The 72,089-nt window shown below is 39.3% G+C and overlaps 1 protein-coding gene across 2 annotated transcripts; it reads left to right on the plus strand.

The window, feature by feature from the left end:
- Positions 1–40,510: 40,510 nt before the first annotated feature.
- On the plus strand, positions 40,511–42,578 carry LOC117090245 (tropomyosin alpha-3 chain). 2 transcript variants are annotated; one of them, XM_033222335.1, is made up of 2 exons: positions 40,608–40,675; positions 40,810–42,578. In XM_033222335.1, exons 1-2 carry the CDS (start codon positions 40,608–40,610, stop codon positions 41,288–41,290), a joined length of 549 nt encoding a protein of 182 aa, XP_033078226.1. In that variant the 3' UTR covers positions 41,291–42,578. The 2 variants fall into 2 exon arrangements, with proteins under 2 accessions (XP_033078225.1, XP_033078226.1); XM_033222334.1 differs by having other exon boundaries at positions 40,511–42,578.
- Positions 42,579–72,089: the final 29,511 nt, after the last annotated feature.

Below are 72,089 nucleotides of genomic sequence, written 5' to 3' on the forward strand. Positions count from 1 at the left end.
CTTCTATTATATTTCTTATTACCATATTGCATTTCCTATAGTGGGCAGCATAGAGCAGGTGGATCCTGGCAAAGTAATGTTAGAGATGTGCTGACAGCTTTACAATAGATATTCTCCAATTAAGTTGACAAGATATAAAATAAAACGTAGTTTGTAGTTTTCAAGCATTAATGGAAAGTGTTCCTATTAAAAACTTACCAATAACAGTGGAAATTGTTGCAATCCAATTTGTATAGTTTACTATTTTGGTGACAAAGTCCTTATGATGGGAAAAATGTAAAGTGTTGCTTTTGTAACTGCAAACGCTGCACACCGTAATTAGAAGTTTCTGTTATTTTATTTGAATTTTTCATTCTTACTATCAGTTTTAATATTAGTCTGGAAATTGTGATAAATTAATAATTCCCTCATTCAACTAAACCTTAAAAAACTACCCAGTTTCAAATCAAGCATATCAGGTGTATGATTACAACAGCTGAAATAACTTAAATTGAGGAATTGGTATGCCAACTCAGTGGAGAAATTTTGGGATTTTAGGTTATTCTAAGATTTAAAAAAATAGTTTGAATCGTTAAACAAGGCTATTGAAGTTAAATTGGTATTCCCTTAAAGATGATTTTAGAGAAAAATTCTTTGGCGAGATTCAAGAATGCCTTCATGGCTTCTCTTGCCTGTACCTATTGCTGTACTTTTTTATGTGGACTAATTTGTCTGATTTGAAAATTTGATTACAATATCAAATCCTAGATGAAGCCCTCCCATTCTTATGGTGATTCTAAGGGGTACTGATAACTAAGCTCTTAAAAGGTGAGGAAATAGTTTATTCTGCTGCAGATTAGGGTACTCTGAATACAGGCACTCTGATGGTAATTCTAAGTAGTATTGATAACTAAGCTTTTAAAAGATAAGGAAATAGTTTATTCTACTTCAGAGTAGGGTAATTTTAATGCCCTGAATATACTCTGAATCTTTTATAGATAGATTTCTGAATGATTTGCCCGAAAAAGTCTGATAAGCTTTGGGGGATTTTTTAATTTTTTTTCTCTTAAAAAGGAATCAGAAATGTGGGATTTTTTAAAAAAATTATTTTCAGTAGATATTGGAGATTATGCTTTGTGCATTAAATCCAGTTTGATTTTTTAAGTGATAATTTTCAATTAAAGACTTTCTTTCTTTCTTTTTTTTTTTTTTTTTTAAGACGGAGTCTGGCTCTGTCTCCCAGGCTGGAGTGCAGTGGCCAGATCTCAGCTCACTGCAAGCTCCGCCTCCCGGGTTTACGCCATTCTCCTGCCTCAGCCTCCCGGGTAGCTGGGACTACAGGCGCCCGCCACCTCCCCCGGCTAATTTTTTGTATTTTTAGTAGAGACGGGGTTTCACCGTGTTAGCCAGGATGGTCTCGATCTCCTGACCTCGTGATCCGCCCGTCTCGGCCTCCCAAAGTGCTGGGATTACAGGCTTGAGCCACCGTGCCCGGCCAACCCAATTAAAGACTTTCTAATAAGACAACTAAAAAATTAAATTTGGCCGGGCGCGGTGGCTCAAGCCTGTAATCCCAGCACTTTGGGAGGCCGAGACGGGCGGATCACGAGGTCAGGAGATCGAGACCATCCTGGCTAATACGGTGAAACCCCGTTTCTACTAAAAAATACAAAAAACTAGCCGGGCGACGAGGCGGGCGCCTGTAGTCCCAGCTACTCGGGAGGCTGAGACAGGAGAATGGCGTGAACCCGGGAGGCGGAGCTTGCAGTGAGCTGAGAGCCGGCCACTGCACTCCAGCCTGGGCGGCAGAGCAAGACTCCGTCTCAAAAAAAAAAAAAAAAAAAAAAAAAATTAAATTTTAGGCAATTATAATAATATATTTTGGAGAAGCATTCCCAGATGTACTTTTGACAAGGAGTTGATTTTATTAGTTGTTTGAGTTGTTTAATCCAGAATTTTTAAAACTGTTATGGGTTTAATTTGCTTCATTTGTCCATTCTTATTCATTTCCACTGTTTTGATCACTGAAAAGTTGTCTAAAAACTGTGCTCATTATACACAGTTTATAGTATTTAATAGCTTCTGAAAACTTCAAGAGACCATACTAAACCAAGGAACTATTTATTAATGGTAATCTATATTTAGTAATAAATATATTTGTAACTAAATGTGGGATTACTAAATCACCGAGTAAATATTTCTTGAATATTTGGACAAGAGGTGGGGGGAGGGAGAATGACTTGACCCTCAAGGAACTTAACTGCTGCCTTTAAAAGGTTATAATGAAGCTGGGCACAGTGGTACACAGCTGTAGTCCTAGCTACTCAGGAGGCTGAGACAGAAGGACCCCTTGAGCCGAGGAGTTCGAGTCTCTTTCTCTTAAAACAAAAAAGGTTATAAAAATATTCAGACTGGAGGGTTCCTAACTTTTACTACTTAAGCAGGGTCTTTACCACAGAGTTAAATTTAAAGTTCTGTTTAGAATGGTAACAAATTTAATTATGTACAAAACAGCATCACTTTAGTGTTAGTATCAGTGTTACTCAAAGTGGTGTAATAATGTTAATAACAAGCATTTAAATCACATTGTTTGAAAACTGGGATCTACAAAAAATATGATTCCAATAATTAACTTTTTAATTATGGGAAAGGCAAGGCAATGTTCAGTGAATGTAAAAAATATACTACTGAGCAAACAAACAGAAATTGTTTTAATGAATTTTGATTTTCTGTTTTAATTTTTTGGTACGTTGACTCTTCTTGACATGGCACTTTGCTATTAATTAAAAAAAATTAAACCCCAAAGACAAATTAATTCTGTATTTAATGCAGATTTAATTCTTGACTAGCTGTAATGCTTAAGGAGTTGGCAGTCTTGTTGGCAAAACAATAAAATAGGAATTAAGCTGAAATGCAAAACTGTGTAATAATTAGGTTTCATGAAGGTATATATAGTTTTCCTTAATAACTACATAAGTCAGTAATGTTGACTTAATAATTTATTTAGCTTTTGCTTTTCTCAGAAAACATATCAGACTCTTCATATATAGCATCAAAATAGATATTCAACCTGAGCCACTGTAAATTGTTGAAACTTATTGCTATACATTAAGGGAAATTCTATCCAACAGTTCAGTGTAAACACTTTTTTAAAGGTGCTATGATTCTTTAACATGATTTGTAGTATGTAGAACTCAAGTATTCTAGAATAACATTTGTGTGATAATGTACATGAGAAACATTTATAAACAGTCCTTCGGGTGTACAAAATAACTGACATAATATTTTGCATTTAACTACACTGCCTCTAAGTATTTTAAACAAAGATGAAAATTTTAGAGTATTGTGCTATATTTTTATAACTGAATTTCCCTCTTATTAACAATACTAATAACATTTAGCCATCAATGATTACTGATAGCTTAAATAAGAGTGTAGTTTCTGTTTCTAATGTCTGTTAATTTTAACCCCATTTAAAGACATTTCCTACTTACCATACTCAAAGGTAATCAGAAGTTAAATGATGGTCCTTCTGGTTCTCTGGAAACTGAAAAGAAGCTTCTCTTTCTTCAGGGTATGCAGAATTTTTTTTTTCTTCCCAATGAGCTGAATCCATCCTTTACACTGCTATTTGCTAACCTCAATTGTTTTTCTGCTCCATTAAAGTTGAGGCCGCCAAAAATAGTAGTAATATCACAACTACAAAACCCTGGGTGGATTTGTACCCATTGCACATACACTCCTTGCTGCCAATTCCTAAGAGACTTTCGAAGTAATAGTATATTCTCAGGTAGATAGTAGATTCTACTTGTGGCCTATGTATAGTGTTCAACAAGTCCATGAGCCCTATGAAACAAGATGTGTTTACTGCATTTTTCTAGGGAGAAGGTCTCAGCAGGCACAGGCATCTTAAAGACCCTGTGATGCCCAAAAAGTTAAAGCTCTATTTGCTAATGACGGATAGTAAATTTGGAGGATTGCTTCAGGTGTGGCGTTTTATTTTGTGGGTTGTTGGCCCGTAGGGAAAAACATCTTGAAATTACAGTTAAGGAATACCACTTCAATTCATCAAATTAAAAAAATTATGGCAAATGAGCAAAAATCTATTTTTAAAGAACTACATACAATATATTCTTATAGAAAAATTTAGATTAAATGCATGGAACTGCTTTTTGGTTTGCCCTGTATTGAAAATAGATGGATGGGGGATTACATTAATTAATGTATTTATTTATTTATTTTTGAGGCGGGGTGTCTGTTGCCCAGGCTGGGGTGCAGTAGCGCAATCTTGGCTCACTGCAACCTCTGCCCCCTGGGCTCAAGCAAGACTCATACCTCAGCCTCCTGAATAGCTAGGACTGCAAGTGCACACACCACACCACACCTGGCTAATTTTTGTATTTTTTGTAGAGACAGGGGTCTCGCTATGTTGCCCAGACTGGTCTTGAACTCCTGAGCTCAAGCAATCTGCGTGCTCAAGCCATCGGCCGTCTTGGCCTTCTAAAGTGCTGGGATTACAGGTGTGAGTCACCGTGGTGAGCCCCTATTATTTTAAAGTAGGCTTCAAATATAATTCTTCACTAATTGGGAATGCCTGAGGATGTATATGAATTTATTACCATTTTGTGAGTAGTAGTGTGTGCTTGTGTTCATGGATGGCATTCATCAGAATGTTTCCAATGGTGTAGCCAGGTTACACCGCCATCTTCCTGTTCTCCTTTGTGCTTACCTGCTCTGCTGGTATTTGCTGCAGTTTCTGGTGAGTGTATGTAGGTGTTGGCCCAGATGTTGCTTTTGTAGAGATCATCCATAGGGCTCATTTATCCCAAATCAGTTTTTGTGTATTATCTGTGGACCCAATGTGTAATTTGAACTTTAAGAATACTACTTCAGACTGCAGTGTAGCATAACCTTTAAAAAAACAAAATGCTAGTTTTGCCCTAATCTGTGCATATTCCTATTGTTCCATAGGTATTAGTAATACGTGAATTATTTCTGTGCCCTTTTTGGTATAGAGTCTCATATGAATAATTACTGTTATTTAAAATCCACGACTCCATGCATTGTTTTGGTGGAAGGGAGAGGGTAGTTTCCCATCATGTTTTACATATATGTTAGCATTCAGATTTTCCCTTTTGGCCCACTCCCTACTGAACTGACGGGAAAGGGCATATTTGAGAGAAAACATATGCTTTACTGAGGTTCCAATAATTAAGCCAATGCACTTGATTTAAGTTATACGTTTAGCTCATTCTTAAAGTGTAAACACTTTACTATAAGCCTCCTGGCTCCCAAATCAGTGCTTTTTCTACTAAACATTCTTTCTGTCTTGCTAAAAAAATCCAGTTTTCAGAATCAACTTAGTTGCTAAGCAAATATGCATAAAACCATAAATTTATCTGAATTGTTTCTAATTTAAGGAGTAGTATATAAAAGTTTAAACAGAAATCATTGATCAGTAAAAGTGATGGAAAATCAGCAAAATAAAAATAGAATTAGAGTAGGCTAAAAGGCCCTTCTTCTTTAGGGAATTATTCGGAAAACTGAGTTCAAATATAGGGTCTGGAACTTCTCAGGTGATATTTTATCTTAAATTAGAATCTGCATGAGGCGGGGTGGGGTCGCTCATGCCTGTAATCTCAGCACTTTGGGAGGCCAAGGCAGGAGCGTCCCTTGAGACCAGGAGTTTGAGACCAGCCTGAGCAACATAGCAAGACCCTCTCTCTATTTTTAAAAAAGTAAAATTGGATTTAAAATAAATAAAGAATCTGCATGAACTTTCTTATCATTTATTCTTACATGTTATTTGCCAGTGTGCGATACTTAATAACCAAGTAAGAAACTTGAAATGAGTCTTTTGAGGCTACAACTTATATAATATTTTATAAATATTACTGCTACATACATAATAGACTAACATTTTTTTAGCCTCACAATAATACCTTGTACAACTTATAAATGCTAAAGGGCCTATAGAAGGCTACCCACCTATGTAAAAAAAAAGGTCCTAGCTCTGTCTGGTGCAGCTTGACAAATTATTTTTGATATGAATTGCCAGGAATGGAGGGGTATCATTCCTTGCTGATAAGAGCACATACACTTCCTTTGCTGGCTAAGCTATGTGATTCCATAGGACCTTAGTGTCGTGGCCATCCTTTCAGTAGTAAGCAGATTTAGAAAAGTTGTCCTGTTGTTACCTTGTTTCAGTAGTTTTTGGTCTTTCTATATTGTGTGTAACCTCACTTAATCAGATTGTTATGACTGTTTCCCCCTAGGAAGTATAGGAAGATTAAAAAAGCCAGGCCAGATACTTATGACTGAACATGAGCTCAACAGATGAAATAGGTGTCTTAACCATACTCTCTCTCTCTTTTTTTTTTTTTTAAGAGGGAGGGGTTCTGGCTCTGTCACCCAGGCTGGAGTTCAGTGGCTCAATCATGGCTCACTGCAGCCTTGACCTTCCCAGGCTCAAGCAGTTCTCCTGCCTCAGCCTTCTGAGTAGCTGAGACTACAGGCATGCAGCACCACACCCAGTTAATTTTTTTATTTTTATTTTTATTTTTGTAGAGACACCATCTTGCTGTGTTGCCTAGGCTGGTCTTGAACTGAGCTCAACCAGTCCTCTCATCTTGGCCTCCCAAAATGCTGGGATTACAAGCGTGAGCCAGGGCACTTGGTCCATACTATTTTTCTTAAAGTCACAAGTTAAAGCTGGAGGTTTCACCCAGAATCAAAGTGCCAGGTAGCATTTTAGTGCAGCCTAGGATAAGCAGCTCTGTTTCCATTAACACAGTGCAAGAATTCAGGGATATCACTTGCTAAATGTAAACCAGTTACCTCCATAATTTCCCAAAAATTTTATTGTGACAAACAAGTGCCATGCTCTGAGCATTAAAGGCTTTTACCTCCAGCTGTCCAAACATTGTGCATGTTATTCAGGTAAAGGCACTGGTATGGTAGGAGTTTCTCCTTTAGTGTCTTGTAACTGACAACAGATCCAGCATTTATGGAATGTATTGTTATTGTAACTTTTGAGTTTCCATAGCCAAGAATGTAAGAGTAATAACTAGGTATGGCCCATTATTTTTAGTAAAGTTCATTTTAGTTAGCCTTTGATGGTAGACACTTCTCAGGTTATAATTCAGACTCAATAACAAAGCCAGAAAGTTCAGGAAGGGTAGGGTAGTGCTGTGGTCTGAATGTTGAAATCCTAACTATCGAGGCATTAGGAAATGGAACCTCTGAAAGGTGATTAGATCATGAGGGCAGAACCCTAATGAATTAGTGCTCTTGTAAAAGAGACCCCAGAGAACTGGTTTGCCCGTTCTGCCGTGTGAGGTTACAGCAAAAAGACCATTATATAAGAAGCAGGACCTCAATAGACACCAAATCTGCCAACGCCTTAATCTTGGACTTCCCAAACTCCAGAACTGAGAGACAGAAATTTATTAAGTTTATAAGCTACCCAGTCTATCGTATTTTGTTACATCAGCCCAAACAGACTAAGGTAACAAGAAGCAACCCTCACAGTGCTTGCTTAATGTCATGCACCTGTCATTCTAATGGTGATCATTTGCCAGTCTTTTTTTTAATGAAAGAAATCAGCAGTCCTGCTTTCTCTTGTTTTGAATGACAGGTTTCAGATAAGGATTTATTTTCCAGAAAGAAAGTGACTAAACAGATTCCCTCCATAAAGATTTTCAGATCAGTAGATCTGCCTTAAACTGATGTAGTCTTTGGACCCATTTCAGAAGTGGCCAAGGCCAATCCTCAATGCAGGAAAGTAAAAGTTAGACTGTATTTAAGGAAGACAAATTACTAGTTAGGAACTGTCAAATGAGGTCAGAGGCAAGACCTTACTGACAGATGGGCAAGTTAAATGCTATCTTCTGAAAAGTTTAGCTGCTTCATGATGGACTCATTTGGAGCATATCTGGAAAGCTTTTTGGACACGTCTAAAACATGGGGTTGAATTTTCCTTATAAGCCAGGGTTAGGACAGAAGGTCGATGAGCTGTCTAGATAGTCTCAGCACTACCAGAAACTATTTGTAAGCTGTATAACTACTCTGATGACTCAAGTAGGAAGTGTCCAGGAACTTTTCTTCTAGACACTGTGAAAAACCAAAGATTACTAATAAGAAATTGTTTGATAGATAAGATGAACATCTTAAACATAAAGCATAGATTCAAGACAGAGGACCTTTGTACCTGACAAGTACTCAGGAGGGCTTGAAAAGGGCCCCCGCAGGTGAGTTTCAGGCTCTGTCTTCCACTCACAAACCTACAAAATCTAATCCTTGCTGCTGAAGATTTCTTAAGAAAAATGAACAGTGTGCCTGGCCACTTCAGTGTCTTTAGAATCCCATCTTGGTGTTATACTTTCCCTATTGTTTCTAGATAGAGAGGTAGCAAATGCTTTACAAAATCTCAGGGAGTTATAAACTACTTTTACAATCTGTCTTATAAAGTATATTCCCTAGTTATTATAAATAGGCGAAATGCTATTCCAAATCGAACAATAAAGACTTTTGCCAATACTCATTGTTTCAGCTTTGAAATATGTTAAGTATGTTTTCTACCCATCCTACAAAAGTATACATAATCACTAAAACTTATGAACAACACATATATGATATTGACCTGAATATTTACAGAGAGCTCCCAGAACGGATGATTTTATTTATTACGTTAATTCTCTGTTTAGTTTGTGACCTGATCTTAATAGTAACAAGTGAATGAGTTAGCAGAGGAAATCAGTTAATAAAAGAGCAACAGTGCCTGTGAAGAAGTCACCACATGGGCCAGGCAGAGTGGCTCATGCCTACGTCTGTATAATCCTAGCACTTTGGTAGGCTGAGGTGGGAAGATCTCTTGAACCCAGGAGTTTGAGACCAGCCTGAGCAACATAGCAAGACCTTATCTCTACTAAGAATAAAATTAAAAATAAAGACATGAAGAAATCACCACAGCCTTAGTTTAGTAACATTAACAGTATTTTGTAATATCCAAAGCAGAGGAGACTAAGGAGTAGATATTTGAGTTCCTCCAGAAGTGAGGAATCTTTATCGTTTTTACAATTGTCTACAATGAAGAACTACCCAAAAGCTTAAGGAGCATCAGTCATTTATGACTTTTCGGAAGTTAAAGTATCATCTCAGGTGAGGACGGCACTTTCTGCCATCTAGGAAGAATATGGAGAAAGCAAAATTTTTTACTACTTTGTCTTAAGAACACTGCATGTCTCGAAGCCAATTTGGTTTTTTCCTCCAAGCTGCCAGTTCCCTCTTCAGTATTATACAGTGTTTTGTTTTAGTCATAGCACGAATTACTAATTTAAACAAGACTTAACTCTTTCAATAAGAAATAATACATAGTAAAATACGTGTGTGACCATATATTTGCAAGAAAGGGGTTGTGCCATGTTTCTTTTTTGCTCAGTTTAACAAATAAATTTGCAAAGGCAACTTTCAGGAATCAGAATGTTGTTTTAAATATTATTAACAAGACAACAAATTATTCAATCAGACAACTAATCAGAATTATAGACTTTAAACTTAAACGTTATTTTTCACAGAATATAGCAACACTGAAATCCAGGTGTCTGGGAAGACTATTTTACTTGAAATAATATTTTTAAACCCAGTTTTATGATATAGAATAGAATTCTATCTGCTTTTCTGCAGCTATAGGGAAGAGGGAACATTTTCCCCTTTTGATATTGCTGTTTGTTTGTTTTTTTAAGAAAACAGCAATTAGAAGTGTCTAAATATCGGATTTCCATTAGCTAGCATCAAGAGAGAAGAGTAGGTACAAACTTAAAATTCAGAAAAAGACAGAAAGGGACAGGCATAATGGCTCATCCCTGTAATCCCAAACTTGGGGAGACTGAGGTAGGAGGATTGATTGAGGCCAGGAATTCAAAACCAGCCTGAGCAACAAAGCAAGATCCCGATCTCTACAGAAAAATCAGCCATTCCTGGTGGCTCGCAGCTGTAGTCCCAGCTACTCTGGAGACTGAAGCGGGAGGATTGCTTGAGCCCAGGAGTTCAGGGCTACGGTGAGCTGTGATGGCACCACTGCACTCCAACTTGGATGACAAAGCAAGGCCCTGTATCAGAAAATAAAGAAAAAAGGACAGAAAGATAATGCTAACAAATGGAATACGGAGCATATAATGTCTTGCCTCTACATGTAATTAAGAATAGAAGTAAAATTTATCTCAGATTAAGATTTTTTTTTTAAACAGCCTCAACATATATTCAGATAAAACAGATTTTAATAAAATTATATATGTCATCTGTTTCAAAAATGTTAGGGCTATTTTTAGTCTTTATAAAGCATAACTTACAGTTATATATAGTTGTCTGTGGTTTTAGAAAGCTATTCTATTTGTTATTCCCTCCGTATCCCTTAACCCCATGCCTCAAATTATTTCAGAATACTTTCCCAATAATTTACTAACTTGTTCTTTTGTATTCCAGAAATGTGAAAGGTGTTAAAAGTTTGTGTTTTCAGTGCCTTTGGAAACATTTAAAAATGCATCTTTTAAATTGCGTGTCCAAACCAGTATTTCTCAAAATGTGCCATGATCTGTTTATAGTTGTTGTGTTAAAAAAAAAAAATGCAGGCCGGGCGCGGTGGCTCAAGCCTGTAATCCCAGCACTTTGGGAGGCCGAGACGGGCGGATCACGAGGTCAGGAGATCGAGACCATCCTGGCTAACACGGTGAAACCCCGTCTCTACTAAAAATACAAAAACTAGCCGGGCGAGGTGGCGGGCGCCTGTAGTCCCAGCTACTCGGGAGGCTGAGGCAGGAGAATGGCATGAACCTGGGAGGCGGAGCTTGCAGTGAGCTGAGATCTGGCCACTGCACTCCAGTCCGGGCGACAGAGCGAGACTTCGCCTCAAAAAAAAAAAAAAAAAAAAAAATGCAGTTCCATAACTTTGAGAAATGTCAGGTTAAGCAAAGTTAAAGTTCTTTACTACGAGACTTCTCAGTGCCTTTAATGTCCTCCTATGTTATCCTCTGGGTATATTCTCTTTTCTAAATCAATCTACCCTTTTACTAGGATTGGTGTTTCAAGGAATATACTGGAAAATGCTGGTCTAAATATTGTTAAAAATTGAACACACGTGTCTAAAACCAAAAGTGCCCAATCCTTTACTAGAATGTGAGCTTCTTGAGGACAAGAGTCTGTACTTATTTTTTGTAATCCCATCTTGCATATAACCAATATAATGCTCAATATGTATTATTGAATATGTTAATATAAATATAACTCTGGAGAGTCAATTTGTAATGCAAAGCTAATATGCTCCTGATTTGATAAAATTAATTATTATGAAATAACGTGTATATTTTCATGCATATTTGTTTTCTCTATACTTGGAAGAAATAGAATATTTTTAAATGGACACTATTTTACATGTTCATATTTAAGATGGTGATCAGCTGTTTTTATCTGTTGAAAAGTTGTAGACCTAACCTTATAAAAGATCTGTTCATAGACGATGAAGCATTTCAAAACTGTGAGGTATAGAAATCAGGGTATTCTGATTTATTTCATTTCACGTCAACATTTACCCCTCTGGGAATCTGGAACTTTTTTCATAGCCTTCTACTTCACTCTCAACTCCTACCTCCCAAAAGTATAATTTATATCTACTTATGTTCCCACTGCTTTCAAGAGTTCATATAGTTTCCCAGAATTTGCGGCATCTCCCCCACTCTTTCCTGTTACTTCATGTTATAGAGCTTCTCCAAATGCTTTCCCATAGGTTTCCTGCCTCATCTGCCAGAGACGTCTTGGAGTTCTTCAGAATTTACTGGATGTGCTAAAGAGTATTTAAGTACACATTTACCAAAATGAAGGGACTCCACTGCTGTGCAAGTAGTACTAGGTCTTCAGACCCATGAAGCAAGGACATTTGGGGAAGTCTCGGTTATCAAGTATGATACCTGTTTATGGGGAATGTAGAGAATTTTGCCATCTTTCTTATTAGTAGAAAGAGAAATTTGTAGATTCCTTGGAGATTTAGGGGCGTTTAAGATAATGAAAAAGTTTTGTATATTGCAGTTGGGGATCTAATCCATACTGAAGATCATAAACTATAATAAAGTGTCAGGAACAAATAGGAAACAGGAAATACATGAAGGAATTATTTGAGTTTAGAGGAAAAGAAAAAAAACAGCAAGAATACTGCTATCTAATCATTAAATCAGTTTAAGATGGACACATTGGGAATGTCTGGTAAAACATGTTTTCTTAATTAGATTATCATGCTTTTTAGAAGACCCTTAATAGGTAGTATGAAACTCATATTTTGGCAATTTGAGCATCCTTTTTGTAGAATTTTATGAGAATTTTCTTTGTAAAAGAAAACTTTTAAGGACTATTTGATACAGAAGTGTTACTAATGGAAATTTCAAGACTTCCTGCCTTGACGGCCTTTTTAATTAGATGTTCATGCAGTAGCTTAAATGAGTAAGTCTTATAAACAACTGGAGAGTTCGTTAATATCCTTTAGAACCAGATGTTTAGTTGCTGTTATTTTTTTTCAATCTCCATTCAAACTACCATGGATATAACATGTTAGCCAAGCAATGTGCTAAGATAAGAAGCTGTTTGAAGAATGTACAGTGCCTTAAGTTTTGGAGTTCATGAGTGGTGGGAAGGAGGAGTGGACATAGGAGTAATTCTACTATAGTATGATCAAGGAGTATGATGTAGGTATTGGCTCTGCCTGGAGGAGTCTGGAAGCTTTGTAAGAATAGTCTATCTTAAAGTAAGAATGTTAATTGTTACCATTAATGGGGAATGTAGGGCTAGGACATTCAAAGGCCCATAGGCACAAAAGTGTAAGGCATGATTTGGGAATGGTGAATGTCCCACTGAGCCCATTTTGTGGGAGTGAGGGTGAAAAAGAAGCCAGAAAGCTGTGTTGAGGCCAATCTGGGATTTGGACATTTTTTCCCTAAGGCTATATTATTCTCACTCATTTTTCTTGTGCTACACAAAGGATAGACATACACATGTGCAGGGATATGTACAATTCCTGGGCCCTAGGCTTTTCTGCAGTGAATGGCATCCCATTCAAGCATATGAAAATACATGAAGGGGAATTACATTATTATAGATAATTGCAGATAGATACAGATTTGACTGTTTAAATGTATGTTTAACTTTTAGAATTATTACTTGTTCACAACTGGTGAAAACAGTTGTCTTGACAGAGGTTGAGAACAGGAGGTGACTTGTAAGGAATGTAGTAAACCACTATCATGACAAAACAGGAAACTGGAAGCAAAGCGTTCATTAACAGAATGAGAAAACAGTAGATGTGAGGAATATTGCAGAAGTACAATGGGAAGAACTTGACCGATTTCCAAGACTCAACATAGTGTATGTGTGGGTCATTCTTCCTTACAACAGGACATATTCCAGTAGATGTTTTGCCATGGGGAGCCTCTTTGAAATGACTCCTTCGGCCATGCACAATATGCCTATAATTCCAGCACTTTGAGAGTCCAAGGCCGGAGGATCGCTGGAGACCAGTAGTTCAGACCAGCCTGGACAACACAGCAAGACCCCATCTCCAAAAAAAAATTAAAAATTAGCTGGACACTTGTGCACTTGTGGTCCTAACTACTTCAGAGGCCAAGGCAAGAGGGTCACTTGAGCTTGAGAGGTCGAGACTGCAGTGAGCCATGATTGCACCACTGCACTCCAGCCAGGTGACAGAGTAAGACCCTGGCTTAAAAAAAAGAAAAAACAAAAAAAGCAAAACACCTGGCTGCTTAAAACACAAACTAAAAAAAAAAAAAAAAACTCTGACCCTTCTTATGTTCCTTATCCTGATGATCACATGCTTCCCTGCATCCCTGAATTTAAAATATAAAACACATGGCACATGCCTGTAGTCCTGTAATCCTACCTACTCCATAGACTGAGGTGGGAGGATACCTTGAGCCCAGGAGTTCAAGGCCAGCCCAGGCAACATAGCGAGACTCCATCTCTTTAAAGAAAAAAAAAAAAAGGGAAAGACAATTTTGAGAAGTAAGAATGAGTTTCTGTTGCATACTTTACTTGGTAATTTTTTTAAAAAAAATTAACTATTAAAGTAAGATGGTGGCTTATGGCTATAATCCCAGCACTTTGGGAGGCTGAGGCAGGAGGATCGCTTGAGCCCGGGAGTTCAAGACCAGCCTGGGCAACATAGTGAGACCTTGTGTCTACAAAAAAAGTTTTTTAAACTAGCCAAGTATGGTGGCACCCACCTGTAGTCCCAGCTACTTGGGAGGTTGAGGCGGGAGGATCGCTTGAGCCTAGGAAGTCAAGGCTGCACTGAGCCATGATCATGCTGCTCTACTCCAGCCTAGGCAGCAGAGCAGGCCCATCTCAAACAAATGAAAACACTATTGCTGTCATCTGTTAAAGTCCATGTTTATTTAGGTAAAAAATATTTTGACAAAACTCCACTTGGACTGACCCTAACTGGAGTATTAAAGCATTATAGGCTAGTCATGGTGGCTCACACCTGTAATCCTAGCACCTTGGAGGCCAAGGCAGGAGAATCACTTGAGCCCTGGAGTTTGAGAGCAGCCTGGGCAACATAGTAGGACCCTATCTCTGCAAAAAATAAAAACATCCAGGTGTGGTGGTGTGTGCCTGTAATCCCAGCTACTCAGGAGGCTGAGAAGTGGGGACCACTTGAGCCCAAGAGGTCAAGGCTTCAGTGAGCCATGATCATGCCACTGCATTCCACCCAGGGTAACAGAGTGAGACCCTGTCTTTAAATAAATAAATAAATAAATAAATAAATAAATAAATCTAAGATGCCAACCATCTTTGAATTTATGTAAGCCAAATGTTATTAAGTGATGCATGGCTGTATTTTTTTTAATGAACTTGAGCCAGATAGAATGTAGGTGTTACAGAAACTAATTGCAAACTACTATCACTTATAAATATATACAGTCATGTGTGCCATAATGACATTTCAATTATGGACCACATTTATGGCAGGGTCCCATGAAATTATACTATTATATTTGTACTGTACCTTTTCTATGTTTAGATGCACAAATACTTACCATGGTGGTACAGTTACCTACAGTATTCAGTACAGTCACATGCTGTACAGGTTGTAGCCTCAGAGCAATAGGCTCTGCGATACAGCCTTGGTGGGTTGTAGGCTATACCATCTAGGTTTGTGTAAGTACACTCTGTGTTTCCATAATGACAAAATTGCCTAATGATGCATTTCTCAAAATGTATCGTTATCATTAAGTGATGCATGACTGTATAAGAAAAAGTATTTGTTTTAAAGTTGGCTGAGACACACACAGTAGTGAGAAACATTGAACACATTTAGATGTTTATTGATTTGGTATCTAGATGTAATCACCTCTGGATTCAATCATGGCATCTGTGTGTCTGAGCAAAAGAAATCCTGGATCATGTGACTTATCCATAAAGAATAGATTCTACATTTAGATCTGATCATATGCACAGAGTACCTACCCTATGTCAGGCACATTTGTGTATGGTATTTCATCTAGTCACTCATAGATTATTAAATCAGCTATAAAAAGATAAAATGTCGGCCGGGCGCGGTGGCTCAAGCCTGTAATCCCAGCACTTTGGGAGGCCGAGACGGGCGGATCACGAGGTCAGGAGATCGAGACCATCCTGGCTAACATGATGAAACCCCGTCTCTACTAAAAATACAAAAAACTAGCCGGGCGAGGTGGCGGGCGCCTGTAGTCCCAGCTACTCGGAGGCTGAGGCAGGAGAATGGCGTGAACCCGGGAGGCCGAGCTTGCAGTGAGCTGAGATCCGGCCACTGCACTCCAGCCTGGGCAGCAGAGCGAGACTCCGTCTCAAAAAAAAAAAAAAAAGATAAAATGCCTTTACTTGAAATGAGATTAATGTTCCCTGAGACCCTGCACTACAAAATAATTATTTTTTCCAGCATAGTCATTTATTACAGTTAAAGGAAAACGTTATAAAACATTTGGATATTTCTCATATGCTCCTTGCATAAAGTAAGCAGATTTATATTTATTTCAATATGATCAAACCCGAGAGCTTAAATGCTTTCTTTTGCAGTTATTATAATATATACTATATAAATATTTAAATATACAATGGTAATAGTTAATATTTAAGAATAGTAAATATTTAAATATACAAGAGTTGTCCAAACCAAAAATAGGAGTTCTGGATCTTACTAGCTCCAATACTACTTTACTTTGAAATATTGAATGAGTGATCTCATATTTCTAATATTATTTATCTTTAAAATCGGGAAAAAAAATTCTGAATATGATTAATTGTTTGAGAACCCCAGGTACAAAGTATTGCTTAAATTTGAAGTGATAACTACTCAAAGTGTATCCTAGAGGAAAACGGTTTAGGTTGGAAGATATACATACAGTGGTATAAAGAACATTCAGCCTCATTGGACTTCTAAAAATATTTTTTTGCTGTGAGTGATAGCCTTTTTTTTGTTGTTAATTTTTTTAACTTCTCCTTACAGAGCAGGGCTACCACATAGTCAGTGTGCCCAGAGTATTCACCAAGCCTTTATTTAAGAGCTATATTTTTAAAAGCAAATATTGGTCTTTATGGTTCTTTGCAAGAAAATAATACTACATGGAGGTATTTGTGATTCTTATATATTGACTCCACAATGACAGACAATTATCTCCATCATTTGGATCTGAAGCCTATCAAGACATCTAATGTTAATTAGGGCCTGTGCTAGAAATCATGGCATATAGCTCAAAAAAAAGTCTGTGTCTTGAGGTCTTGTACTCAAGCTAAAGAGAAATATAAACATTGATAAACCAATTTGAATATAAAACATGTAAAATCTAGTTGTAATCCTTTTCTCCATATTTTACTGTTTTATGACATAACTTTCAAATCCTGGCTGTAATTGTATAATTGCTAATATGTTAATGCTTAACCTTATTTCTACTAAGTTAGGAACAATTTCATGGAGGAAAAAGAAAATCGGGATTTTTAAATGAGCAGAGGAAGTGTGATTGGTAAATATAAAAAGAGATTATTCTGGTTTACTGAAGGAATGAAGAAGAGAGACTCTGATGAATGGTTAGAATAGTTTAGCAGTAGACTTGAGAGAGAGAAAACAGGAACAAAAATTAGATAGATGATAGAAAACTGCCATATGCTTCTTAACAGATTTGTTGATGGTTTTTGAAAAGGGGAAATTTTAGTCATTTTTTATATGCCCAGAGGAGAGGAAAGCTGGAAACCAGTGAAGAAGCAGGAGCAGTTAGAAACAACGTATATGGGGAATTTAGATAGTAGGACACTCAGAAAGGAATAGATCTTCGAAGTGTTAACAAGTTAGTGTCAAAAATTACTCTAAGGCCCCATTGACTAGTACCAATGACTGCAGAGCCTAGCATTTTAAGATGTAACCACTGTCATGTTGTTTCTTTAATTTTGCCACTTCCTGGCCTCTTGGTACCTTCTCTGGACACTCTTATCTAAAATAGCTTGTTTATCACTTGTCTCCCCACCCATAGTCCATTAGAATGATATAAACTCCATTAGGTTAATAATTTATCTCTATTTTTATTTTATTTTATTATTATTTTTGAGACAGGATCTCATTCTGTCACCCAGACTGGAATACAGTGTTATGACCTGACCTCCCAGGCTCAAGCAATCCTCTCACCTCAGTCTCCAGAGTAGCTGTGACCATGGGCATGCACCACCATGTCTGGCTAATTTTTTTTACATTTTTTAGAGACAGGGTCTTACTGTGTTGCCCAGGCTTCTGTCTCTGTTTTTATAGCTATATCCTTATTGCTGAGAATAATTTTTAACGAATTCTAGACCTAGCCATCAGTGTCTTGAAATACAGCCTCTCGGTTGGATATTTAGGATCAATAAATGAGAATCAAATAATCTTATATTTGTCAGAACTGCAGAGGTCATGCTGCCTGCTGTTTTTTCACTACCTGCCTATGGGTATTTGAGGAGGATTTCTACTACTTAAGTCTTGCCTCAGCTTTGGGAATGAGTGCTTTTCTTCTCTTTCCTTCTCTTTTCTTTCACTTTTGGGATCCAATGTGAATAATTTAACTAGTTTTCCAGTGTGATAAAACTGATCTGGTCCAATCTCTCATCTAATGTAGACATTCCTTCTATGGGATAGATTTCCATGGGTCCCATCTGGGAGTAAAGAGCACACTGTTGGGTGTGTCTGTCTGTATGTGTGTGTGTTTCATCCAACACGTATTTATTGATTGGCTATTATGTGCTAGGCTAAGGATACAGTGATAAAAAGGCACATTCCCTGCACTTACTGACTTTCTAATGGAAATTTTACTAGCAGCAAATGAAGTCTCTAAACTTGTTTTCTGTCCTCTCTTTATTCTCAAAGTTCTTTTGAAAGAAATGCAGAATAGTGGGAAGAAATAAAGAACAATAAGAGTTAAACTTCTACTAAAAATGCCCACTTTTAGTTTGTAGGGGTTTTAAATTCGGACCAATTCAGTTCAACAAACACTGCTGAGCATCTCTAGCCCTTGGCTAGATCCTGAGCAATAAAAGCAATAAAATAAAATTATTATAAAAATAAAAATAAAAGCTGAAATACCCCCTACTCACAAGGGGTAAAATGCAAATGTATAAATACTCTTCAGTATAAGTGCTATATGTACCTGTTTTTTGAGAAATCCATTCCATTGGATGGTCTAACTAATATAAAGTTCTTTCTCTTTTAATTTAAAAACTTTTTTGAGACACGGTATTGCTCTGTTGCCCATACCGGAGTGCAGTGGTACAATCTTGGCTCACTGCAGCCTCAACTGCCTGGGCCCAGGCAATCTTCCCACCTCAGCCTCCCGGGTAGCTGGGTCTACAGGCATGTGCCACCATACTCAGCTAAATTTTTAAAAATCTTTTGTAGATACAGGGTCTCCTTATGTTGCCCAGGCTTGTCTTGAATTCCTGGGCTCAAGCAATCCTCCCACCTCAGCCTCCCAAAATGCAGGGATTATAGGCATGATCCACCACACCCGGCCAAGTTTTTTGTTATGCTAAACTAAAATCTGCTGCTTTTTAATTTCTGTTCGTTTGTCACAGGTTTGTCCTCTGAGCTCTTCATTCGCTTATTTGACCTATAAACCTTTACTGAAGCACTATCATGTGCCAGACTTTGGCACATTCTCCTCATACATATATAGTATATGATCCTTGCCTCCCAAAAACATTAGGATATAATTCTGCAACATGGAGGAAGTTTCTTAACCACTCTGTGCTCAGTTTCTTCACCTGCAAGTTGAGGTTAGTATTAGTTCCTACTTTCTAAGGTTTGTCATGAGGATTAAATAAATAATACATGCAGTGTACTTAATACAAAGCCTAGTACACAGCTTTCAACAAATGCTAGGTATTATTATTCATATGGTTTAAAGCTGGGGTCCAGATATGTAAGTTAGCAGTTGCAGGGTTGATTTCAGTGCCGTAACAGAAGTAAACACAGGGTGCTGTGAAAATATGCTAGAGGGGCACCTAATCGCAGTTGGGGAGGCTAAGGAAACACTCTACAGGAGGAGAGCTCTGAACTCAGTGTTGATTTGGACTAAATAGTGGGGGTGGGAAAGGCACAGGCAACTCACGGAAAGAGGTTAGAGAGCATGGTGTTAATCTGGGGACTTCAGTAGTTTAGATTGACTACTTTCAGCAAAGCTAGAATACAAATGGCCTTGGATGCCATCCTAAGTATCTAAGAAAGTGTCATGAAGGTAATCGGGAACGATTGAAAAGGTTCTGCACAATTAAACTTTCAACTTTGGAAAGTCTCTCTGGCAGTAGTATAGACGAAGGCAGGAGAAAGGTGGGAAAACCAGTTAGAATGTTACTACTATGTTCCTATTGAGAAATGTCCTTAATTAGGCCAGTGGTGTAGGAGAGCAGGAGACTGATTCAAGAGAGAATTAAAACTTAATGACCAATTAGATGTAGATGTAGGAGGAAAGGAAGAGGAAGTATCAAAGTTAATTCTCAAATGACTGTCTTGAATAAGTGAATGAAGGTGATGACGTTAGTTCATAGGGAAAATGCATGGAGGAAAGGGTGCCAGTAAGTTCAGTTATGGACATGTTGAGTTTCAGGAAGGCTAGGCACTTTAATATTCAGATCAGGAGCCTAGAACTGGCCCACAGCTGCAGATTTGGGATTTGTCGACAGGTATTAGTTGAAACCATCACGCTTATCGTGTATAGAGGACGGCCAACATTAAGGGATGATCAAATCAGTGTTACATAAAACTTACAGGAAACATTGTTTTGGACTAGCCTCCTACACTGGGCCCCAGCAGACCAGACCAAACTATAATGGAGTCACTCATGCTAGGTGCCACATAATCAAACTGAACTCTAAAACAGGCCAGTTTAAAAAAAAAAAAAAAGAAACAGGAAATTCATTGCAACCAATCAAAATGGGCCCAGTTTACTTGAGTTGGCATACTAAAGAAGTTCCCTCTATTTTAGCCCTATAAGGAAGGCAACTTTGAAACAACCAATCTGCTTTTGTTCTATTTCTGCATTCTTCAGCCTTTTTCTGTCTATAAAGCCAATTCCTCTGCTCAGCTCATCGGAACACTCATTCTTGTTTTATAGAATGCAGTGTTGCTCAATTATAAAAGTCAATTAAAGTATTTAAGCTAAATTTGTTGATTTTGTCTTTTAACACAGCTCATAATGTCAACTGAGAAAGAATGTTCAGGCACGTTAGAGGAAAAATCAATAAATAGTACTGTCCCAGACACTAAGAGAGGAGAAAGTGGTTTTTTGTTGTTGTTGTCGGTGTTTTGTTTGTTTTTTGTTTTGTTTGTTTGTTTTTTGAGACAGAGTCTCACTCTGTCGCCAGGCTGGAGTGCAGTGGTGCAATCTCGGCTCACTGCAACCTCTGCCTCCTGGGTTCAAGCGATTGAGAGGAGAAAGTTTTAAAAGAAGTCAACAGTCACAAATGCTATAAGAGGATAAGAGAAAATCGTTCTTGGGATTTAGCAACTAGGAAGTCACTGGGCTAGAGCTAGATTGCACTTCACAGAGTAGTGAAAGGGACCAGAAACTAGATTGCAAGAGATTGGAGGCATGGATGGGAAGTTAGGAAGGAAGATAATGCCTGGAGGCTCCCTTTTTAGAATCTGTGAAGAGGAGACAAGAGATAGTGCAGAAGCTGGAGGGCAAAGGGCGGGCCTGGTTTATTTAAAGATAAAGGACACTTGACCTCCTTTCTTTGTTGACAAGAACCTAGAAAAAGGGAGAGAAGATACAGAATAGAGTGTAAACAAATAATAAAACAGGATTCCTAAGAAGGCTGAAGAGATGACATCCAGTGAGGAATGTGTCTTCAAAAGGAAGAGGGAACACCTCTTCCACTAACCAAAATGGACACAGATACATGTGAAAGGATTTGAAGTAATTGATGAGTTCTCTGAGGCCAAGTCATCTGACAGCAGCAGTAAAGGGGGTGGTGGGATTGAGGTATGAGAATTTGAAAAGAGGCATGCAAATTATGGGAAATGGTAGTGTTGCCATTTGGTGCCCAGTGCTTTGTCCCACTTTAGTAACAGACATCCGCAGTGACCTGCACCAGATTGTGTCTGACCAAAGGTGAGACCCATTGTCTTCCTTCAACTGTTAGTTTCCTTGTTTGGAAATCTGTACTTTCACTAATGTAGCCTCTGATTGAATGAGCTATTTTTTAATAGCTCTTTCTACTAAAAGATCAAGAAAAAGGATTTATCCAGAAGCCAGGGACAGAGGAAAATTTGAGTCAGTAATGTTTACTGTTAAAAAGAATGAACTACTTACATTATAAAAGTCAAGAATTAATTCAGAAATTATTAAAATATAATTGGATACCTTCCTAAATATTTTCAACATAGTGACAAACACAAGCAAGAATTAGTTGGATAAATGAAGGCCCAGTTGATGTTTAAAAATATCTGTTGAATGTCTACTGCAGATGGCATAGACATCAAATAAGTATACTATTATGGATATGCCATTATACCCACCAGTTAGTCAGTCAGAAACAAAATTCAGCAATAGATGGATTTTGCTCTTACTCATTCACCATCCCCTGTTATCCTACAGCTGGTTGACACTCCAATTATAACTCCCTAGACCCTGAAGAACCCTAGAGTTTGCCCTAGAGTGCTCTAAAATCTACCTTTTGACTATATCAGCTGAAAGTTATAACCAATCGTGATATGTTAATCTTAAATAGAGCTGCTTTTACTAAAGTACTATTTTGTGTTCAATGATTGGCTTATATTATGGGGTGCAATAATAAAACATTTTCATAAAACATGTAGTTATGATTACTATATGCAAAGTAGGCATACATTTTTATTTGGGGAGGTAGTCCCAGTTTATACCTGTTGTCCCAGAATAATGTCTAATAGTTCCCCTTTCACTCTTAAGAAAAGTCAGTTATTATATGATCAGTATGTTGTTTTCATGATACAATGTCCTCTTATGGAACTTTGTAACTTTGATCTTCATAGGCATCAGCCATATCTGTGTTTGTTCTGAGCAATTCGGCTGTTTTTACTACATACACATGGTGACTCATAACTGCTGCGGTTTCCCTTTTTAAGTTGGCCTTAAAAAGCTGGTGGGGGGAGGGTTGGATGATGAGAAATTATTTAATGGATACAATGTACATTATTCAGGTGATGGATACCCTAAAAGCCCTGACTTCACCACTGTGCAGTCTATGCATTTAACGAAATTACATTTGTCCCCCAGAAATTCATACAAATATAAAAGGAAAGAGGCCTGGCATGGTGGCTCACCTGTAATCCCAATACTTTGGGAGCATAAGATGGGAGAGAATCACTTGAACCCAAGAGTTCAAGACCAATCCTGGCAACATAGCAAGACCCTGTCTATACAAAATATTTAAAAAGTAGCCGTTTGTGATGGTGTATACCTTTAGTTCCAGCTACTCCAGAGGCTGAGGTAGGAGGCTTACTTAAGCCTGGGAGGTTGAGGCTGCAGTGAGCCAAGGTCTGACCTCTGCACTCCAGCCTAGATGACAGAGCAAGACACTGTCTCAAGAAAAAAAAAAAGAAAGAAAGAAAGAAAAAGAAAACACACACAAAAGCTTAGGGCCAAATCTGCTACCTGCATCATAACTGTACAGAGTTCAATATATGTTCATTTTAATCTTCTTTTCTTTCTTCTTGTTCCTTTGTTCCTCACCTATTTCTCATTTATATCTTGAATTTTATGTATCCTTGTCAGCTATCTTAAATTCTCTTTGAAATAAGGGAGTGAATAAAGAAGCACAAAACAGAACAAAAAAAATACTACTTCTAGAACTTATCCGATATTATTCGATGACTGAAGAGTGGCTCATTTTGAGCTTGACTGTTTCCCATTTTTGTTTAATTCTTTGATCCATGCTCTCTTTTGAAGGGATTGTCAGATTTTGGCCAAATCAGATTTTTTTTTTTTCTTTTTTTTGAGACAGAGTCTTGCTCTGTTGCCCAGGCTGGAGTGCAGTGGCGTGATCTCGGCTCACTGCAAACTCTGCCTCCCAGGTTCATGCCATTCTCCTGCCCCAGCCTCCTGAGTAGCTGGGACTACAGGCGCCTGCCACCATGCCTAGCTAATTTTTTTGTATTTTTAGTAGAGACAGGGTTTCACTGTGTTAGCCAGGATGGTCTTGATCTCCTGATCTCATGATCTGCTCGCCTCGGCCTCGCAAAGTGCTGGGATTACAGGCGTGAGCCACTGCGCCTGGCCTCGGATGCATTATTAAGGCTATGGAAATAGTGTGCTTCCAGGCTGATCTCTGAACAGTCTGCCACCTTAAAGTATTGCTGATAACATTTTTTGAATGGTTCTATCTTCTATGATTGCAAAGCTTGAATAGGGAGGCAGAATAGGGAGGCAGTCTGGCTTCATGGAAAGAAGTTACATAACAATTTATAATTGGCAAACCCTATCTCTGCCACTTACTATGTGACTTTGGAAAAATTCTTTATCTTCCCCAAGTCTTGGGTCTTTCGCTTGTAGCTTAGAGATAATATTACTTGGTTCTTTGAGTAAATGAGACAACGTACATAAAATGGCTGGCATAGAGTTAGAAGCTCAGTAAATTGTTGTTATTATTGTTGTTATCTTTACAGTTTATAAATGACTTAACACTAAGCATTTTGCATTTGGTAAGAATTCTGCCACTTTCTCTCTTTTACCTAACATTTGGAAATTAATTTTTTTTAATTTCCAACTTTTATTTTAAGTTCAGGGGTACATGTGTAGGATATGCAGATTTGTTACATAGGTAAACTTGTGCCATGGTGGTTTGCTGCTTACATCATCCCATCACCCAGGTATTAAGCCAGTATCTACTAGCTATTCTTCCTGATCCTCTCCCTCCTCCCACCTGCCACCCTCCAACAGGCCCCAGTATGTGCTGGTCTTCCCCATGTGTCCATGTGTTCTCATCATTTAATTAAATTATTTGTGACATCTACTGATAGCATAACAAGATAGGTATTTTTGGCTCTTCCAGAGCTAAATGCCAAGGTACTGGATAAAACACAATATACAAACTTACTTTTCAATATATTGTGGAGCTTGCAGGAAAATAAGGAAAACCCCCAAGATTTCCAGTCACCCTCAACAAAAATAAACAAAATTTAAAAAACACCAAACTGAAATTAGAGAAGTAACTGAGTGAAGAAATTGTAGCTGCTTTGGGCATATATGCCAAGATTAGGAACCTAGAGTCCTAGGAAGCATATGGAAGTGCAGGAAACCAGGTCCCAAGGCACATACACATTGGAGGAGTTAATTCTGAGACATCCTCCACCCTCACTAAATAAAACAGATACTAGATGAGGGTATAGCCTCAGTGAATATATGACATTAAAATAATAACTAATATAGACATTAAAATAACTAGTGGATACTAGGCTTAATACGTGGGTGATAAAATAATCTGTACAACAAACCCCCCATTACACAAGTTTACCTGTGTAACGAACCTGCACTTGTACCCCTGAACTTAAAAAAATGTTTAAAAAGGCAAAAATTGCATGTATATATATATAAAGTTATGGTACATATATGCCATAAATCTTTCAAAATTGAGGAAAACAATATTTGTTAGAGTCAGGAGACCCAGGGAATCCCAAGTGGGATTTAAAAATAAGAAATCCACAGTCACAGTTAGACACATCATAGTGAAACTGCACTACCACAGAAGCAAACAGAATATATTGGTAGGCTGGGCATGGTGGCCCATACCTGTAATCCCAGCACTTTGGGAGACCAAGGTGGGCAGATCACTTTAGGTCAGGAGTTTAAGACCAGCCTGACCACACATGGTGAAACCCCATCTCTACTAAAAATACAAAAATCAGCTGGGCATGGTGACATGCACCTGTATTCACAGCTACTCAGGAAGCTGAGGCACAAGAATTGCTTGAACCTGGGAGACAGAGGTTGCAGTGAGCTGAGATTGTACCACCATGCCACTGCACTACAGCCTCAGTGACAAAGCAAGACTCAAAAAAAAAGAAAAAAAAAAAGAAAAGAATATACTGACAAATAGCCAGAGAAAAGATCACCCTCAAAAGACCAACAATTAGACTAACAGCATACTTTTCAATTGCAGCAATAGAAACCAGAAGACAGTGAAGGATCTCCAAAATATTAATACTAACAGGAAATAACTTCCAACTTAGAATTCTGTACCCAGCAAAACCATCTTTCAAAAATGATACTGAAATAAAGATGTTTCCAGACAAATAAAAATAGTATAATTTAAAAGTTCTAAGCATAACAAAAACAACAAGGAAAATAGTTATGTCCTTGCATGCCTTCTTTATGTATGGTCAAGAGAATAATTGAAATTTTAACAATAAAACTGACTTTTTTGAATAACTGAAAGTCCTGATTTTAAGGAAGTCAAAATTAAGTTGTAATAGTACCAGCTAGAAAGTTAGGGAGTATTGTGTCTTCTAAAAATAACAGTGAAAATGGGAAAGAAGAGGAAACTTTTTTGTTCAGGATGCATGTTCTCTACAACAGTTTTTCTAACACATGGTTTTTGCAGGAGGCTGTGGTGCCTTCTTTTAACATCTCTGTTTAAAAGCCCAGTGTTAGACCAGTAAAAATATAGGACATTAAATCTATAGAATACTATGCAAAATGTATATTCTGGTTCCACTGGCAATCAGGAATGATACATATGACAATCTCTCAAGAAAATTATTTCAAATTTGTCCTCGTAGATTTACAAGGTAGTTAGATTCAATATTTCATTTGAAAAACATGAAAGATAAGCATTCATCTGAGATAAGTAACGATCTTAACATTAGCTAAAGATTTAGCCATTTATTCATCTCTTCTTAGTATATTTGGATAATTCTTTAGATAACTGTAAAATTCTTGGAGAAAGAATTTTTTCTATTCTTAAGGAAGAATAAAAAAGTGTCTCCCATTTCTTATTATTGAAGTTATATGCATATCTCAGTGGGAAGGGGAAATACACAAAGATAGTTTTGTATCTTTTTATATAAAAAATTACTCTTTCACTTGAATGTGATGACTAGAGATATTTTATGGTGGCAGGGTACATACATAGTATATCTAATGTAGCATAGAACAGGGTTATTTTTTAGCATCATCAATGAAAACTCTAAGCTTTCAAGGCCCTAGTAACATCAATAAGAGGCTATGGAAATTAATAAGCAAAATATTAACAGTAAACCAAAAAAAAGATAAGTATAGGGCAGCAGTGTACAACAGTTACTCTTTCAAATTTCAGAAGGTGACCTTGGCTGCAGCTGTAATTTGGGCTCCTGGACAAAGGGATGGCAAAAGACAACTACTATGAGCCTTTTGAATTTAAGATTTGTGATACTATATATTGTGCTTACAATGAACAGTATTGGCACTCAGTAAGTAGAAAAGAATATGTCATTTAATAATGATAATTTGTAAAATAGGCTAAGTCTCTGAATAAAGGATTGGCTAAGAAAGCAAAAAGCATCAGTATGGTATCAAACACAATACTAAGGACAGAGGTGCTTAATAAATATTTATCATTAACTATTACTTTGGACAAGTCATTATATTTTTGCACTTCATCTTTTCTAAATCAAAGTGATAACTCCTACAGTTTTCTAATTAGCAGGAGTTAATGTTAGTGTTTGAAAAGCACTCTTGTCAGAGTCCCCAGAGAATAGGAATAAGATAAGAACTTTGTGTGGCTTTTTTTTTAGAGAGAAACTAAAAGGGGTGAGAAGACTTATACTCTATCAAATTTGAATTGTGCCCTGAAAGAAAAATATGGTTATGAAACAAAAGAAGAAATACAATTGCAGAAACTTTATAGTAGTCCTGTGCCCTAGAAATGGTAAAGTTGGCTTATGATTTGGAGCTGAAAAAGAAAATTTAAGTAATACCTTTGTTGAATGATGTCATTCACTCCAGAACTGTGGGTTGTTTGTTTGTTTGTTTTTGTGGGGGTGGGAGTGGTTGGAACACGTCATGGAGGAATTTCCAGCTATTGCAGTTTCCTTTAGCATGCTACTGAATGAAACTACAGACGGGTCAGAAGACAGCCAGCAACATGTCTCTATTATGTGCATACTACATCATCACAAAAAAATTCTATTTTAAGAACCCCTTTTGGAATCTTTAAAAGCCATCAATATCTTTGAAACAGTAGAACATCTTTGTCAAACAAAACAACTATGCTTCTCAACTTTTTCCAATTATATCCACAGCCTATGGCAAAAATGGTAATCTTTGTGTAGTAAAATGGGATAAACATAGGAACTTGCTTACAGAGAAGACCGTTCCCGCCCAGTTTCCCCAAGGACAAAGGGGATCAATAGGTTGGAATATCTGTAAGAAATTCAGGCACAAAGGTTGGGATGTTCTACGCTAGAATAGCTGTGGTGTTTGGCAAAGAACAAAGTTCCATGCATAGATGAGTCTTTTTTTTTTAGATGGAGTCTCGCTGTGTCACCCAGGCTGGAGTACAGTAGCACCATCTCAGCTCACTGCAACATCTGCCTCTTGAGTTCAAGCGACTCTCCTGCCTCAGCCTCCTGCGTAGCTGGGGTCACAGGCACGTGCCACCACCACTGGCTAATATTTGTATTTTTAGTAGAGACGGGATTTCACCATGTTGGTCAGGCTGGTCTCGAACTCTTGACCTTGTGATCTGCCTGCCTCGGCCTCCCAAAGTGCTGGGATTACAGGCATGCACCACCACGCCCGATCTCAATGAGTCTTTTTGAGGCTTTGTCATCAAAGTCTCAGTCAACATTCCCAAAAGAAATGTGGCCTGTTGCTGGGAAAGTGAGCAAGCCTTTTAAATAATTTTGCCAGAACTGTGAGTAAATGACACTCTACTCAACTACAAAGAAATTGGCTAAGCATCCCAAGAGCAAATCTTGAAGAGCTTGATTGAATTTAAGACAAATGTTTTAGTTTTTTTTGTTGCTTGCTGAAAGAAAACAAAAGCCCATCCTAGAACAACAGGGAAAAGCCCATTCGTGGCTTCTTTGATAAATAACTGAGGTAAAATTTTGACGTTGTTTAGGAGATTTGAAAGGATAACCACATAAACTGTCCAGTGATGGAGGAAATGCTTCTGCAACTGAGGTGATAAAACTTCATCAGGTAACTTATTGATAAAGTTTTATCAATTTCCCAGGAGGCAGAGATCCAAAAAACAAGAAACACTACAATCACAGATGTTACAGATGACATATATGTTGCTAAGGCAAAGACCACTCCTCAGTGTCAACTTCACAATCGACAAACACAGCTTTCTCAATGAAATTTTAAGCAGAATTAAAGCTAACTTTTTGTTTTCTCTGAACAATTTGGTTTTGGTTTCCTGTTTGTTTTTCAGAATGAAACTGTTAATTTTTGTATATAAAAAAGGAAGACATAAATCTTAGTAAAGGTATGTTTTTTTAATTTTATGTAAGAAAATCTATTTTCAATGTGATAAAATTAATTGTATGTGAATGTTTGGGTGCATGCTTCATGTGCATTTTCTGCAAGGGAGGATCCATAGCTTTCATTTGACTCACAGATGTTTCTGCCCCTCCTCCTCCCCCACTTTCCTCCACTTCAAACTTTATGGGTTACAAATATAGAGTATAGTTTAATTAGATCCCATTTGTCAATTTTGGCTTTTGCTGCTGTTGCTTTTGGTGTTTTAGACATGAAGTCCTTGCCCATGCCTATGTCCTAAATGGTACTACCTAGATTTTCGTCTAGGGTTTTTATGGTATTAGGTCTAACATTTAAGTCTCTAATCCATCTTGAATTAATCTTCGTATAAGGGGTAAGGAAAGGATCCAGTTTCAGCTTTCTACTTACGGCTAGCCAATTTTGCCAGCACCATTTATTAAACAGGGAATCCTTTCCCCATTTCTTGTTTCTCTCAGGTTTGTCAAAGATCAGATGGCTGTAGATGTGTGGTATTATTTCTGAGGACTCTGTTCTGTTCCATTGGTCTATATCTCTGTTGTGGTACCAGTACCATGCTGTTTTGGTTACTGTAGCCTTGTAGTATAGTTTGAAGTCAGGTAGCGTGACGCCTCCAGCTTTGTCCTTTTGATTTAGGATTGTCTTGGCAATGCGGGCTCTTTTTTGGTTCCATATGAACTTGAAAGCAGTTTTTTCCAATTCTGTGAAGAAAGTCATTGGTAGCTTGATGGGGATGGCATTGAATCTATAAATCACCTTGGGCAGTATGGCCATTTTCACGATATTGATTCTTCCTATCCATGAGCATGGTATGTTCTTCCATTTGTTTGTGTCCTCTTTGATTTCACTGAGCAGTGGTTTGTAGTTCTCCTTGAAGAGGTCCTTGACATCCCTTGTAAGCTGGATTCCTAGGTATTTTATTCTCTTTGAAGCAATTGTGAATGGAAGTTCATTCCTGATTTGGCTCTCTGCTTGTCTGTTACTGGTGTATAAGAATGCTTGTGATTTTTGCACATTAATTTTGTATCCTGAGACTTTGCTGAAGTTGCTTATCAGCTTAAGGAGATTTTGCACAGCAAAATAAACTATCATCAGAGTGAACAGGCAACCTACAGAATGGGAGAAAATTTTTGCAACCTACTCATCTGACAAAGGGCTAATATCCAGAATCTACAAAGAACTCAAACAAATATACAAGAAAAAAACAAACAACCCCATCAAAAAGTGGGGAAAGGATATGAACAGACATTTCTCAAAAGAAGACATTCATACAGCCAACAGACACATGAAAAAATGCTCATCATCACTCGCCATCAGAGAAATGCAAATCAAAACCACAATGAGATACCATCTCACACCAGTTAGAATGGCAATCGTTAAGAAGTCAGGAAACATCAGGTGTTGGAGAGGATGTGGAGAAATAGGAACACTTTTACACTGTTGGTGGGATTGTAAACTAGTTCAACCATTATGGAAAACAGTATGGCGATTCCTCAAGGATCTAGAACTAGATGTACCATATGACCCAGCCATCCCACTACTGGGTATATACCCAAAGGATTATAAATTACTCTACTACAAAGACACATGCACACGTATGTTTATTGCGGCACTATTCACAATAGCAAAGACTTGGAATCAACCCAAATGTCCATCTGTGACAGACTGGATTAAGAAAATGTGGCACATATACACCATGGAATACTATGCAGCCATAAAAAAGGATGAGTTTGCGTCCTTTGTAGGGATATGGATGCAGCTGGAAACCATCATTCTTAGCAATCTATCACAAGAAGAGAAAACCAAACACCGCATGTTCTCACTCATAGGTGGGAACTGAACAATGAGATCACTTGGACTCGGGAAGGGGAACATCACTCACTGGGGCCTATCATGGGGAGGGGGGAACAGGGAGGGATTGCATTGGGGAGTTATACATGATATAAATGATGACTTGATGGGTGCTAACGAGTTGATGGGTGCAGCACACCAACATGGCATAAGTATACATATGTAAGAAACCTGCACGTTATGCACATGTACCCTAGAACTTAAAGTATAATAAAAAATAAAAAATAAAAATAAAAGAATAATACATAATAAAAACTGAAACAAAAAATTAAAAAAATATGAAAAACAAAAAACAAAAAACAAATATAGAGTATAGAGTACTCTAGGTCATACAACTCTTCCTTTGCACTCCCAATAACCTAATTGTTATCACCCCTCATTTGGTATTGTGCAATAAAAAAAAAAAATTCCAAGCCCCTGAATCAACTGAACAGACTATCTCTCAGCCAAGGACATCCCAGAGAAACCTTGAAAACTGAGTTTCCAGCCATGATGGGATGGGGGTAGAACATGCCTCATTATACCCCCCTCCCTCCATAACCACCATAGGCTTTCTTCCCTAAGGGCTAAACAGAAACCAGCCCTTTAAACAACTTTATCGCTGGTAACCAACTGCCCAACGCCACCCCTTTCCTTTGCAGTTTCGGCACAACAAATTGGTAGCAGCAGTGGCCTGTCTGGAGTGGCCACTGCAAAGACACTGGCTACAGCAGGGCAGGTGGAGTCAGAGTCACAAGTTCCGTGGGGCCAGTGGGAGCTGGGAATAGGCAAGGGCCCTGCCTCCTACCAAGTTGGCAGGGCAGGTGCCCGGGCTCCCAACTGCAGCTGCAGCCACCCAGCCATGGATCCAGACCTGGGCATCCCTGTGCTCTCAGGGGCCCAGGAAGCCCCCCGTCTCCCACAGGCTTGGAAGTGCCTGCTCCCACTCCCTGGCCTCTCCCAACTCCCAGCACCTGCTCTGATTTCAGAGCAAAGTTGAAGCAAGCTGAGCCCAGGCACTGTTGTGCCCCTGATGGGTGTGCACACATTCAAGGCAGCACTGACATGCTAGCCCCCCAACCACCTCAGCTCCCCCCAGAACTTTGGGCACCAACGAGCTCAGGGAGGCTGGGGGGAACTGAGGGTGGCTCAGTGACAGCCTGCAGGCACCCCTTGGCACAAACAGCCTAGGTGCCCTGGACAGCATGTTGATAGCCTACGGGAGGCAGACAGTTTCCTAGGCAGAAAGGAGCAGGTCCCTGGTGAAGCCCCACCTTCAAGCCATGAACAGCCTGAAACCTGGGGACCAGGCTGTCAGTTCCAGCTGGAGTCCAGTCCAGAGTGAGAACTTAGGTGCTTTTCCGGGCCCACCCATGGCCATACATGGAGCAATCAGCACACACTTCCTCCCTTCTGAGCCCATTAAAAACCCCCAGACTCAGCCAGACTCACACAGATGTTGGGACTACCACTTGCCAGAAGGAGCTACCCACTTTGGGTCTCCTCGACTTGTAGGGACAACCTGACTGTGGAAAGGAGCTACTCACCTTGGTTTCCTGAGAGCTGTTCTGTCATTCAATGAAGTTCCTCTCTGCCTTGCTCACTCTCCAGTTGTGTGCATACCTCATTCTTCCTGGACATGGGACAAGAACTTGGGACTTGCCAAGTGGCAGGACTGAAAGAGTTGTAACACACACAGGACTGAAACACACCCCCTCCTTTCACCACACTACAGGCGAGGAGAAGGAGAGAAGAGTTGCTGCAGCCCTTCTGGGAGACCAGATCTCAGTGCTCCCTAATCCAGGGCTGTGACACACTGTAACACCCTCTTTGGGGCTCTGCGGTTCCAGGCATCTTCAAGCTTCTGGGTGCCATCATGTTCCCCTTGTTCACAGGGGAAGCCGCTTATGGTACATCTGGTCCAGCCACAGCCTCGCACAGAGCCCCACTTGTGCTGGTGCCTGGAGCCCTGCCGCAGCCAGCACACCTGGCTGTGTGTAGTGGCCAGACCCTGTGCTCGCTCACTCACACTTTGCTGCTCCACACCCGGCTCGCCCTTGGCAGGTGTGGGATTCTGGCTGGTAGTGCCAGCTGAGTGCATCCTGCCAGCCAAGTGGCCAAAACAAGCCCAGCAGCCACAAGCAAAGCCCAAGCAGAGGCCCCTCTGGCCACAGAGGTTTCTGGCTGGCGAAGCAGCACGCTAAGGATCTCATGACAAAATAGCCAGCATTTTTCCAAGTAAGAGACCACCAACCATGGAGTGGTTCTGGCCAGTGTGGAGAATGTGCAATGAGGGTTTTAATGTCCTCTACTTTACCTTTTGACATCAGAGGGTTGACAACTCCACCATCTGATCATGCTAATGCAGCCATTTTTGACCTTGAGTCTCAGGGAGAGGCATGAAACTAAATTATACATGTGCATGTTTCTCCTTTCATAAATTTGACTCCTATAACTTATTGAATATGTGTATTTGACCCCACTCCCCACCCCATTCAGCATAAATTCCTGTTCCCTTTGCCCCTTTCTCAGTGTCTGCTTCCAGCTTCTAGAGAGGCTATCCTTCCCAACCTGTCAGAATGGCTACCCTGCTCTCCTTTCCAAAATTATGAACCTTATCATTCCTCAGTTGATACTATCTATACTTTAGTATTGTGTACTCTAGGTTTATGACTTATCTCAGCAATATGCATCTTAAAGGCATAGAGATGCTTTTTATTCTAATTTAACTGGTTATACACAATGAATTTTTATTTGGTGCTAGTTTAATTTTTTAAAAACCTATTTTAAGACCAAATTATACTGATACATATACTATCAAAAGAAAAACTTCAGACAAATTAAATTTAAGAGAGTTTAATTTAACAAAGAAGTGTTCACCAACTGGGCAGCCCCACAATGTGAATAGACTCAGAGAAACCCCAGCACTGCCATGTTGTCAGAGAGGATTTATGGACAAAAAAGGGAATGTGACCTATAGCCATTAGAAGTCAGGCACAGAAACAGAAATAAGATAACCTGCGTTTATCTTCTTTGAACAGGGTTTGAACAGTCTGTGCCTATGAGTGGTGCAAGTATGGCTGCTGTGATTGGCTGAGACTGCATGGCTACTTGTTACAGGAGTAAGTTACAGCCTGTTTACACAACCAGTTAGGTTACTTCAGCATGTATGGTGAAACCTTTAGGCCGAACTTCAAATATGTAAAGAGGCAGCTATAGACCAAACTTAATTTAACAATACTTATCAGTATTGTGTACTAATTTTGCATCTTTAAGAATTTCAGTTACATTGGCTACAGATTGGATCCTAAGCACACCACATCTATTTCTATTGTGTATATCTGTGATATTGTGAAATATTTATTGGATCTTTGTCCCATTTCCTGGCATAAAACTCCTAAAATCCTTGGAATGTCCAAAGTTGTGGGAGTCTTTTTTTTTTTGAGAGGGAGTCTCGCTCTGTTGCCCAGGCTGGAGTGCAGTGGCCGGATCTCAGCTCACTGCAAGCTCCGCCTCCCGGGTTTACGCCATTCTCCTGCCTCAGCCTCCCGAGTAGCTGGGACTACAGGCACCCGCCACCTTGCCCGGCTAGTTTTTTTTTGTATTTTTTAGTAGAGACGGGGTTTCACCGAGTTAGCCAGGATGGTCTCAATCTCCTGACCTCGTGATCCGCCTGTCTCGGCCTCCCAAAGTGCTGGGATTACAGGCTTGAGCCACCGCGCCCGGCCGAGAGTCTTTTTTTACACTAATGAGTTGACTGATGGCTAGTGGTCCCTAGTAGATTCAGCATGGGGCCTAGCCACTGGAAAGACAAAGGCAGAATTAGAGGGTTGGGACTTTCAGCCCCACCCCCCAGTCTCCTGGGAAGGGAGAGGGGCTGAAGGTTGAGTTGATCACCAATGGCTGAGTTGAATCAATCACACCTATGTAATAAAGTTTTTTTTTTTTAAACAAAAAAAACAGAAAGGCTATGTTTGGGGGGCTTCCAGATAGCTGAACATGTGGAGGTTCCTGGAGTTCCATGCCCTTTCCCCCATACCGTTCCCTATGCATCTCTTCTCATCTGTATCCTTTGTAATAAACTGGTAAATGTATTTTCTTGAGTTCTGTGAGCTGTTCCAGTAAATTAATTGAACTCAAGGGAGGGGTCATGGAGACCCTGATTTATAGCTGGTTGGTCAGTGCACAGGTAAAATAACCTGGAGCTTGAGATTTGTGTTGGAAGTAGAGAGCAGTCAGATGGGATTGAGCCCATAACCTGTGGAATCTGAGCTGTGTCCAAGGAGATAGTGTCAGAATTGAATTAGAGGACACCCAGCTAGTGAACACTACGGAACTATGGATATCTGGGGGAAAACCTGCACACATCTGTTCTCTGAAGCATGTTGCGAGAGTATAGGGGGAAAGCTGAGTTTGTTTATTCCTACTGAGTTTATTCCTACATTCTCAATACCTAACGTAAGTTCTAAGTATTATAATTTCATGGTATATATTCGTATTCCAGAAAAACTAAATTCCCCTAGATTTTTGCCCATATTTTCCCCAGCACCTGGAATATTGCTTCAAACATATTAAATTCTCAATAAATATTTGCTAAATGGGGTAAATGGCAGATGGGTTGCTTACAATGTATAAAGCTGTCTTTCCCTGTGTAGTATAGTTGTAATGACAGGGTGAAGAATGCACAGTCCTGGCTTTACTATTAATTTGCTGTGCCTTTATTTTCCCTCTTCTTGTTCACGGCAGAACCTAAATTCTTAGTTGAAGGGATTAGCAGGACTTAAAATAATAAAGGTTGAAAATTGTGACTGAGAGCTCTGTCACTATTGACTCTGTAAGGACATTGGTGTTTCTAAACCAAACTCTTTCTCTAATCGAAGAGACATTTTGTCTCTCCACCAAAGCTGTCCATCCATACAACAAACGTAGTAACCACAGTTAATAATTATCATACACTTGCCATGTGCCAGGCACTGTGTCAGGTACTTTATATTAATCTTCTCATTTAATCCTCACAACAACTCTATGAGGGAGTGATAGGATTAGGCTTTGTCTCCCCACCCAAAACTCATCTTGAATTATAATCTCCGTAATCCCCATGTGTCAAGGGAGAGTCCAGGTGGAAGTAATTGAATAATGGGGGCAGTTTCCCCCCTGCTTTTCTTGTGATAGTGAGTGAGTTCTCACGAGATCTGATGGTTTTATAAGGGGCTTTTCCCTGCTTCACTTGGCACTTCTTCTTCCTGCTGCCTTGTGAAGAAGGTGCCTTGTTTCCCCTTCACCTTCTGCCATGATTCTAAGTTTCACGAGGCCTCCCCAGCCAGGCTGAACTGTGAGTCAGTTAAACCTCTTTCCTTTGTAACCTACCCAGTATCAGGCAGTTCTTTATAGCAGTGTGAGAATGAACTAATACAGGCAGGTACTATAATTAGCTCCATTTTACATATGGGGAAGTAGGTCTTAGAGATGGTTACACATTTTACCCAGTATCACACCCTTAGTAGTAGTGGAAATGGGATTTGCATCCTGGCAGTCTGGACCAGAGCCAACACTGTTGACTACTTCAGGTCCTTTCATTTAAGGTTGAGGCATGACAGTGACAAAGAGCTGTCTTCCTCTGCTTCCATGTTAATAACAGCAGTGCCAAACTTTTCAACTGTCTAGTAACAACTTTGGGGGACAATTTTATACCTTGCTTTCCTTAAGCCATTTATATGTGTGTTTAATATGATTTTCAAGTCTCAACTTTTTTTAATAGATACTATGTCTCACTATGTTGCCCAGACTGGACTCAAACTCCTGGGCTCAAGTGATTTTCCCTCCTTGGCCTCACAAAGTGCTGGGATTACAGGTGTGAATCACTGCACCTGCCCTATCATACTCTTTTAATTATTTAATTAAGGTTAATTCTTTAATACTACCTCATATTTCAGTGTGTGCAGTTGTGAATAAAATGTGGGCCACTACATATGTCATTTTTAATCTTTATTTTTCACTTAAATAGGATAAATTTCAGATATATTTCAGTATTACAATTAATGTACTTCATGACTTTAAAGGATCAATGCCAAGTAGTACTGTTTCCAAAATTAGAATTTTCTAGAGTTGGCATAATATCAGTAGGATAATATTTTATTTTTTGGGGGGAGAATATAAGTACGAGGACCTCACAATTGTTCCCTTCAATTTCTCCCCTCTAGGCCTTTGTACTATTGTTGCATATATTTTTCTCAGGCATGTTATACTGATACATATTTTTTTGCCAGGGTGCATACACTTTAAATCCATAATACAGGGATATTATTTAAACATAATTTTCTATATAGAGATTTGCATATAAAACTGTATAAGCGCACAATATATACTGTTTTTAATTCTTTCTTACTTTGGCACTTAATTTTTAGAGCTTGTATTATATGCCTTAACTCCTTGATGAGATTAAAAGTAGCATTTTGTTTAAAAGATAACAAAACAAAAACAAAGATATTCAGACTCACGTTGTGGTACACAGTATTTTAATAAGAAGTAACTTCATGTCTATTAAAGAGACCTTAAAAATATTGTTTGAACACCAAAAAAAAAAAAAAAAAAAAAACTGTAGCGTATTATAATAAACTCTACGTCTTTACCATCCTTTTTTTACATTTTTATTTTTTACATTTCTTTATTTATTTAGAGACAGAGTCTTATTCTGTCACCCAGGCTGGAGTGCAGTGGTGCAATCTCAACTCACTGCAATCTCTGCCTCCCAGGTTAAAGCGATTCTCCTGCCCTAGCCTCCCGCGTAGCTGGGACTACAGGTACACGCCACCACACCCAGCTAATTTTTTGTATTTTTAGTAGAGACAAGGTTTCACCATGTTGTCCAGGCTGGTCTTGAACTTCTGACCTCAAGTGATCTGCCCACCTCGGCCTCCCAAAGTGCTAGGATTACAGGCGTGAGCCACTGCACTTGGCCTTTATTTTTATTTTTTAATAAATACAGGGTCTCACTATGTTGCCCAGACTGGTCCCAAACTCCTGGGATTACACACAATCCAGCACAAAGTGCTGAGATTACAGGTGTGAGACACTGCACCTGCCCTATCATACTCTTTTAATTATATTTCTGGTTCTTTCCTCAGTTTGGTATCTGAAGGATTCCTTCAAAGTAGCTATGACTTGATTATTTTGCAGAGAAATATACACTGCTTCACAGCCCCAAAACCTGTTTCAATGGAAAAAGTTGTTCCTTTCTTTTTGTTCTCGTAGACCCAGGAGAAGTTGGGAGAAAAGTCACTGAAAATGGCTAGTGGCCCAATATCACTAACACACCCTAAATCTGTTCCTTCTACTCTCAGATATTTCCCTGATGATGTCAAGCATGAAACAGAGCAGCATGTTAGACCCATGAGATTTGACAGGGAGTTATACATTGATTGATATATAAAATGTACCTGATGAAAATACAGTTCATTTTTTTTAATCCATGGAGACCTAAAAATACACATAAGTACAGTATTTTGTTTGATTTACACATTACATTTTACAGGAACATAAAGAGTGTCTATTAGCAACTAATTCCTCATAAAAGTAAGAATCTGGCATGCTGATCTGGCTTGTATAATATCTAAGAAAGAGGTTCCACAATGATATTATTCCTAACAAAAGTAGAACTAATTATAGGTAATGTTAAGACTGAGAACATGTGGTATTAATCTCTATATTCTCCCCAGCACCGCAGCACAGTGCTGCACATAGAGTAGGTGCTTAGCTAACTGTTAAATATATAAATCAGCAGGGCTCTGAAGGATACTGCCATTATCTGGAGTGTTCCTTTTTATTTGCTTATTAATTGACTATTTGCTATATTTGGAATAACACTTTCAAAACATTAAACTCAAAACATCAAAATCCTCATTTTGATTCTTTAAGATACATGAATCTCAAATACTGTGTGTCCATATTTTGTACAGTGGCATATATAATGGCATATATAAGACAGATGTCTCACTTGCCTTCCTCCTGAGGAAAAAAAAATGACTTTAGCAAAGTTAAACCCTAACTAAATCCTTGTTTGGTTAAACTCTAAACATAGGGTTTAACTGTTTAAACACTTTTATTTTTTTTTTGAGACGGAGTCTCGCTCTGTGGCCCGGGCTGGAGTGCAGTGGCCGGATCTCAGCTCACTGCAAGCTCTGCCTCCCGGGTTCACGCCATTCTCCTGCCTCAGCCTCCCGAGTAGCTGGGACTACAGGCACCCACCACCCCGCCTGGCTAGTTTTTTGTATTTTTTAGTAGAGACAGGGTCTCACCATGTTAGCCAGGATGGTCTTGATCTCCTGACCTCGTGATCCACCCGCCTCGGCCTCCCAAAGTGCTGGGATTACAGGCTTGAGCCACCGCGCCTGGCCCTAACACTTTCTATTTATTTATTTTTTTTCCCTAAGTTCATGGATGAGCTCAAGAATTTCTGCATGCCAAATACTCAAATTATAGTGCCAGATTCACAGTTATAAATAGATGCTCAATAAATACTATACTTGATAACAGTGCCAAAACTGGTGATCTCAAGTTTATTCCAAATCCATGCAATATCTTCTGTTCTGATTTTTCTATAGTACTCTGAGCATTTGCATCTTTTACTGTGTAAGCAAAGCCCAGTCCAAAACCACTATGTATTCCTGTCAAGAACCATTGTAGATCCCCAGGGCTACCCACATTGGTCTCATCTGCCAGCTATGTTTAGAGCCTTCCCATGAGGGAATCTGCCCCACAGTCATCTCTGTCTCTTTTGCTGGAAGACAGAACGATTCTTATTGCCATTTTGTGCCTAAGAGGGTGCAAAAGGGACATGTCTAGATTTAGCCCATCTCTACATTACCTGAGTACCCCCATCTCCACTCATTTGATGGGCCCAGGTGGCCACCTTCAGTGAGCACATGGGGGTTTCTGCCTGTAGATTTCGGTCACCTTCTGAACCTGGAAGGGCATTCTTCTGATGGGCATTGACTTATCCTACTTTAATGCACCCTTCAGATTTCTGTAGGGCCCCATAGGGGCATTCCTTTAGTAGGCCAGGTATCCATTGTTGTCCTGCCTCATCCTGCGGCCAGGCCACTGTCCACTCTCCATGAGTCAGTAAAAAACATATGGGCTTTTACCACTGTTCAATTCATTTCTGTCACTACGAGGAAAACAGCCTGCAATTCAACCCACCAAGCTGATTTGTTTTCATCTTCTTCAGTCAGAGTGGCAACATTCCAAATATGATATTGTCCTTTCACCTTGGAACTGCCATCTACAAACCAAGCAGCTCTTAGTTAAGAGAGGTTTATAGAGCACTGTAGAACCCAGGAATTCCTCACACTGTTCCTGAGTCAGTCATATGGGAAAAGAGGTTCCCTGCTTATGAGTACAGTTTGCTCCTTGTATGTGTGGGTTCTGCATACACAGATTTAACCAACCATGAATCAAAAATATTTGGAAAAAAGTAAAGAGGCCAGGCACAGTTGCTCACACCTGTAATCCCAGCTCTTTCAGAGGCCAAGGCAGGAGGATTGCTTCAGCTCAAGGGTTTGAGATCAGCCTGGGCAGAGACCCCCATCTCTACTTAAAATTAATTTTTTAAATATTAAAAATAAAAATTTTGTTTAAGTAAAAACAATACAATAACAAGAAGACAAATTGAAGGGAGCGCAAGCAGTAGCTGGGTGGGCACCATGGCTGGGATCACCACCATCGAGGCGGTGAAGCGCAAGATCCAGGTTCTGCAGCAGCAGGCAGATGATGCAGAGGAGCGAGCTGAGCACCTCCAACGAAAAGTTGAGGGAGAAAGGCGGGCTCGGGAACAGGCTGAGGCTGAGGTGGCCTCCTTGAATCGTAGGATCCAGCTGGTTGAAGAGGAGCTGGACTGTGCTCAGGAGCGGCTGGCCACTGCCCTGCAAAAACTGGAAGAAGCGGAAAAAGCTGCTGATGAGAGTGCGAGAGGTATGAAGGTTATTGAAAACTGGGCCTTAAAAGATGAAGAAAAGATGAAACTCCAGGAAATCCAACTCAAAGAAGCTAAGCACATTGCAGAAGAGGCAGATAGGAAGTATGAAGAGGTGGCTGGTAAGTTGGTGATCATTGAAGGAGACTTGGAACGCACAGAGGAACGAGCTGAGCTGGCAGAGTCCCGTTGCCGAGAGATGGATGAGCAGATTAGACTGATGGACCAGAACCTGAAGTGTCTGAGTGCTGCTGAAGAAAAGTACTCTCAAAAAGAAGACAAATATGAGGAAGAGATCAAGATTCTTACTGATAAACTCAAGGAGGCAGAGACCCGTGCTGAGTTTGCTGAGAGATTGGTAGCCAAGCTGGAAAAGACAATTGATGACTTGGAAGATAAGCTGAAATGCACCAAAGAGGAGTACCTCTGTACACAAAGGATGCTGGACCAGACTCTGCTTGACCTGAATGAGATGTAGAACGCCCCAGTCCCACCCTGCTGCTGCTCCTCCCTCTGACCCAGACTCTGCCTGAGGCCAGCGTGCCGGAAGCTGACCTTTAACTGAGGGCTGATCTTTAACTGGAAGGCTGCTTTCTCCTTTTGTCGCCCCCTCCTTCCCTGTGTCTTTTTCGCCAAACTGTCTCTGCCTCTTCCCGGACATTCCAGCTGGACTAGAGGCTGAGCACCTTTGGAAACAACATTTAAGGGAATGTGAGCACAATGCATAATGTCTTTAAAAAGCATGTTGTGATGTACACATTTTGTAATTACCTTTTTGTTGTTTTGTAGCAAACATTTGTAAAACATTCCAAATAATTCTACAGCCCTGAAGCAGCAATCGAATCCCTTTCTCACTTTTGGAAGGTGACTTTTCACCTTAGTGCATATTCCCTTCTCCATAGAGGAGAGGAAAAGGTATAGGCCTGCCTTACTGAGAGCCAAACAGAGCCCAGGGAGACTCCACTATGGGAAACCTCATTGCTCTGTAGAAAGTACTAGCTAAACCAGAAAGGTGATTCCAGGAGGAGTTAGCCAAACAACAAAAACAAAAGAATGTGCTGTTCAAGTTTCCAGCTTTAAGATATCTTTGGATAATGTTATTTCTATTTTTATTTTTTTTTCATTAGAAGTGACCAAATTAAGATGATAAGACCTCTGAGACCAAAATTTTGTCCCATCTCTACCCCCTCCCAACTGTTTAACAGAATGGATCATGTCCCCCTTACGTTGAGGTGACCACTTAATTGCTTTCCTGCCTCCTTGAAAGAAAGAAAGAAGATTGTGTTTTTGCCACTGATGTAGCCATGTGAAACTCATCTCATTACCCTTTTCTGGGTTTGAAGCTGCTGTCTCTAGAAGTGCCATCTCATTGTGCTTTGTATCAGTCAGTGCTGGAGAAATCTTGAATAGCTTATGTACAAAACTTTTTCAATTTTATATTATTTTGAAACTTTGCTTCTTTGGGTTTGTGGCACCCTGGCCACCCCATCTGGCTGTGACAGCCTCTGCAGTCTGTGGGCTGGCAGTTTGTTGATCTTTTAAAATTTCTTTCCCTACCCAGTCCCCATTTTCTGGTAAGGTTTCTAGGAGGTCTGTTTAGGTGTACATCCTGCAGCTTATTGCCTTAAAATGTTACTCTCTGATGTGGTCTCCTTGGGGCCGATTGGGAGAAAGAGAAATCAATAATGCAACTGTTTTGATACTGAATATTGACAAGTGTCTTTTTGAAATAAAGAACCAGTCCCTCCAAAAAAAAAAAAAAAAAAGAAGACAAATTGAAAAAATAATACAGTAAAACAATTGTTTACATTGTATTAGGTATTATAAGTAATCTAGAGTTGATTTAATGTATACAGAAAGATGTGTATAGGTTATATGCAAATATGACACAATTTGATATAAGGGACTTGGTCATCCAAGGATTTTGGTGTCTACTGGAGGTCTTGGAACCAGTTCCCCCACTGATACTGAGGGCTGACTATATTTTCAGGTGGCATGATCCTGTATAAACCATTTCCATTATATTATGGAACTCTTCTGGACACTGCCATCCCCACTAAAGCATTTCTCTGACATCAACCAAGAAATTTGGGTATTTCAGGTTTCAAGATTATTTTATCCTTCAGTCATAGGTAGCTTCAAATAATGTCCCATCACAAGGTGGTAAATGCCCCTCAAGTGAAAATTCTCTAGTTCAAAGACCCAGTAGTTGTCACTGGAAGGTGTACATAGGCTTTTGCCATAAGCCCCAGTCTAGGCTCCACACAGGGCTATTGCATGGAGAATTTGTTCATATCACTCCAGCTTCTATTCTATACTATGTGGGCTCAGGAAATCTTTCTGGTTCCCATTTAGCATGTCCAGTTAATATTGCTTGAAGGGCATATTTACATGCCTTCTGTTTTATGAGACAAAGTAAGAGAAGTGTTCCCCAGCCAGACATAATATCCATTCACATAAGACATTTGGGTAAAGGGTAAACTTTACATAAAGCCTGACTAAACATTCCAAATTTCATAATTCTATCAACCTTTATATTTTTATGTTCTTTCAATCTAATTGTAGCCCAAGTCAGGGCTCTACCAGTGGATCTTAGTACCATAGCGTGTGGGGCTCTCATGTATCAAGGAGTCACAGGAAGTTCTCTTTACCACCCCCTGACCGTATTACCCACTAGTGTACACAAGGCTTTGAGTCCCCAGCAGGGGATTGAGCCAAGGAACCCTGGCACTATTTCTGTTTTTATCTTGATTAATCTGCTTGGCTATTGCCCCAGGAAATTTGAGATTGGATTTCTCATTATAATATTTGCCTTCTGACTTGCAAAATTTCTCCAAGCTGGGAAATACAGAAAACATATTTGGAACCCCTTAATGTTCGAGGACTAGTAGGGGCTTTCTTTGGTTCACACAGCCTTCGATAGTGTTGTATTGAGACCTTTGTTTTAACTCCATCAATTTCCATTTTATTCATCCCATTTAAAAATCACCATCTAAAGAATTCCACCTGCCCGGGATGAGTTCCATGACTCTCCCTCTCTTCTTCAATGTTTCTTTATTTACCACTTGCATTTTCAAAATCATATCCACTGTGCCTTGCCAAAGTCCTGTTTTTTGTTTTTTGTTTTTTTTTTTAAGATGCCAATTTGCCTTTCTATTAGTCTGATCTCACACGGCTACTAAAGACATGTCAGAGACTGGGTAATTTATAAAGGAAAGAGATTTAATGGACTTACAGTTCCACATGGCTCGGGAGGCCTCACAGTCATGGTGGAAGGCAAGGAGGAGCAAATCATGGCAGCAGGCAAGAGAGAAAATGAGAGCCAAGTGGAAAGAGAAACGCCTTACAAAACCATCAGATCTCGTGAGACTTATTTACTACCATGAGAACAGTATGCGGGAAACTGCCCCCATGATTCAATTATCTCCCACCGGTGCATCCTACAACATGGGGGAATTATGGGACCTACAATTCAAGATGAGATTTGGGTGGGGACACAGCCAAACCATATCAGCCCTAAAATACTAGGGGTGAAGGTGGGGGTGAGAGGGGAGTATAAGCGAGACAAAATTGGTCATAGGCTGGTAGTTATTGAAGTGCTGGGTACATGGGATTTATTATATTATTCTCTTTATGTTTGCTTGAAAATGTCCATGATAAAAAGTTTAAAATAACAAAGAGAGTCTGTTTGTTAACATAAATTTATACCTAGTTGCATTTTTCTTTCAGAAAAATCTTTTGAAACGGACAGATATTGTTTATGAAATTAACCATTTTCAAAGAGATGACATTTTTGCTTGCTAATTCTAAACTTGTACTCTTAAAGAACTAACAGAACTTTCCTGTGAAAGAAGGTAACCTCCATGACAGTGTGTGGCACCTTAATATTGGATGATGGACAAGAACTCTAACTCTGGTGTCATAGCCTCAGGTAGAGACCTGTGAGTAATTCCTACTGATGAACAGAAGCCAAGGAAAGGAATTATGTTTAATTCCTAAGATTCACCCTCATAGCTTACCCTCTAGACTCAGAAAATCCAGTTCAAAGTTAAAGCCAACATCTGAGCTGTTATCACGTCTATTTCTTCTTGTCTGGGATTTTACTGTCATTATTCCCTTTCTCATACATTCAGCCATTCTGTCCACTAGCCCCTTCCCCACAGCATGTGTGTTCAGATCTCCTATAACTTCCCATCTTCCTCTAACTAAGAAGGTGCCAGCATTCTTTCTCTATCCTTTCTTAAACATTTACTTCAAAATAATGTTTATTCCTGTTCTCCAATTTTCTCACCTCCATCTTACAATAATTAGACTTCTACAACCACCATATCCCCAATACTGCAGTGGTAACAACCACTAATTGCCTAATTAACAAATCCAATGGCCAGTTTTAGGTCTTTGCCTTATTTATTCTCTCTCATTGCTCTTTTAAAAAATTATAACATAAGCCAGACACAGCTTTATGTGCTTTCTAACATTAGCACACATAATCCTTATAACAAGCCTATGAGGTAGGCACTATTATTCTCTCCACTTTGCAGTTAAAGAAACAGAGGCAGAGAGAGGTTGAGTAACTTGCCCAGAATCACCAGCCTCTACTTCTTTTCTTTCTTTAATGTTTTTGTTTGTTTGATTAGTTTCTGAGATGACAGATATGGTAGGCAGAATAATGCACCTCCCCCTAACCTCTCATCAAAGATGTCCATGTCCTAATCCCCAGAACCTCCTGTAATAAATATATTATGTTATGTAGCAAGGAGAATGAATATGGCAGATGAAATTAAGGTTATTACTCTCCTGATGGAGAATAGCCCAGATTATCCAGGTGAGCCTAATGTAACCACAGGTGTTTTTCAAAGTGGAAAACAGGCAGAAGAAGAGAGTTGGAGAAGGTGATGTGAAGACAGAAGCAAGGTCAGAGTGGTGTCATGTGAGAACTCTACCCACTTGCTGGCTTTAAAGACTGAGGAAAAGTTCATAAGCTAAGGAATCACAGGTGCTTGGTCTCTAGGTGCTGGGAAAAATCAAGGAAACCAATTCTTCCCTCAAGTCTCCAGAAAGTAATGCTACTCTGCTGACACCTTGACTTTAGACAAGTGAGACCAGTGTTTGATTTCTAAACCCACAGAACTGTAAGATAATAAACTTGTATGTGTGTGTTTTGTTTTTAATTTTTTGAAATAGAGTCTAGCTCTGTCACCCAGGCTGGAGTGCAATGGTGTCATCATAGCTCACTGCAGCCTCAAACTCCTGGGCTCAAGTGATCCTCCTGCCTCAGCCTCCTTAGTAGCTGGGACCATAGGCATGTGCCACCACATCTGGCTATTTTTATGTTTTGTAGAGATGGGGGTCTCACCATGTTGTCCATGCTGGTCTCAAACTCCTGAGTTCTAGCAATCCTCCTGCCTCAGCCCCATAAAGTGTTGGGATTACAGGCTTCAGTTATCACAACTGGCACTGCATTGTTTTATTGTTTTATTTATTTATTTTTCTTTTCTTTTCTTTTTTCTTTTTTGAGACAGGGTTTCGCTCTGTCACCCAGGCTGGAGTGCAGTGGTGCGATCTTGGCTCACTGCAGCCTTGACCTCCTGGGCTCAAGTGATTCTCCCATCTTAGCCTTCTAGGACTACAGGTGTGCACCACCATGCCCGGCTAATTTTTTTTTCTCTTCTGTGTTTTGTTTTTAGTAGAGAAGTGATCTGGCCATGTTGCCCAGGCTGGTGTCAAACTCCTGAGCTCAAGTGATCTTCCTGCCTCTGCTTCCCGAAGGGCTGGGATTATAGGTGCGAGCCACTGTGCCCAGCCAGCATTGTTTTAAACTACACAATGTTTGATAATTTTTTACAGTGGTAATTGGAAACTCATGCAATAGCCTATCCTGGCTGTCCTTCTGCCTCACTGATCATTTCTTCTTGGGGTCCTTTCCTTGTTTCTCTTACTCTGACCCCATAATGGTTGGTATACCCCAAGGCTCTGTCCTTCCCACCCATTCTCATCATTTACATTTCTTTTGGGTGCTATTACCATTCTCATGGTTTTGACCCCCTATCTGTATTCTGACTCCCAAATCTCTAATTCTAACCCAAACAAAATCCTGAACTTGAGACATGTGTACCTAACAGTCTCCAAGAACTTCTACCTCAATACCTAAAACAGGCAACTTAAAATTGTTATATACCCTGCTTACCCTGCTCCTTTAGTACACAATGCCTGTATTTTCTGCTTAGAAAATAAATGTATAACCCAAGCCAGAAACTCAGAGGTCCTTGTTTACCTCTTCCTCAACTTCTAAAACCCAATAGTAGATAAGTGCTGTTGATTTTACCTATCTGATAGCTCTCCAAACTCTTTCCTTCTCTTCACCTTAGCCACCACTCCTCTACTTCATTACTTGCCTGGTTCATGTAACTTTCTTGGATTTTAACAACAGCCTTCTGTCTTTTGACTTTTTGCCTGAGCCAGGCCCCATCCCTCACACTCCCTAACTATTTTCCATATAGCCACCAGAGGTACTTTTTGAAATATAAATATAATCATATTACTTCATTGCTTAAAATTCTTCAGCGTTTACTCATTCCCTCAAATGCAAAACAAGGGAAAAAACGATCTGGCCCCAGCCCAACTCTCCAGCCTCATGTGCTCGAGTCATACTGAAGTACTTGTGGCTTCCTGACAAGCTGTGCCATTTAATGCCTTGTGCCTTTGCAATACTATTTTCAAGCTGCTTAAAATACTGTCCCCACCTTTTCTACCTCTTATCAGCTCAAGCATTACCTCATCTGTGAAGCATTCCTTGCTCTTCCCAAGTAGAATTCTCCAGTTGAATCTGTACATTTCTATCAGAGTACCTTTTACTCACTATTGTATATCTTTTCTTGTCTTCCATCCTTGTTAATCTTGGAGCTCTCTGTAAGAAGCAGATTTTATTCACCTCTCCATTTCTAGCATCTAGCATAAAGCCTTGTACACAAGGCACATATTAACTGTTGAATACAAGAAAGATTTCTTGAGACTAAGTCAGAGGGAAGCAGAGAGATGAGGAGCTCTTAAAGGATTCTGTGGTCATTGGAGGATGTGATAAACTATTGTTGAGGCAGATAATGTTCTGAACTTGAGTTTCATAATCCTTTGATTGTGGTCCATCACTAATTTGGAAAATAACAAAGAAGGCCTGTGCCCAAATTAAGCACAGTATTCCCTGTGCCTAGTCTAGTATCTGGTATATAGTACATAGTTTGAAATATGTACTGGAAGAATGATTGGATATACAAAGTGATGAAGAAGAGACCATAACATGTGGAGGTGGGGTTAAGTGGGAAAGAGGAGTAGAACTTGGATATTTTTGCAAGGAGCAATGTCAAGAGCATAGGCGTGGAACTGGGAATGCAGCAGGTGAGAGGAACAAGGAAGAGAGCAGTTGAATGTTCTAAAGGGGGCCTAGAGGTATCACCTGAAGGATGTGAGGTGAAGATGGGAGATGTGTAGATAGAGGGACAGTCTTGGCAGGCAGGAAGACTGAGTGAGATGTCTCCGTGGTTCAGATGTGAGCTGATCAAGGCCTAGACCAGGAGGGATATGGAATTAGAATGGAAAAGAACTGTGAGACAGATAAAGGAAGGATTAGCGAGAGATGTCACTGAGTGACTCCATACAGAAAACAGAGAAAGGAATGAAGAATGACTCCAAGATTTTGAAGCTCAGAGAAATGGACAAATTAAGCAAGTCCAGAAAAGGAAGCTGGCTGAGCAAGAAAATGGAAGCATTTAGCTTTCCCAATAGTTTTATAAGATTGAGGTAGAGTTAGAAGGCATCGTGACCCTTTTAGAAACCAGATTAAGACAAACACATTTTTCTGTAAACTCTGTAATCATTGTTTAGTGTAATTTGTAATTTAAGTATCACCATAGTTTTCTTTGCTAATCATTCCCCTACCTGCAAAAGAAATATGTGATTAACGGAGAACTTGGAAAACACATAGAGCAAAATTTAAAAAGTTATCAAAAAATCAGTCTATTGTATAAGTGTAACAACCAAAGTCAAATTTGGAGGTATGGCCAGGCATGTGGCTCATACTTTAGCACTTTGGTGGACCAAGGCAAGAGGATTCCTTGAGGCCAGGAGTTCAAGACCAGCCTGGGCAACATAGTGAGACCCTATCTCTACAAAAAATTTTAAAATTAGCCAGGTGTGGTGGTGCATGACTGTAATGCTATCTATTCAGGAGGCTGAAGTGGGAGGATCACTTGAGCCCAGGAGTTTGAGGCTACAGTAAACTATGATCATGCCACTACACTTCAGCTTGGGCCACAGAGTGAGACCTTGTGTCTAAAAAGAAAAAAAAAATGATGGTATATCCTTTAGATAATTTTTGATGTATTAATACATATTGTATTATAAAACTTGTTTTTTTGTGGGTTTTTTTTGATTTTTTGTTTTTTGTTTTTGAAACAGAGTCTTGCTTTGTCACCTAGGCTAGAGTGCAGTGGCACGATCTCAGCTCACTGAAACCCCTGGCTCCCAGGTTCAAGCGATTTTTCTGCCTCAGCCTCCTGAGTAGCTGGGACTACAGGCACGCACCACCATGCCCAGCTAGTTTTTATATTTTTAGTTGACACAGGGTTTCACTATGTTGGCCAGGCTGGTCTCAAACTCCTGACCTCGTGATCCACATGTCTTGGCCTCCCAAAGTGCTGGGATTACAGGTGTGAGCCACCACGCCGGGCCTTGAACTTGTTTTTTTTTTTATTGGTAATATCATTATTTATTCACCATCAATATTCTTTGACTGGTTTTTTTTGAGTTGGTTTAAGTATTGTATACATGGGCAGGTGCAGTGGTTCACGCCTATAATCCCAGCAATTTGTGAAGCCAAGGCAGGTGGATCATTTGAGGTCAGGAGTTCGAAATAAGCGTGGCCAACATGGTGAAACCGCATCTCTACTGAAAATACAAAAATTAGCTAGGCATGGTGGTGGGCACCTGTAATCCCAGCTACTTGGGAGGCTGAGGCAGGAGAATCGCTTGAGCCTGGGAGGTGAAGGTTGCAGTGAGCAAAGATCACACCACTGCACTCCAGCCTGGGTGACAGAGTAATATTCTGTCTCAAATAAATAAATAAATAAATACTGCATATCTAATATTTCCTTGTTCCAAAAATACTTGAACAACACAGAATACTTGTACAAAAGATCTTTCCATTCTACTTTTTTAATTCTACCAATACTATTCTTCTAAAGGAAGCCCTGTTTACGCTTGTATTTCTTTTCAGAACCTTTTCAATGCACAATTACATTCGCATATATTTCGTATTTGCAAACATATATTATCTATATACATTATATATACCTATATGTTGTTTGTGGGTAGGTCTCAAATATGCATATGTATATTCATGTACCATATGATTATAGTGGCTATCTAGTATTCCATATTATGACTGTATTGTAACTTATTTAATAGTTAATTGCAGAACATTTAGATTGTTTCAATTTTTGTGTTTAAAAAATGCAATAGGGGGGCGGAGCGAGATGGCCGAATAGGAACAGCTCCAGTCTCCAACTCCCAGCAGGAGTGACACAGAAGACCGGTGATTTCTGCATTTTCAACTGAGGTACTGGGGCCATCTCATTGGGGAGTGCCGGACAATTGGTGCTGGTCAGCTGCTGCAGCCCAACCAGCGAGAGCTGAAGCAGGGCGAGGCATCGCCTCACCTGGGAAGCGCAAGGGGGAAGGGAATCCCTTTTCCTAGCCAGGGGTTCTGAGACACACAATACCTGGAAAATCGGGTAATTCCCACCCCAATACTGCGCTTTAAGCAAACGGGCACACCAGGAGATTATACCTACACCTGGCCGGGAGGGTCCCACGGCCACGGAGGCTCCCTCATTGCTAGCACAGCAGTCTGCGATCTAACCACAAGGCAGCAGTGAGGCTGGGGGAGGGGTGCCTGCCATTGCTGAGGCTTAAGTAGGTAAACAAAGCCGCTGGGAAGCTCGAACTGGGTGGAGCTCACAGCAGCTCAAGGAAACCTGCCTGTCTCTGTAGACTCCACCTCTGGGGACAGGGCACAGCTAAACAACAAAAGGGGAAGCAGCAGAGGCCTGTGCAGATGCAAATGACTCTGTCTGACAGCTTTGAAGAGAGCAGTGGATCTCCCAACACGGAGGTTGAGATCTGAGAATGGACAGACTGCCTGCTCACGTGGGTCCCTGACCCCTGAGTAGCCTAACTGGGAGACATCCCCCACTAGGGGCAGTCTGACACCCCACACCTCACAGGGCGGGGTACACCCCTGAGAGGAAGCTTCCAAAGGAAGAATCAGACAGGTACACTCGCTGTTCAGCAATATTCTATCTTCTGCAACGTCTGCTGCTGATACCCAGGCAAACAGGGTCTGGAGTGGACCTCAAGCAATCTCCAACAGTCCTACAGCTGAGGGTCCTGACTATTAGAAGGAAAACTATCAAACAGGAAGAACACCTATGCCAAAACCCCATCAGTACGTCACCATCACCAAAGACCAGAGGCAGATAAAACCACGAAGATGGGGAAGAAGCAGGGCAGAAAAGCTGGAAATTCAAGAAATAAGAGCGCATCTCCCCCTGCAAAGGAGCGCAGCTCATCGCCAGCAACAGATCAAAGCTGGTCAGAGAGTGACTTTGACGAAATGAGAGAAGAAGTCTTCAGTCCATCAACTTCCAGAGCTAGAGGAGGAATTACGTACCCAGCGCAAAGAAACTAAAAATCTTTTTTTTTTTTTTTTTTTTTTGAGACGGAGTCTTGCTCGCCACCCAGGCTGGAGTGCAGTGGCCGGATCTCAGCTCACTGCAAGCTCCGCCTCCCGGGTTTACGCCATTCTCCTGCCTCAGCCTCCCAGTAGCTGGGACTACAGGCGCCCGCCTCATCGCCCGGCTAGTTTTTTGTATTTTTAAGTAGAGACAGGGTTTCACCGTATTAGCCAGGATGGTCTCGATCTCCTGACCTCGTGATCCGCCCGTCTCGGCCTCCCAAGTGCTGGGATTACAGGCTTGAGCCACCGCGCCCGCCAGAACAAAAATCTTGAAAAAGAGTGGAAAATTGATAGCTAGATAATTAATGCAGAGAAGGTCATAAATGAAATGACAGAGATGAAAACCATGACACGAGAAATACGTGACAAATCCACAAGCTTCAGTAACCGACTCAATCAACTGGAAGAAAGAGTATCAGCGATTGAGGATCAAATGAATGAAATGAAGCGAGAAGAGAAACCAAAAGAAAAAAGAAGAGAAGAAAAGAACAAGCCTGCAAGAAGTATGGGATTATGTAAAAAGACCAATCTACGTCTGATTGGGGTGCCTGAAAGTGAGGGGGAAGATGGAAACAAGTTGGAAAACACTCTTCAGGATATCATCCAGGAGAACTTCCCCAACCTAGTAGGGCAGGCCAACATTCAAATTCAGGAAATACAGAGAACACCACAAAGATACTCCTCCAGAAGAGCAACTCCAAGACACATATTTGCCAGATTCACCAAAGTTGAAATGAAGGAAAAAATCTTGAGGGCAGCCAGAGAGAAAGGTCGGGTTACCCACAAAGGGAAGCCCATCAGAATAACAGCAGATCTCTCAGCAGAAACTCTACAAGCCAGAAGAGAGTGGGGGCTAATATTCAACATTCTTAAAGAAAAGAATTTTAAACCCAGAATTTCATATCCAGCCAAACTAAGTTTCATCAGTGAAGGAGAAATAAAATCCTTTACAGATAAGCAAATGCTTAGAGATTTTGCCACCAGCAGGCCTGCCTTACAAGAGACCCTGAAGGAAGCCCTAAACATGGAAAGGAACAACCGGTACCAGCCATTGCAAAAACATGCCAAAATGTAAAGACCATCGAGGCTAGGAAGAAACTGCATCAACTAACGAGCAAAATAACCAGTTAATATCATAATGGCAGGATCAAGTTCACACATAACAATATTAACCTTAAATGTTAATGGACTAAATGCTCCAATAAAAGACACAGACTGGCAAACTGGATCAAGAGTCAAGACCCATCAGTCTGCTGTATTCAGGAGACCCACTCACATGCAGAGACATACATAGGCTCAAAATAAAGGGATGGAGGAAGATCTACCAAGCAAATGGAGAACAAAAACAAGCAGGGGTTGCAATCCTAGTCTCTGATAAAACAGACTTTCAACCATCAAAGATCAAAAGAGACAAAGAAGGCCGTTACATAATGGTAAAGGGATCAATTCAACAGGAAGAGCTAACTCTCCTAAATATATATGAACCCAATACAGGAGCACCCAAATTCACAAAGCAAGTCCTTAGAGACTTACAAAGAGTCTTAAACTCTCATACAATAATAATGGGAGACTTCAACACTCCACTGTCAACATTAGACAAATCAACGAGACAGAAAGTTAACAAGGATATCCAGGAATTGAACTCATCTCTGCACCAAGCGGACCTAATAGACATCTACAGAACTCTCCACCCCAAATCAACAGAATATACATTCTTCTCAGCACCACATCGCACTTATTCCAAAATTGACCACGTAATTGGAAGTAAAGCACTCCTCAGCAAATATAAAAGAACAGAAATTATAACAAACTGTCTCTCAGACCACAGTGCAATCAAACTAGAACTCAGGACTAAGAAACTCAATCAAAACCACTCAACTACATGGAAACTGAATAACCTGCTCCTGAATGACTACTGGGTACATAACGAAATGAAGGCAGAAATAAAGATGTTCTTTGAAACCAATGAGAACAAAGATACAACATACCAGAATCTCTGCGACACATTTAAAGCAGTGTGTAGAGGGAAATTTATAGCACTAAATGCCCACAAGAGAAAGCTGGAAAGATCTAAAATTGACACTCTAACATCACAATTAAAAGAACTGGAGAAGCAAGAGCAAACACATTCAAAAGCTAGCAGAAGGCAAGAAATAACTAAGATCAGAGCAGAACTGAAGGAGATAGAGACACAAAAAACTCTCCAAAAAATCAAGGAATCCAGGAGTTGGTTTTTTGAAAAGATCAACAAAATTGACAGACCACTAGCAAGACTAATAAAGAAGAAAAGAGAGAAGAATCAAATAGACACAATAAATGATAAAGGGGATATCACCACGGACCCCACAGAACAAACAAACTACCATCAGAGAATACTATAAACACCTCTACGTAAATACTAGAAAACCTAGAAGAAATGGATAATTTCCTGGACACTTACACTCTTCCAAGACTAAACCAGGAAGAAGTTGAATCCCTAAATAGACCAATAGCAGGCTCTGAAATTGAGGCAATAATTAATAGCCTACCCACCAAAAAAAGTCCAGGACCAGATGGATTCACAGCTGAATTCTACCAGAGGTACAAGGAGGAGCTGGTACCATTCCTTCTGAAACTATTCCAATCAATAGAAAAAGAGGGAATCCTCCCTAACTCATTTTATGAGGCCAACATCATCCTGATACCAAAGCCTGGCAGAGACACAACAAAAGAAAATTTTAGACATATCCCTGATGAACATCGATGCAAAAATCCTCAATAAAATACTGGCAAACTGGATTCAGCAGCACATCAAAAAGTTTATCCACCATGATCAAGTGGGCTTCATCTCTGGGATGCAAGGCTGGTTCAACATTCGCAAATCAATAAACGTAATCCAGCATATAAACAGAACCAAAGATAAGAACCACATGATTATCTCAATAGATGCAGAAAAGGCTTTTGACAAAATTCAACAGCCCTTCATGCTAAAAACGCTCAATAAATTTGGTATTGATGGAACATACCTCAAAATAATAAGAGCTATTTATGACCAACCCACAGCCAATATCATACTGAATGGGCAAAAACTGGAAAAATTCCTTTGAAAACTGGCACAAGACAGGGGCCCTCTCTCACCACTCCTATTCAACATAGTGTTGGAAGTTCTGGCTAGGGCAATCAGGCAAGAGAAAGAAATCAAGGGTATCCAGTTAGGAAAAGAAGAAGTAAAATTGTCCCTTTTTGCAGATGACATGATTGTATATTTAGAAAACCCCATTGTCTCAGCCCAAAATCTCCTTAAGCTGATAAGCAACTTCAGCAAAGTCTCAGGATACTAAATTAATGTGCAAAAATCACAAGCATTCTTATACACCAGTAACAGACAGACAGAGAGCCAAATCATGAATGAACTTCCATTCACAATTGCTTCAAAGAGAATAAAATACCTAGGAATCCAGCTTACAAGGGATGTAAAGGACCTCTTCAAGGAGAACTACAAACCACTGCTCAGTGAAATCAAAGAGGACACAAACAAATGGAAGAACATACCATGCTCATGGATAGGAAGAATCAATATCGTGAAAATGGCCATACTGCCCAAGGTTATTTACAGATTCAATGCCATCCCCATCAAGCTACCAATGACTTTCTTCACAGAATTGGAAAAAACTGCTTTCAAGTTCATATGGAACCAAAAAAGAGCCCGCATTGCCAAGACAATCCTAAGTCAAAAGGACAAAGCTGGAGGCGTCACGCTACCTGACTTCAAACTATGCTACAAGCTACAGTAACCAAAACAGCATGGTACTGGTACCACAACAGAGATATAGACCAATGGACAGAACAGAGTCCTCAGAAATAATACCACACATCTACAGCCATCTGATCTTTGACAAACCTGAGAGAAACAAGAAATGGGGAAAGGATTCCCTATTTAATAAATGGTGCTGGGAAAATTGGCTAGCCATAAGTAGAAAGCTGAAACTGGATCCTTCCTTACTCCTTATATGAAAATTAATTCAAGATGGATTAGAGACTTAAATGTTAGACCTAATACCATAAAAACCCTAGAAGAAAACCTAGGTAGTACCATTCAGGACATAGGCATGGGCAAGGACTTCATGTCTAAAACACCAAAAGCAACAGCAGCAAAAGCCAAAATTGACACATGGGATCTAATTAAACTAAAGAGCTTCTGCACAGCAAAAGAAACTACCATCAGAGTGAACAGGCAACCTACAGAATGGGAGAAAATTTTTGCAACCTACTCATCTGACAAAGGGCTAATATCCAGAATCTACAAAGAACTCAAACAAATTTACAAGAAAAAAACAAACAACCCCATCAAAAAGTGGGCAAAAGATATGAACAGATATTTCTCAAAAGAAGACATTCATACAGCCAACAGACACATGAAAAAATGCTCATCATCACTGGCCATCAGAGAGATGCAAATCAAAACCACAATGAGATATCATCTCACACCAGTTAGAATGGCAATCATTAAAAAGTCAGGAAACAACAGGTGCTGGAGAGGATGTGGAGAAATAGGAACACTTTTACACTGTTGGTGGGACTGTAAACTAGTTCAACCATTATGGAAAACAGTATGGCATTTCCTCAAGGATCTAGAACTAGATGTACCATATGACCCAGCCATCCCACTACTGGGTATATACCCAAAGGATTATAAATCATGCTGCTATAAAGACACATGCACACGTATGTTTATTGTGGCACTATTCACAATAGCAAAGACTTGGAATCAACCCAAATGTCCATCTGTGACAGACTGGATTAAGAAAATGTGGCACATATACACCATGGAATATTATGCAGCCATCAAAAAGGATGAGTTTGCGTCCTTTGTAGGGACATGGATGCAGCTGGAAACCATCATTCTTAGCAAACTATCACAAGAACAGAAAACCAAACACCGCATGTTCTCACTCGTAGGTGGGAACTGAACAATGAGATCACTTGGACTCGGGAAGGGGAACATCACACACTGGGGCCTATCATGGGGAGGGGGGAGGGAGGAGGGATTGCATTGGGAGTTATACCTGATATAAATGACGAATTGATGGGTGCTGACGAGTTGATGGATGCATCACACCAACATGGCACAAGTATACATATGTAACAAACCTGCACGTTATGCACAGGTATCCTAAAACTTAAAGTATAATAAAAAATAAAAAAAATAAATAAATAAAAATGCAATAAATCAGTAACATCCTTGTCTTAATTCTGACCATTGGGAATTCTTCTAGTGTTTCATTGTTAAATATGTTAGTCCATATAAATATTACTTGTCATGACAAAGTGGGCTTCTATCTTCAGTTTACTGAGACATTTATTTCTTTAATTATGAATAGTTGCCAAATTCTAGCAAGTGCTTTTTGCCTTCTATGGAGATATTACTTTTTTGACCGATTGATGTGATGAATCTTACTAATGTGTTATTAAATAATCCTTCCTGTAGGATTGAATTAACTCTTTTGTAAATTATTCTTTTAATAATAAATTATTGAATTTCATTTGTTCATATTTTATTTAGAATTTTGAATCTATATTCATTTGTTTATATTTTTAACTTGACCAGGAACTGGCTTCTAGATATTTAAAGGATGTGTCATTGCAGATATAAGAGGCTTGAAAATAGACACACACCCGGCAGCCTAGGAATCTGGGATGTCTTCCACACAGCTCTCCTAATAAGCAACTCCTTTAGTCCCTATTAAAAATAGAGAAGAGAACTTCCAGCCTCTCCTGTCCTAAGTGATTCCACCTTTTCCCTGGGCCTCTATTTGGAGAGCAAGAGTGGAGAGACAGTCTGATCAATGTGCCAGTACCCACCTCCATCCAATTCCGTAGAGCCTAGAATCTTTCAGAGGGATGTGCTTATTCTCTCTTATCCTTCTTTGTAGTTGACCAACTGGGAGCCAGCCATCTCAACAACTTTTTGAAGAGAAGCAGGATGTAAAAAAAACTAGAATTAGATCAAAACTGGAATTTATTTGGATATTTTGTATCCTTGGTAGCTTTTCATACAGAAAAGATGATTCTTATTAGCAGTTTCTATTTAAAATTGGAATTACAGTAAAGATATATTCATTTGTAAAAATTAGAATATTTGGCCAAGTGCAGTGGCTCACACCTGTAATCACATCACTTTGCGAGACTGAGGCATAGGATTGCTTGAACACAGGTGTTTCAGACCAGCCTGGGTAACATAGTGACACCCTCTCGCTACAAAAAAATCAAAAATTATCTGGGCATGGTGGCACATGCCTGTGGTCCCAGCCACTTGGGAAGTTGAGGTGGGAGGATTGCTTGAGCCTGGGAGGTCATGGCTGCGATTGCATTACTGCACTCCAGCTTGGGTGACAGAGTGAGACCCTGTCTCAAAAAAAAAAAAAAAAAAAGAAAGTTCATGAAAAACAGTTATTTTTTTTTTTTTTAAAGAATACTTCTTCCCTACCCCCAGGACTAGTAGAACCAGAGGGGAGTTACTTTGGGAAATTACTGTTTGCCATCAGCTAGAAAAAGCCTGTTCTGTGAATAAGACAAATGGTTATGAAAGAGGATGTGGTTGGGGTAGATTCAGTTTGTGGCAATCATTTTGAAGCATTCTAAGACATGCTTTATCTGTTGGAATACAGAAAAATGGTATTAATTTCCCCACCTCTAAGTGTAATCATGGCACTTCCCTTTACTAATTCATGTACCAGGTTTTTTTGTGAGGATTATGTGAATTAATATATGTGAAATGCTTGGACTATTGCCTGGCACATAGTAAACTCTCAATAAATGTTATTTTCTTATTATATTTATAGAGTGTTAATTATTATGAAGGTAGGCAGCTTCTGAAATGACTCCCAATGATTCTTACTTCCTGGTGTTCATACCCTAGTGTAATCCCTTCCAGCTGAGTGTGGGCTTAGTTGCTTGCTCTTAATAAAAAGAGTATGACAAAAGTGATGGAAATACTAATGTCTATTAACAGTAGACAGTGGCTTGTATTTTGCTGGACTCTATATCCTTCGCAGCTTTCACACTTTGCAAACTACCGTGTTTGAGAGGCCCACCTGGCACAGAGTTAGGGATGGTTTCTGTCCAACAGCCTGCAAGGAACTGAATTCTAACAATAACCATGTGAGTGAGCATGGAAATGTATCCTTTCCCAGTGGAGCCTTGGAATGACTACAGCCCCACAGGACACATTGATTGCAGCTTGTGAAAGACTCTGAAGCAGAGTACCTAGCTAAATTATGTCCAAATTCCTGACTCACAGAAACTGTGATTTTGTTGTTTCAAGCCGCTACGTTTCGGGGTAATCTGTTATGCAACAAGAAATAATACATTTTTTGTTATCAGTATCATAGTCATCATTATAGAGTTAGGAATATGACCTTATTCTAGAACCAAATGGCCTGAGTTTAAATCCCAGCACTTCCACTTACTAGCTGTTTGATCTTATGTCAATTATTTTCCTCATCAGTAAGATGGAGCTAATAATAGTTGTGAAAAGTAAATGAATTAATAGATGTGAAAACTCAGGCACTTAGTAGATGCTGTATCTGCTGGATGCTGCTATTATTTAATGAAGGGGAAACCAGTACATAGACCCTGCTTCTGCTAGTATTAGCCATCAGCTCTGGTTTTCTGCTAAAGTCTTTTGCAAACCAAGAATTCTTTCTAGTTTTAGTTTATAAACACATTCAGCCCAGTGCTGAGGTGAGAGGCAAACAGAAAGAATAATGGTTTCTACGTTATTTTATGAAGAGAAACTGAAAGTCTTTTCAAGTAAACCTTCTTAAAGATAAGGAATTGGTTTTGTTCTCTGAAAGAGAAGTGAAATTTCATGCCATTTTGTCTTCTACACTCAAATATTGCATATTATTTAAATGGATTACAGTAGACAGGGGGATAAGCCCTTAGTTTTATGTTCACAGTTCTTACATGGCAGGTTCAGCGTAACCATACCATTGAATGCTGAGTCAAACAGAAGCCACAGAAGTAATTAGGTTCTAGTAGTCCAAGAAAGAGCTGGGCAGAGGGAAGGTCTGAAGAGATAACTTCACTAGGTAAGAAATTAAATTCTGAGTCAGTGTAAGATCAGACAAAAGCAAGCTTGAAAACACAGAGGTCATTTAAGGAGGCAAAGATTAGGTGTCAAAAGACCTCTAAAGAACAAAAATAGTACATCACATTTGTATAGCACTTAAGAGTTTATCACATGTTTTTACACACACTATTTTATTAGCTCCTCACAATAACTGGGTAAGGCAGCGCTAATGTGCTATTCTCATTTTGAAATGAGGCAATGGAAGATCAGTGGGGTTAAGTTACTTACTTGAGTTCACACAGCCACTAAGCAGGATTAGAGTCAAAACTTCTTTCTGATCTGTGTGATAGAATATTTGGTCTGATGTAGCCATTGGGTTATCTTTTTTCATCAGTTTCTGTGTCATCCAAGACAGAATTATTTAGGACATAATATTCCTGACCAGGAATGTACACTCCATGAGCAGGGCATGGCAGACACCTTGTAAGTGAGCTTGAATTTTGAGTTCTAAGTTCCAAGTAGGTTTATTTTATTCCAGTTAACAAACTTTGCTTCTCTCCATATTCCTGTTCAGTAGCTATTTTGTGAGACGTTCCAAACTCCCTGAAATCTCTTGATAAAAATTAAGTAAGAAAATGTTAAGTTCCATGGACATTCAAAAGTAATGATTCCCTATTTAAAAACTACCTTGCACTAATTACCTATGACATTTTCACAATATTTTGTGGTATAACTTTGGAGTTGACTTCAATATAGAAGCACCATTTAGTATAATGAGGAAAATGGCCCTGGATTATGCTTTTTGCAAACCATACACATCATACAATATGGCAACATGAGAGTTTTTTTTTTTTATCTTACCTTAAATTTATCCTTCATAAGCAAATAGTTTATATGTCACTTTTGATCTTTCTTTGCCAAATACTATGTATCAGTAATCTTTATAAATTATCACTAAATATAAACAATGTGCCTAGGACCCAGAGATGTCCTTAGGCACTGTAGTCTAGAAAAGGACGTAAGTTATTACGTTCATGTTAGGGATTTTTTCCTTTCCTTCTAATACTCATTGTCTTCATTATGCAATCAATTGAGTGTTTCACACTGAGGCACCCTTTCAAATGTGCCATTCTTTGGAATGGCCTTAGCATTCTAGATCTTCCTCTTACTCAACTGGTCTACTGAGTGCCATATGGTATATTAGGTTCTCTGGGGGTGTAGAGTCTTAGTAGGTAAAAACATATGCAAACACATTCATTCATTGCATAACTATTTACTGCCCTCATGGAGCTTTCATTCTGATGATGGAGATATTCAATAAAGAAGATAATGCAGTAAAATGTGCATAGTGAGAAATGTTAAAGATTTTAAAAATCAGAAAAGGAGATTTAAAGGAGGGTTTTGAAATTTTGGTCTGGGAAGACCTCAGTGAGATAAATTTTGAATAAGTAAATGATGAAAGAAGTTAAGTGACAAGATGAAAGTCATGCACAGCAAAGGTTTGTGGAAAGTACTTTAGAAACACACACAATGACAGTAATGGCAGCCAATACTCATATAATATATTTTATATTCCAGACAATGTTCAGAGAACTTTATATAGATTAATTGATTGATTTGGGGTGAGGGTTTTGGGACAGGGGATAAGGGAAGGCTGCACAGAGGTGATGACATTCAGGTTGGCCCTAAACAGTTAGAATGAGTGTTGGGACTGGGGAGCTGCTGGATGCTGGGATGTGGTGAGAGAAGTAGGGAAACATGTATGCAAAGAGCAGAGACAAAACACACTTGAAGGGACTGGGGAATGTGTCTGGGAGTCAAAGTCATTTTAAAAAATAACTGTGCCTTGATATTTTTCTAACAGGAAAAATTCTGTTTTATTGAAGACAATAGCATAAAAGGACAGGGGAGGAGGTGTTTATATTTACAATTCACAAAGTAACATTTTAAGATCTAGGCTTTACCAGAGCAGGGGAGAAAAAGACTTCCACTCATCCCTGCTTACTCATCTCAGGGTAGGCCAGGATTCAAGAAATGACACAGTAGAAAAAAGCACTGTCTCATTCTCATTGCAATAGGAATAATACAGGGTGGTCACAGGAGAATAGAAAATTCCAGGCAGTAGTTTCACATGACCAGCAAAAAGGAAACTGTTGAAATACCTGCGTAAGCTAGGGGCTGATAAGACCCTGAAAAACCAGAGTGTGAGCCAAGCTGGCTATGACTGACTAGACTCTACATGATGCTGGATTTGACCTAGGTTTCTCTTAGGACCTCATTATATGCTCATTAACATACAAATCACAAACCCGCCAGTGCCACGACAGTTCCGGAAATCCCCTGTTTGGTGTAAAAATGGATGGCACCATAATTCCAAGAAATATTCAACTTTTTCCAGGAATCTTCATAAATATACCACTCCTTGGTTAAAGAAGCCCTAAAGGGAGAAGCCCCAAACTCCATTGTGTGATACTCTCTTGAGTATGCCCACACTCCCCTTTCTTAAGTGTGGATTTTTCACTTTGCAATAAATTTCCATGCTTTCACTATTTTCTGACTCATCCTTGAATTCTTTCTCTTGATGGTGTCAACAGCCTGGACACCAGCTGGGGTGGATATCCCATCAGCATTTTCCGTTCCTCCCCTAGCCCACCAATATCATCATTATCCCTTTTACCAATCAGGGAGATAAAATTGACTCACATCATTTGAGTGGCCACTTCTTTGCCTAAATATCAGGCTGACTTTGGAGGTGCTATGTGGTATAAACAAAACATCTCTGTCTTCTGTTTTTTGTGCCCATGTTGTTTTAATTTTCGATGTCCGAGGTAATTTTTTTCATGCATCTTGAATTTTCTCATACAATTTTTCTCCAAACTAGCATGGAGCTGATTTGTGCCACTTAATGAATAATATGCTAAGGAAATTCTCCCTATCTTCACACTTCTTTGAAAACATCCAGTACAAAAGACAATGTTAATTTCAATATCTTAATGCCATTACATTAGCAAGGAAATTACTTCAGCATGTAACGCCGTCACAATTTTTATTGCAAATATCAATGAATGGAAAGAGGTTTTACCCTTGAGATTACGAGGCGGTTAAAGGATAATAGATTGTTCTCCTGAAGTTGTCTACTGAGCTGCCTAAACCCTTGCAATATCTTAATTTAACAAGTACTTTTAAGTATTTAAAAAAACCTTTTCTTCTGGATATTCTTATTTTTTTAAGTATAAATGTTTCTTCTGAGAATTTGTTCAAATCACAACAATTAATCTATTGGCTATAGAAGAAAAAAAAGGCAGGGTCAATGACATAAGTAGGTGACTTTTTGGAATGAAAATAAAGAGTTTGACCTTATGTCTCAGTTTATGAATATGCTAATAACCATTAACTTGCTCTTCTTTTTTGGATTTTTGTTCTGGCAGCTCTTTAAGAACTTGGTAATGACAACTTGTCAGGTGACTTTCTCGCAAAAGCAGGGTGCAGTTGTAATAATATTTGAGTAATAAAAACAAAAGGCAAGCAGAGGAAGGAGGAGGCAATGAGGAAGTCACTTCAAAATTTGCCTGTGTCTACATGTTTATTTTTTAATTAAGCCAAAGGTATAAAATGACTTGTGAAGCGTGTTGTTTATATTTTCATTATACAAATAATTAAAACATTTAAAAAGATTAAAATATTAGCCTTGAGTTATTATAAACAGCAATAGTGTCAACACTGCATACATACACTTAACTAAAATTAAATTATGGAATTCTCTAACCAGAGTGAATAAGTTATTAAAATTAAGTCAGTGAAAGCAATCTACACCAAATAATCCATAATTTGAAACTGAAATGAATAGTACATCTTCTACAGGGCTCCACATTCAGCCACCTTCTCCTCATTCTCTTCTCTGTTTCCTGGGCAACTGTTACTATCATCCATGAATGACCATTGCCAAATCTCATCCCCTTCTCTGACTCCTATCATGAGTTGCAGACTTACTTTTTCAATTACTATATCCTTTCTTTTAGATTGGGGGACCTAAAAGGCAACATATCTTCAAAAGTTCTCCTCTTCTTTCACTTCCCAATTTTTGGTTAATGGCACCATAATTCACCTAGGTGGTCAAACTGGGAAACTGTGAGTCACCATGGAAACCCCTTTTCACCAAGCCTCCACATCCAGGTGGTAACTGTCTTTTTCTGTCTATTCTACCTTTTTAGTAGCCCCTGAATTTATCTCTTCTCTATTTTTACTGCCACGGCCACATTCAAGCCCTCATCATTTTCTCAGATGAATTCTAACTGATGCCTATATTTTCTTGCCCTTCCAACTTCTTAGCTATACTTTGGCTAAAGTGCCCTTTCTAAAGTGCAAATCTGACCATGTCTTTCTCGCTCACATTTGTCATCCCAAGTCTTGTCATCACTTACAAGGAAAAGTTAAAATGTTTTAATGCAGTCTGGCCTTCATTCCAGCCTTATCTCTCACTCCTCTTGTGTTTTGTGTTTTCAGCTGTGTTGGAGGAGTCATGATCCTTCCAACGATCCTCTCTGTCTTTATATGTTATGTTCTGGAATGCTTTTCCTCTGTTCTTCATTCAGAAAGCTTCTGGGCATACTTTAAGATTCAATTCAAATGTAGCTTCCTTTAGGGGGCTTCTTTGTTTTTGTTTTTGGGTTTTTTTTTTTTTTTTTTGAGCTAGGTATGGTTTGTTATATTTTTACTTTTTTATTTTTATTTTTATTTTTTATTGTACTTTTAGTTCTAGGGTTAATGTGTACAACATGTAGGTTTGTTACATATGTATACATGTGCCATGTTGGTGTGCTGCACCCGTTAGCTCGTCATTCACATTAGGTATATCTCCTAATGCTATCCCTCCCTACTCCCCACTCCCCACACCCCATGACAGGCCCTGGTGTGTGATGTTCCCCTTCCTGTGTCCAAATGTTCTCATTGTTCAATTCTCACCTATGAGTGAGAACATGAGGTGTTTGGTTTTCTGTCCTTGCGATAGTTTGCTGAGAATGATGGTTTCCAGCTGCACCCATGTCCCTACAAAGGACATGAACTCATCCTTTTCTATGGCTGCATAGTATTCCATGGTGTATATGTGCCACATTTTCTTAATGCATTCTATCATTGATGGACATTTGGGTTGGTTCCAAGTCTTTGCTATTGTGAATAGTGCCACAATAAACATACATGTACATGTGTCTTTATAGTAGCATGATTTATAATCCTTTGGGTATATACCCAGTAATAGCAGGAGGCTTCTTTGAACTCTGAATGCAGTTAAGCACACTCTTTTCTGTGCTTCCATAGTGCCCTGTTTGTGTTTCTAACATGCCATACACCTCACATTGCTCTAATTTTTAGTTTATATAGTTCTCTCCCTAAACCTTGTTTTCTGGAAGGCCAGAAAGCACTCTACTCATCTTTATATCCATGGTACCTAGGATATAGCCGACAAATCTACAGAGCTACACCATACCCCATGTGTTATGGGAGGTGCCAGGTTACAAAGATAAATAATACAAGTAGCATAGGGCTTGGTATATTAACCTATCCATGCTCATATCTACACATCCATCCTTTCATCTATCCATTCAATCAATACTTGCTGAGTGCCTACTAAGAGCCAACACTGTGTTCTCTAATGATGAGCAAAATAATGTGATCTCTGCTCTTGTGAAGCTTATAATCTACTAAGAAAAAGAGATGTTAAAAGAGTAAGCACGTAAATAAATTATTGCAAACTATGAAAAGTCTATGAAGGGCAAGAATAGAATATTATAAAAGACAACATGATATAGGGAACCTTTGTAGATTGTGTGTTTGGTAAATCAGTGAATGAAATAAAACAAAGTTGTAAATGGTTGTTCTGGAGGAAGCATGTTCCTTTGTCTCTAGCACATGAGAGGCCAGCTGTATCCAGGAACTAAATGTTCATAGTTGCTGAGGCTTCCGAGAGGTGGAGACTACTTTCTTTAGGGCCAAAGCCCTCTTTCACAGAACTGGTAAAAACACAGCTGTGGCCAAAAGAAGAAAGAAGAAGGATATCTTGTGGCTCCTTTCCCTGAGGTTTGAGTCAATAAAGAGTACAATAGGATCAGAGGGGATTTTCCCAGAAAGGTAGGAAACTTTACTAAGAACTGAGACTATTAGTTGGTCTACAATAGGATTTATTTGCTTTATGACTCTATTCTTTCCCTTTATCTTTATTTATTTTACTGAAGACATATTCTGTTGACTAGTTCAGCATCCTGGCTTTATGTAACTTTTTCTTGCTGTTAAGTGTTTGCTATTTGATTTTTTCTGTTTCTTTTTCATTTTCCTTCTATCTATTAAATCTTTTATCATTCTGTTTTAGGCTTGCTTCACTTCACCATGAGTCCTTGTTTCTAGACTTTAAGAATTTTAAATTCTGTTTTATGCTCTTATAAAATTTCCTATTAAATTTACGATTTGTATTTCTACTTTTTTTGCTTACTTTAATGCTTTAACTTTTTAGCTGTGGTTTCTACTCATGTCTTATATATTTTAATGTATTTTAACTCTGTTACTTAAAAATTCTTGATTCTTAAACATTTTGATTGGGTTTTTAATTATTTTAGCTTAATTTTTGTTTATTTTGTATTTAATTTATTTCAGTTTTTAAAATTAGAATTTCTGAGTATAAAGAAATGTTTGTTCATTAATAAAATTTGTAATATATAAAAGTACAAGAAAGAAGGTAAAAATTATCTGTAATTCCACCATCCTGACATGAACATTAAGATAATATATATGAATATACACTATATATTACTAGGGGGGGATATATTATATACACACATATACACACATATGTATATATGTGTGTGTTTTCAACGTAAGATTAGTGTTATATGGAGCTTTGTGTGCTTGCATCAGACTGCCTTGGTGAGTTAAATGTAGGTTGAATTTCCACAAAGTTTTCTGGGCAGAGGATATCCAGGAGCAATTTGGGACCATCTGGAAGCTTTAGGGGGTATTTACTTGATGGTAATATTGAAGTGTTGCAAAAAGTTCAATCCACTAGCCTGCTGTGATCTGAGTTATCATATCTAGATAAGCTTCTCCAGTGCATATGATAGTTTGAGCATGTTGTCCATGTATTCATGGGCTCTTCAAGATAATGCTTTCAAAAGGGAGAGACTCCCATCAGATCAGATTCCATAAGACATAGGTACATTAGTAGAAGTTTCCAGGAGCTAGAATCCTGGAGGTAGCGGCATCTCCTCTCTTGCCAGTGTTGGAAAGATCTGGCTGTTTTGGGGGTAAGCCAGGACCAGGAGAAAGGTAAATCAGTTCTTTAGCTTCTCTGTTAATTTCTTATGGCTGCTGTAACAAATTGCCACAAATTTTATGGCTTAAAACAATACAGATTTATTGTGATAGTTCTAGAGGCCAGCAGTCTGAAATTAGTTTAACCAGGCTTAAGTCAAGGTGTAGGCAAGGCTAGTTATTTTTGGAGGCTCTAGGGGAGAATCCATCCTTTTCCTCTTCAAGCTTCTAGAGGCTGCTGGCATTGGCTTTATTGGAAGCATCACTCTAATCTCTCTCTGTCTCTCTCCCTCTCTTTTTTTTTTTTTTTTTTTTTTTTGAGATGTAGTCTTGCACTGCTGCCCAGGCTGGAGTGCAGTGGCACAATCTCAACTCACTGCATCCTCTGCCTCCCGGGTTCAAGTGATTCTCCTGCCTCAACCTCTTGAGTAGCAGGGACTACAAGAGCACACTACCACATTTGGCTAATTTTTGTACTTTTTATTAGAGACAGAGTTTCACCATGTTGGCCAGGCTGGTCTCGAACTCCTGACCTTGGGTGACCCACCTGCCTGAGCCTCCCAAAGTGCTGGGATTATAGGCATGAGCCACCATGCCTGGCCAACTCTAATCTCTCTCTCCTTCAGTTGTCATCTTCTATCTCACTTATCTCCTGTCTCTTTTATAAGAGGTAGCGGCATCTCTCTTGCCAGTGTTGCCAGTTATAGGGCTTTTGGGGAGATATAGCTTTGTAAAAGCCTATGTCCTATCAAGCTAACAACTGAGACAGCAGGCTGAAGAGCAGTGGTGTGGGTAATGGTTACAAAATGCTATGGTGGTCCTTACATAGAACTTCTTCTCCTTCTCCTTCTCCTTCTCCTTCTCCTTCTCCTCCTCCTCCTCCTTCTTCTTTTTGATAAAGTCTTACTTCATTGCCCACACTGGAGTGCAGTGGCATGATCATGGCTCACTGCAGCCTCAATCTCTAGGACTCAGGTGATCCTCCCACCTCAACCTCCAAAGTACCTGGGACCACAGGTGTTCGATGACACCTGGCTAATTTTTTTTTTTTTCCATAGAGTTGGGATTTTGCCATATTGCCCAGGCTGATCAGAGCTCCCATTCTTTTGTGTGAAGAACATCACGGCTTCTGCAAGGGAAGTGTGAGGGACCCCTGTCTCAATTTGATATCCATTATGTTATTGTGAAGAGTATCAGCTTTGAGAAAGGAAAACGAACTCTTGGGATTCAGCTATGACATCAGTGGAATAGCTATCCTGTGATGGGGGTTGGTGTGAGGAACAACCAGTGGCTCTTTATGTCAGCAAATGATACATACATCTAACCAGAAACTTGGAATCACCTTTGACTTCTGCTTTTCCTCTCACTGCTAATAAATCATCAAGAACTGTCAATGCAAATCCCCAAATATAATATTAATATACCAACTTGTCTACAATTCTACTATCCTTGTCTTGGCTTCAGTAATATTTCATAAACATTTCTGTAACAGCCTACTCATTTTTCCTTTATATTCATCTCACCACCATTATTCTACATTCTATGGTAAAATGAGACTTCATATCACTCCCTGGGTCAGTTGGAGTCCTCTGGAAAGCAAATGGTAAGACAAAACCAGAAGTGAGAGAGATTTATTGGAGGAGAAATACCTGTGAAAGATAAAGGGAAGAGGAGGAGTGTTAGGGAGAGCCTCAGACCATGATATAGAAAAGGAAGAGAGGGACCAAGGAGAATTAGGTAGAAAGCACCTTGGATGCCAGTGCACTTTTGAGAAACTCTTGGCTACCCTGATGGAGAAGCAGATGGCCTGTGAGAGGAGTCCCACATTGGGCAGCGATGGCCTGGCTCTAATACCTTCACTGCATTGTGCTTAGTCATTGGCTGGAAGCAGCTCAAGGGAAGTATGACCTCAGCATGCACAATACAGAGGAACCAGAAGGTGCATAGCTGGAAGAAGCTGTTAGCTGACTGTGCTCCTCACAACTGGTCCTGTTTTGGAGGGTGATTTGAATGGTGCATTCCTATAGCTACCACACTCCCCTTTTTAGCACCCCTCAGTAGCTTCCTTTTTGAATCCTTACTCATGGCTCACAAGCTCTGACTCACCTATCTCTCCAGCCTCATTTCAATTTTTCCCTTCTATTCCACAAGCCAATGAACTTCCTTCTGTTTTTTTTGTATTCCCTATTATCTCTTTCCTTTGGGCAAGACCCTCTGCCTGAAATACTCTTTTCTCATTTAGGTAACTCTTAGTCTTTCTCTGTGTTTCTGCCTAGATGTCCCTCCTTCTAGAAAGTAGTACAGCTTTCTATTTACTCTACTTCTACTTATTCATCTATTCATCCATTCATCAACCCAATTCTGTGTTAAAAGTAAAACATGCATATGGTAAAAACAAACATCAACAACAAACAAAGTTCATCCTTTTAACCATTTCTGATTGCAGTCTCGTAGGTACCATTATAAAATCTACTTTTATGTCTGTTGTTTTATAAAATTTAGTTTGTATCAGTTTTATGCTATGAAAGGTCAATAATTTAGTGGACTTATATTCATCCCATCTCCTCTTTCTTCACCTCTATGCTTTACTTAGGTATGTCAACCTAGATAACAGAGTCTCTCTAAAATAAAAAGATATTTATTTGGGAATAGGGCATTGCAATGGGAATACATGTGCCATAGTAAACTGTGTTTGTATTTAGGAAGGCTAAGGATGACAAAGGTTTTTTTTTTTTTTTTTTTGAGACGCTTTGTCGCCCAGATTGGAGTCCAGTGGCGCAATCTCAGTTCACTGCAACGTCTGCCTCCAGGGTTCAAGCAATTCTCTGCCTCAGTCTCCTGAGTAGCTGAGATTACAAGTGCCTGCCACCACGCCCGGCTAATTTTTTGTATTTTTAGTAGAGACGGGGTTTCACCATGTTGGCCAGGCTGGTTTTGAACTCCTGACCTCATGATCCACTTGCCTCAGCCTCTCAAAATGCTGGCATTACAGGCGTGAGCCACTGCGCCCGGCCTGACAAAGGTTTTAAAGGAAAAAGTGAGGAAGATTACATAATTGTTTTGAAATAATTATCCTTGGCTACAAAGATCAATAATAAGGGTGTCACCAGTCCGAAGTTAGATAGGCAGCTGCTGGACAGATGTCCTGGGAAAAGGTTTTTTTTGTGTGTAAGGTTACAATGGCCTTTGTGCGAAGTTGTGGTTTTTGTAGCGTCTTTTTTGTCATCAGGCAGGCATACAAGTGTGAGAGATGTTTCTTTGTGGCCTTCCCGGGCTCTATTAGTCAAGGTTTTCTTAACATTAGTGACTCCATTTTGATTCTGATAGCTTTCAAGGTATGTTTTTACCTATTTTAATGTTTACCTTTATACATTTGTGATATTCTGTATTTCTATTTGCAACCCACTGCTCTATAAAATGAAGAAATAAGCACACTTCGATTTCCCCTGCATACACCTCTCCTCCTCTTTCTTCCTTTTGTCTTCTATTAACTGTGACAGTACTTGTATATTATAAAGCTTTTATTATTTTCTTCCTAGACTACAGAAAGTGTAATTAAGTTTTCCATGCTTTTTCTATAATTAACTACAAATGGAAAAGCAGTAAATTGCATTTACAATATTGAGTAAGTAAATATTACACGTTGAAGAAACAAATGGTATGATTGGACTCATAAAGACAGAAGTGTTCATGTGAATAAATCTACCCCTTTAGAATGAGAATGTTCTGACTATTCTCTTTTCTTTCACTCCAAAAAATGGCTCATCATTGACTTTCCAATTGCTTTTCTTTCTTCTTGTTTCCAGGGGAAATACACGCCGTCATTTTCCTATCAAGAACAGGATTTTAATCATACAATTTGAAAAATAGAATCTTTCTCTTTTGATGACATTTTTCATGTAATGTTCTGATTTCCTGTTTTAATTTCATAGACATGCTGTTGTCCTGAAATGGCCTGATCCCCAGGTGGGTGCCACTGTTTCTAGGATCTGACACTTTCCTCTTTCTTGACTTCCTTTTCATTTTATTGTAGTATATCCTCAAGCATTTTTTTTTTCAAAAAGGCTACATGGGACACACATTTTCTGAGTGCCTGACCAACAGAGTGGCACTATTATGTAGCAGTTAAGAGTGCAGAGTCTGCAGCCAAACTTCCTGTATTCAAAACCCAACTCTGCCTTCTACAAGTGGCATGATCTTTGGCAGGTTTCTCAACTTCTCTATACTTCTGGTTTTTTATTTGTAAAACCAGCGATAATAATAGTACCAAACTAGTTGGGCTGTTCTGAGTATAAAATAAATAAGTTAATAATTGCAATGAGCGTGGAGATAAAACTGGGTCATAGTAAGAGTTCATTAAATATTAGTCATTACTATAAACCTGAAAATGCCATGATTTTCTCTCACCTTTAACTAATAGTTAATCTGAGTATAATATTCTAGATTTGAAATCATTTTCTCTTAAGTTTTGTGGAAACTCATGTGTTGCTCTTCAGATGCTTAATTCTATTTCCTTTGTAGGTAGTCTGCTTTTAAATTTTTTAACCATTCTGAGATATTTCAGCATTTTCTCTTTTTTACTTTATTTGATTTTTAGGAGACAGGGTCTTGCTCTGTCACCCCGGCTGGAGTGCAGTGGTGTGATCATAGCTCACTACAGCCGCGATCTCTTGGACTCAAGCGATCCTCCCACCTCAGCCTCCTGAATAGCTGGGACTACAGGAACGCACCACCATGCCCAGTTAAGTTTTTAATTTTTGTTTTTAGTAGGTATGAGGTCTTACTATGTTGCCCAGGCTAGTCTCAAGCTCCTGAGCTCAAGCAGTCCTCCTGCCTTGGGCTCACAAAGTGATGGGATTACAGGCGTAAGGCACCATACTCAACCAGCATTTTCTCTTTATACTCAGAGTTCTAAAATTTCACCAGGATATGTCTAGGTGTAGTGTTTTCTTTTTATACTAATTAATGCTCAGAGAACTCTTTCATTTTGAAGATTCTAGCTTTTCTCCCAGGGACATTTTATTCTATTAATATATGTACAGTCTCCATTATACTATTTGTGCTTTCTTTTATAGTAACATCTAACATTTTCACAACTTTGTTTTCTTTCTTTATTCTTTCTTTTTTAAAAAAGAG

Source organism: Trachypithecus francoisi, unplaced genomic scaffold (assembly GCF_009764315.1).
Source record: "Trachypithecus francoisi isolate TF-2019V2 unplaced genomic scaffold, Tfra_2.0 Lachesis_group11, whole genome shotgun sequence".
NCBI classification, from domain to species: Eukaryota; Metazoa; Chordata; class Mammalia; order Primates; family Cercopithecidae; genus Trachypithecus; species Trachypithecus francoisi.

Coding starts and splice junctions, on each gene's coding strand:
- LOC117090245 (XM_033222334.1), top strand. CDS start 40,544: ATGGCTGGGATCACCACCATCGAGGCGGTGAAGCGCAAGATCCAGGTT.